At 42.6% G+C, this 72089-nt stretch overlaps 2 protein-coding genes and 1 pseudogene across 3 annotated transcripts in view; 1 reads left to right on the top strand and 2 right to left on the bottom strand.

Moving 5' to 3' along the window:
- The window catches only part of LOC121574316 (39S ribosomal protein L22, mitochondrial), a 7428-nt gene extending 1468 nt beyond the window's left edge, over nt 1-5960 (bottom strand). Inside the window, exons 1-5 of the mRNA XM_041886928.1 lie at nt 5893-5960; nt 5753-5795; nt 5399-5534; nt 5170-5235; nt 203-280 (exon numbers count right to left, since the gene is read on the bottom strand). Coding sequence (XP_041742862.1) covers nt 203-280; nt 5170-5235; nt 5399-5534; nt 5753-5795; nt 5893-5920 — 351 coding nt within the window. The 5' untranslated portion in view covers nt 5921-5960. The remainder of the gene's footprint in view (nt 1-202; nt 281-5169; nt 5236-5398; nt 5535-5752; nt 5796-5892) is intronic.
- Nucleotides 5961-43081: 37121 nt separating this feature from the next.
- LOC121574533 (E3 SUMO-protein ligase ZBED1-like) lies at nt 43082-44899 on the bottom strand. Of its 2 annotated transcripts, XM_041887137.2 has the most exons (4): nt 44281-44899; nt 43855-43958; nt 43622-43700; nt 43082-43529 (listed from the first exon to the last, which is right to left on the bottom strand). In XM_041887137.2, the coding sequence occupies exons 1-4, from the start codon at nt 44870-44872 to the stop codon at nt 43180-43182; spliced, it is 1125 nt and encodes a 374-aa protein (XP_041743071.2). In that variant the 5' UTR covers nt 44873-44899; the 3' UTR covers nt 43082-43179. The 2 variants fall into 2 exon arrangements, with proteins under 2 accessions (XP_041743071.2, XP_045078659.1); XM_045222724.1 differs by lacking the exon at nt 43622-43700.
- A 3222-nt stretch (nt 44900-48121) lies between these two features.
- On the top strand, nt 48122-63299 carry LOC121574534 (annotated as a pseudogene).
- Nucleotides 63300-72089: the final 8790 nt, after the last annotated feature.

Genomic DNA, 72089 nt, shown 5'->3' with positions numbered 1-72089 from the left:
GTTTTTGATATTTTTATTTTAAGCCTATCCCAAACCTTAACCCTTACCATTCGGAGTTAATGCCTAAACTTAAACACTTTGAAATTTGATGTTTGAGAAACATGGATGGACGCCTAAAGCAAATGTTGCATTGTTTTCCAAAACTAGCTAAAGCATGCTGTAGACAGTCACACAAGGATAAAATATAGGAGCTAAAACATACCTCTTTCATGATCTTTGCCCCCTTTTTGTCGTTGAACTCAAGCTGTGCAATGGCCTCGTCAATGGTCATTCCTCTGATCTGTTGGAGGAATACAGAAGAGGAAGTCAACCAATAGCGGAGATGCATAAAAATGACAGCCCCCATGCACTTACCACAAATGCCTTGTTGGCTAAGTTCGCCTTATTGTGCATTGCTCTGTTACTCTTTTGTATTATCATTAGCACAGTATACATGATCCCAATTTTACCTCCAAGATGCTGCCAATTTGAAAAACCTAAAAAAGTAGATGGTGCTGATTTACTGGTGCATTGAACCATGTTGCACGCTGTAGTTTAAAAACTCAGTAGATAGTGCTAAAACAATGACAACTTTATGCACCTTTGCCATTATACTGTATAATTTTAAAAAGGTTCAATGCAGCCGTTTTGATCTCAATTTCAAATAATTTCTGATTAACAATTAAGTACCTTACTGTGATTGTTTTAAATAAAAATTGTAAAAAATAAATTAAAATAGGTTCTTAGTAAAGAGCATTTTCTCAAGCAACAATTTTGGTAGGACTGCCTGGGAGTGTTCTGAGTGGGGAGGGGAAAATGGAAAACTAGCTGTTATTGAGAGGTTTGAAAATCTTTTTGGTCTATTAACTAATTTACCGCCTGGTGATGTCACCAGCCAGGCCAAAACTCCATCCCACCAAAACAGGCTGGAATTTTAGTCTTTTCAAACAGCTCTTACACTAAAAAGGGCTTATCACCACTTTCACAATATTACTCGAACCTCAGATGGAAATATATATATAAAAACACAGGACAATCACGTTTTTGACCACACTCGGCATTTAACAAAACAGCATACTTAAAACGACAACCTACAAGTAAGGCTTTCAGAGAAGGTCAGTTTTTCATTGTTTTATGACAACCAATCTATGGGACAGGCACAAGGAAGGCACTGGACAACAACCCACTAGGAAAAAGTGAACGCAGGGAAGGCCATAGCAGTGTATACGACGATGCTATCCCTCTTGGACAACATCGTCGCTTAAAAACCCATCACTGAAAACGTCCCCATGTGCTTCACGAATCTTGAATAAAATTCAATTTGAAATTACTTTGGACCTTATAGCCTACCATTGGGAATTTGAGCCAAAATATCCACAGGAAAGCATTATTAAAAGGCCTAGTGCAGTCAAAAATATGTTTTTGTGTGTTTTGTATTATATTGTTCCAGGGTTTCCTTTAGCTGGTATTTTGCGGGATTTGACCCCCCCCCCAAAAAAAATGAAAAGCCGAAAAAAATTGTTGCCAGACAAATTGACTGGGAGAAATAAATATCAAATTGCAAAATAATGCTTTATATTCATTGATGGAAATACCAATGACCTTAATGCTTTTCGGTCTATAGCTTAATTAGCATAATTGTGTGGAATTAAATTGCTGCATGTGTATTTACATTAGTCATGTATTTTATTTATCACACGCGCACAACATGCAGTCAGAGCCTATTTTGAGCAGAATATCACCTCAGACTGCGCTAGACCTGTTGCAGCTACTCAGCTCACTGTATGCTGGAGTGAAACGTGCTTTTATAAGACCAGTCATTGCGCAACATTTCTAAATGCAATTGTGTGTTAAAAAAAAACTTGGACACGATTAAAAATAGTTACCATTTCTATTTCTCAACTGTTAATTGAAGTGCCACTCCCATTTAAGTGCATAGGGAACAGTAGGCAGAATATCAGTTCGTCACTCACCACTTTGCAATGTGAGCTTGAGGCAGTAGGCTATGCATTTTGAAAACACATAATTGTTTGAAACCTGACAAAAATACTTCCTCATATGCCATTGAAACCAGCATTTCTCTCCTGTTCTGTTGGTTTTCATAAACTTTACCTAAACCCTTCAATGGATTCTTCCAGGTTAATTCTGAAATCTATTTAACTGCGATAACCTTCACCCTCCCCACTGCCGTACCTCACATAGTCAGAGGTAACAGTCTGGAATTCTTATCTTCACATTGCCAAAACATCATCCCTCAATAACTTCAAGCGAAGACTGGAGGTCAGCCTGATGAACCAAACTACTCAGTAATTTCCTCCATTGTCACGAGAATTATTTACTCTCAATGGTTGAACTCAACTATTTCAGTGTCTCTGTGCATCTCCCAAAGGTTGTAATGCTTTGGATCAAGAAACGGACAGAGCCCCCGTCTGCAATAGTCAGGTTGTCTTTATTCAGAGAATTCTGCCCCTCACAATGAGGACCAACCTTATATATACACACACATTCTTTGTCCCGAGAGACACTCCCTGACTTGGTTTCACAATATTATAACACAACAACAATTATACTCTCCACTCTGGGTGGGGGGGTGGTGTCTCAGTTTCACAACCCCTCTTTTATAAGCTGTTCTGATTTCTCAGACTAGACTTCCTCGTTTCCCACAACAGTTATATTCTTACCCCATGATTAAAAGCTCAACGTTACTCTTTAGCAATGGTACCTAACCTGTTTACCCACTATTTGGAAACAACAGTCTAAGCCTATAGTGAAAATAATTTGCTTCATCACATCATGCAATATTGGTTAACTAGTACATCATACTTAAAACAAGAACATGTCACAATTCTATTTAAGGGTGGAACATTTAGTCATGACTTTTAACCTGTATATATTTAATTTCTATATCATCCATATAGTGCATTCGGAGAGTATTCAGACCCCTTCCCTTTTTCCACATTTTGTTACGTTACAGCCTTATTCTAAAATGTATTAAATACATTTTTTTCATCATCAATCTACACACAATACCTCATGACAAAGCGAAACAGGTTTAGTTTTTTTGCTAAAATAAATAAATACCTTATTTACATAAGTATTCAGACCCTTTGCTATGAGACTCGAAATTGAGCTCAGGTGCATCCTGTTTCCATTAATCATCGTTGAGACGTGGTCCTCTGTAGCTCAGCTGGTAGAGCACGGCGCTTGTAACGCCAAGGTAGTGGGTTCGATCCCCGGGACCACCCATACACAAAAATGTATGCACGCATGACTAAGTCGCTTTGGATAAAAGCGTCTGCTAAATGGCATATTATTTATTATTATTATGTTTCTACAACTTGATTGGAGTCCACCTGTGGTAAATTCTATTGATTGGACATGATTTGGAAAGGCACACACCGGTCTAAATAAAAGGTCCCACAGTTGACAGTGCATGTCAGAGCAAAAACCAAACCATGAGGTCGAAGGAATTGTCCGTAGAGCTCCGAGACCGGATTGTGTCGAGACACAGAAGGTCCAAGAACACAGTGGCCTCCATCATTCTTAAATGGAAGATATTTGGAACCACCAAGACTCTTCCTAGAGCTGGCCGCCGGCCAAACTGAGCAATTGGGGGAGAAGGGCCTTGGTCAGGGAGGTGACCAAGAACCCAATGGTCACTCTGACAGAGCTCCAGAGTTCCTCTGTGGAGATGGGAGAACCTTCCAGAAGGACAACCATCTCTGCAGCACTCCACCAATCAGGCCTTCATGGTAGAGTGGCCAGATGGAAGCCACTCCTCAGTAAAAGACACATGACAGCCCGCTTGGAGTTTGCCAAAAGGCTCCTAAAGGACTCAGACCATGAGAAACAAGATTATCTGGTCTGATGAAACCAAGATTGAACTATTTGGCCTTAATGCCAAGCATCACGTCTGGAGGAAACCTGGCACCATCCCTACGGTGAAGCACGGTGGTGGCAGCATCATGCTGTGGGGATGGTTTTAAGCGGCAGGGACTGGGAGACTAGTCAGAATCGAGGAAAGATGAACGGAGCAAATCTAAATGTGATTTCTGTCATTCTAAGCACTGTGGGTGGACACCCTAATGTGTTACGCACCCAATGCATATGGGTACGATACATTTCTCAAATGGCTGGTAAATTAAAATCTTCCCGGTCACGTTGTCCAGCACCACATTTTCCTAACGGAAACTCTATTGTGCAACAGCCGATGAAACTAACACTGTAAAAGTATGAAGAAATTTGATCAGTGTTATTTCCTGATAGTTGCTGGTTGAAAATACAACCTCAACAGGACCTTCAAATGAGCATGTTTTGCATGGGTGAAGTTTTGGCTTGCCTGGTGACAGACAGTATAAGTTAATATATACCAATAACAAAGAGAGTTCCAAGCCCCTCTGCCAATAACAGCTAGTTTTCAGATTACATATCTCAGTTGGTAGAGCATGGCGTTTGCAACGCCAGGGTTGTGGGTTCGATTCCCACGGGGGGCCAGTATAAAAAAATTATAAAATAAAGATATGTATGCACTCACTAACTGTAAGTCGCTCTGGATAAGAGCGTCTGCTAAATGACTAAAATGTAAATGTAAAATCCCTTCCCCACTCAGACCACTCCCAGACAGTCATAGCAAAATTATTGCTTGAGAAAAATGTTTTTGCACATATAAGCTATTACAGTTAGGTCCTTAACTGAAATGATTACCCAGAAATGATTTGATATTGAGATAAAACGTCTGTATTGGGCCTTTAAACAGACTTTTCAAACGTGGGTCTGTGCCTGAAATCACATCCTCTCCGCTTCACCTCATGTCATAATAAAAGTCCTGCATATGTGCCATATCTGTGCAAGCAAGCACATTGTGTTCAATTGATTGCCGCATGCGTGGGAAAAAAATAACAATAAAATAAAAATACTGGAGATGCTACACTTTACAATAACTTAGTAAAACGGGGATCTCCTTGCAAGAGGAAAAAGCCCTTGCACAGAAAATAGTTAGGAGGAGAGCCATGATGTACTCCCTATGCTCCCAATTGGGGCAAGAAGATTGAGTCAAGAAAGTACATGTCTATGAGCTTTTGAGTGGAGCATCTAAAGACTGAGAATATGCAGTAAAATTCTGTTCTGTTTAGGGCTACTTGGAAGGTGTTCAGCATGTTGCTTTTACATTCAAACCTGCTAGACACTCACCATATTTGCGAGATACCACATCTTGTCCTTGCTGTACTTGATTTGCCTCCTGCAGTGGTGCACCTCCTGTGAAACAAATATATTGGTCTGAATTTGGTATACCACAACAACTGAAAACCACTGTTTAACAATAAATTGCCAGATCTGGAATGATTTCCATGGAAACACATTTTATTTGTATTTATTTAACCATAACTACTGTATGTATCACTTTGTTGTTGGAACTCACTGCAGGTCTTCGTGCTTCATCAGGCTGCTGTGGTGGGAACATTTGCAGGTTCTTCCTGTCCCAGTTCTTGTTGACATCTAATGAGGCGCTGGTGTGGATGCAGGAGAGCCTCTGGGGTTTACCAAAAGCAAATAACCTGCAAGGATAGAGAAGAGAACTTAACTAAGAAGCTAGCTAGCTAGCTAACGTTAGATAAGTTAGACAGTAGAAAGAGGCGCAATAAAATAAAAATTGGGCAAATACTTGTAATAGGCACAATTCTGGAAGTTGTATGCACATGTATAATTTGACTGCTTGATATGTCCTTTACTGAAATGACAGCGCTGTTAGCTAAAGTTAGCTGGTTCTCCTTACCTTGAGTGTATCTGCCCAGCAACACTCCTGAGTAGTGTGAACCCTATGAAAACATGTTAAGTTCATTCTAACCCACACTTTAGAAGAGGTAGAGAATGAAAAAGACATCTGCATTTCAAGTAAAATATTATTTGACTTACCACCGCCTGCCATTACAGAGGTCGCCATGTTGAATGTATTACGTCGTCAACACGTTTTGCTTTACGGCAGGGGCACAGTCTCGTTAAAAGGTACGGTCGTTGCACAGCCATAACGTCATAAACCCCGCCTATTTCTAAAATGTATCTTCTTAAAATATGATTTTAAACCTAACCCTAACCTTAACACACTGCTAACCTTATGCCTTACCCTAACTTTAAAATGAAAACCAAAAAGCAATTTTTTGTTTATATAATTACTTCGATATAGCCAAGTTGGACTTTGTGGCTGTGGTAACTAGTGGATACTGCTGCTCCTTTTCAGGGCTCCATCGTCTATCTTCTTGAAATTTGTATTGGCAGATCGCAACCATCAAAGGTAAATACACCGCCACCTACTGTACTGGAGTGTTAGGCCGGTCACGCCCTCCCTATTAATCTATTTCTCTTATTTAGCCCCATGTTTGTGCCTACTGTTCTGGAGTGTGAATTCATTACACTTTGTGACACACGGGATGGGGAAAAGGGAAGCAAAATTGTCCTACCAACACATTTTACATTTTAGTCATTTAGCAGACGCTCTTTTCCAGAGCGACTTACAGTTAGTGAGTGCATACATTTTTTATACAAATATCATCCTGAATATTACATACACACACACAAACACTTTATTGATAATGTTGATGTGATTTGACATTATGATGTCTTTAGCAGTTCCTCAGTGCCTGTTGGAATAACTATGGCAGTCTATCTAAGCACACTCTCCACACCAGCGCACTCCAACCCTGTTCCTGGAGAGCTACCATCCTGTGGGTTAACTCCAACCCGGTTCCTGGAGAGCTACCGTCCTGTAGGTTAACTCCAACCCTGTTCCTGGAGAGCTACCGTCCTGTAGGTTAACTCCAACCCTGTTCCTGGAGAGCTACCGTCCTGTAGGTTAACTCCAACTCTGTTCCTGGAGAGTTACCGTCCTGTAGGTTAACTCCAACCCTGTTCCTGGAGAGCTACCGTCCTGTAGGTTAACTCCAACCCTGTTCCTGGAGAGCTACCGTGCTGTAGGTTAACTCCAACCCTGTTCCTGGAGAGCTACCGTCCTGTAGGTTAACTCCAACCCTGTTCCTGGAGAGCTACCGTGCTGTGGGTTAACTCCAACCCTGTTCCACCCATTAAAACCCATTAAAACCTTGCCACTAACACACCTTGTAACTCTTCTGCAGTAAATTCTCGTACACCCAAGTACTTCTCTGCAGCTACCACCACAACATCTACTTTCTATTATTTATGTTCCATTTCTGCGGTACAGTTCATAACCTTGGCTATGAATGCTAAGAAACCAAGCTTACTGGCGCACGTTATTTCTATTCACTCTATTGGCCTTGGCTTACTCACAGGGAGCCTCTTAGGATCCCTCGCCCTGGATCCATCTTCCTTTACTCCGCTCTTCACTTCCTCAGCATATGAATTAATTTATATACTAGATCTACACTGTAAAAAGCATCTAGACATTATCTTCCATTTCTTTTATACTAGCATTTGGCTTTCAACAGCGAAGATTTGTAATAACCTTGTCTGTCTCTCCGACATTTACAACATTGTTTCAATAATGAAATTCGAGCTCCTGCTGTCCTATGGTAATGAACGTGTCGGGAGTCCGGACGAGACAGACAGGCTGGCAGCTTTTCTCAGCCAGTTGAAATCATGAATCAGCATCATTTTATGGATATATACAAAGACATTTCAATAGAAAAACACGAAATGCAGCTAGTTTGCTGTCATTCCAGCTTCAGTTTAAAGTGATTGTGTCAGCTGTTTAGTTGGCTCTCTCTTCTGAACAGTGGCCTTGCGAGAGAGCAAATGTTCTATGCCAGGCGAAATCGCACATCATTAGCTCATTGTAATGGATTTATCCCACAAAAATCACTAGAAAACAGCTAAAACAAACACAAATGCAGCTAAATTGCTGTTATTCTGGCTGCACTGTTTGACGTGACTGTGTTAGCCAAAGTTGGCTAACTAGCAAGCAAGGGATAAGAACGTTGCCAGCCATCACGGCAACCAAATGACTGGATCGCGTCCATAGATTTAGAACGAAAAGACTTAGGGCGCGTTCGTAAATTCACTCTGGCTATCTACTCCGATTTCAGAGCACTCTCGTCTGAGTGTGCCAGGGCGCAGAATAACTGATGAATTTACGAACGCTAAACACCCGTTGAATATGGTCGGTGCCAGTAAACGTCGGCAAAAACAGCGTAATGAAATTGTTGCCAGTATCACAGTTACAGTCACCAACACTCTGGATAACATGAAAATGTTATTCCATTCCAGCCATTACAATGAGCCCATCCCACTATAGCTCCTCCCACCAGCCTCCTCTGGTGAGCCCACTAAGTAAGAAGGGGAAACAGTAATTAGACAACAGGAGGTCAAAACCTGAGAATTCTACCTGGTGTTGATAGGGTTAGAGCATATTTTCCATCTTCCATTTAAGAATGATGGTGGCCACTGTGTTCTTGGGGACCTTCAATGCTGCAGCACATTTTTGGTACCCTTCCCCAGATCTGTGCCTCGACACAATCCGGTCTCGGAGCTCTACGGACAATTCCTTCGACCTCATGGCTTGGTTTTTGCTCTGACATGCACTGTCAACTGTGGGACCTTATATAGACAGGTGTGTGCCTTTCCAAATCATGTCCAATCAATTGAATTTACCACAGGTGGACTCCAATCAAGTTGTAGAAACATCTCAAGGATGATCAATGCAAACAGAATGCACCTGAGCTCAATTTCGAGTCTCATAGCAAAGGGTCTGAATACTTTTGTAAATAAGGTATTTCTGTTTTTAGTTTCTAATACAAAGATCTCTAAAAACCAGTGTTCGCTTTTCCATTATGGGGTATTGTGTGTAGATTTATGTGGATTTTTATTTATTTAATCCATTTTAGAATAAGGCTGTAACATAATATGGAAAAAGTCAAGGGGTCAGAATACTTTCCGAATTGCTGCCCCGCAAGAGAAGGGGAGACAGGGAAGATGAGTCTAACCCCGGTGATGGATGGACACATCCTCACCATCTCTCCCTCCATCAGCTAGCACGTACCATCCCTCACTTCATACCATTTTCCACCCTCAAAATACACCCCTCTCCCCATGTCCATCATGGCGCAGGTGCCTCCACATTCCTTCTCAGTCTGCTGCCAGCTGCAACCACCTTTTCATGACCAACTCCACTTCGCTCTCGGATGCTTCAGATGTTATCGAATTCTTCTGGACAGCAGCTAATGAACAAGAGCACAAGTGGTTGCAAATATGTGAAAATGCAGTTGCAACAGGGTGAATAGAATGCTGTAAAATTGAATCTCTCAAAAAGAGCATTAGATACAACGTGGAATGAAACTCAGTTTCAGTTTTGAGTCAGCCCCCTGAAACTTGGGTTCCAGGCTCTGGAGACCTTGTTGATCCTTCGACAGCAGAAGGCCTTCTACGATCACATAATGGCAGCATTCTGCTATTAGGCGTAGGATGAGCATTTGCTGTTCCAGGATTTTTTCTTGCTTGATGAGCATTTCCCAAATTAGCGCTGAAAGACATTTTAAGGGGCATTTCACTATAAGACAATGAGGAGGATTAGCGTGAGGTAAGTGTATATTGCTGCCCACCAGGAGAAGGAGAGACAGGGATGATGTCTTTCCTATGCAACTGATGGACACATCTCTCCCTCCACCAGCTGATACTGAAACATGAGTGAGTGAGGTATTGTTGCCCACCAGGAGAAGAAGAAGGAGAGACAGAGAAGATATGTCTATCCTCGGCGTCGGATCGACACATCCTCCCCATCTCTCCCTTGTGTGTCTGATGAATCCTTGGGTTTTCTTGTGGTAGTGTCTGCTGGAGCAAATGTCTTGCATGATCTTGAGGAATCTGGTGGACTTGAGGTGGACAAGAGCAAAGAGGCTGTTAGATTAAAAAGAGGGTGGACTCTCTAAAAATGTATTGGAGCTAGGAAAGGAAAGAAGGAAAGGAAGCTAGAAAAGGAAGATAGGGAAGGAGGAAAGAGAACTACGAAAGAAAGTAAGTAAGAATATAAAATATTTCTGAACACGTCTGCGTTAATGTGGATGCTATGATTATGGATAATCATAAATCAATTGTGAATTATAAAAAGTGAGAAAGTTACAGAGGAACTAAGATCCTACCCCCTACAAAAATGCTAATCTCCCCTGTTATTATTAATGATGAGAGGTTAGCATGTTTTGTTGTAGCCTCTAACTTTCTTACTCATCATTATTCATGATTTTTCTTAATCATGGCATTATCATGATTAATTTAGAAGTGTTCAGAAACATCTTACTGTATCTACTCACTTAGAAAGAAAATTACTTTCACCATTCAGTTTCTATAGGTCGATATCAATAAAACGTCACAATAAAGTGCAGAGCGTTCGATTTACCTGCTGGGGGGCAAGGAGCCCCCAGCTCTGCTAAAACCATTGACAACTAACTGTGTGCCATTTTCAAGGGATTGTTAAATAAATCTTAACTATTTGGTTGTAATATCATCACCTCTTGAAGAGCATAGTCAAAACTACAAATTTCGGCTTATTCCATGCAAAACAATTGCGCACATTAGGTCTATCATTACATTTTTTGTCATTGTGAACCCACAACCCTGGCGTTGCAAACGCCATGCTCTACCAACTGAGCTACATCCCTGCCGGCCATTCCCTCCCCTACCCTGGACGACGCTGGGCCAATTGTGCACCGCCCCATGGGTCTCCCGGTCGTGGCAGAGCCTGGATTCGAACCAGGATCTCTAGTGGCACAGTGCCTTAAACCACTGTGCCACTCGGGAGACATCATCAGAGTTATACAGCAAGTAACTGCATGCTTTTCATGATAAGTTAACATAAATTGATCATGTAATTTCAGATACGTGAGGGTAGCCTCACGATATCTCTCAATATTGGCCACCATTCATTGGATATTTTAGTGAGATAAAATAAAAGTGAACTATACCTGACAAGTATGACCCAGATAGCGCAGAACGTTCCTGTAACGTGCCCTAAAGGTTCTCCTTTGGTTCTTAGAAAAATTACTTTCACAGAACGTTCTGGGACCATTGTGGGAAAGTTATTTTTCTAAGAACCAAAGGAGAAGCTTTAGGAAATGTTTCTATTTTGGTAAGGTAGAAACACATTGTTCTGAGAACATTCAAATAACCTCATAAAACAATGTAATTTTTTGGTGAATTAGAACTTTTACATAACGTTCCCCTGTCTAAAAAAAGTTCTGGGAACGTTGCATATCTAAGGGCCATATTGGATCATACTGCCGAAAGAGGAGATCAAGTGTGTGTGGAGGTGAGTGCACATTATTTTGTAAATAGATAACTGTTTTTTTATTCTCCCCCCAAAAAACATGTTTTGAAATCTTGTTTACAATCTATTTACAAGATAAACGGTCATGTGACACCTTGGTCACCATAACAACTGTTGACAGTTGGGGAAATGGCTGCCAGGCAGTTTAGCTTGTTTCAAGTACTGCTAATATTACTATTTTTAGAGGTAATGAGTCAGAGAAACATACTAAAACTATAACGTGTTTATATGAACATGTTAGGGGGTAGCATAGTTATTTTTGAGCGTGTTGTGTATGCAGAATAAAACAATTATGCGTACGTTAGCTAGCTTAGCTAGCATGTCCTCCAGCTGCATTGGCTGCTAGCTAGGTCTGACCATAAAAACAATTTTTAAAACTTGTTGTTTCCATGGAGAGTGACAAATAAGGTCTGATAACCCTCTTGCTATGTCATAAGTTGGGTTGTCATTTTTTGGTATTTTGAAATTGATGGTGATAGATTTGATTTGTGGAATGACTAAGCTACTTGGCTAGTACATTTACATCATTACATTTACGTCATTTAGCAGACACTCTTATCCAGAGCGACTTACAAATTGGTGCATTCACCTTATAGCCAGTGGGATAACCACTTTACAATATGTTTTTTATTTTTTTTATTTTTTTTTGGGGGGGGTAGAAGGATTACTTTATCCTATCCCAGGTATTCCTTAAAGAGGTGGGGTTTCAAGTGTCTCCGGAAGGTGGTGAGTGACTCCGCCGTCCTGGCGTCGTGAGGGAGCTTGTTCCACCATTGGGGTGCCAGAGCAGTGAACAGTTTTGACTGGGCTGAGCGGGAACTGTGCTTCCGCAGAGGTAGGGGGGCCAGCAGGCCAGAGGTGGATGAACGCAATGCCCTCGTTTGGGTGTAGGGACTGATCAGAGCCTGAAGGTATGGAGGTGCCGTTCCCCTCACAGCTCCGTAGGCAAGCACCATGGTCTTGTAGCAGATGCGAGCTTCAACTGGAAGCCAGTGGAGTGAGCGGAGGAGCGGGGTGACGTGAGAGAACTTGGGAAGGTTGAACACCAGACGGGCTGTGGCATTCTGGATGAGTTGTAGGGGTTTAATGGCACAGGCAGGGAGCCCAGCCAACAGCGAGTTGCAGTAATCCAGATGGGAGATGACAAGTGCCTGGATTATGACCTGTGCCGCTTCCTGTGTAAGGCAGGGTCGTACTCTCCGAATGTTGTAGAGCATGAACCTACAGGATCGGGTCACCGCCTTGATGTTAGCGGAGAAGGACAGGGTGTTGTCCAGGGTCACGCCAAGGCTTTTTGCACTCTGGGAGGAGGACACAACGGAGTTGTCAACCGTGATGGTGAGATCATGGAACGGGCAGTCCTTCCCCGGGAGGAAGAGCAGCTCCGTCTTGCCGAGGTTCATCTTGAGGTGGTGATCCGTCATCCACACTGATATGTCTGCCAGACATGCAGAGATGCAATTCACCACCTGGTTATCAGAAGGGGGAAAGGACAAGATTAGTTGTGTGTCGTCTGCGTAGCAATGATAGGAGAGGCCATGTGAGGATATGACAGAGCCAAGTGACTTGGTGTATAGCGTGAATAGAAGAGGGCCTAGAACTGAGCCCTGGGGGACACCAGTGGTGAGAGCACGTGGTGCGGAGACAGATTCTCGCCACGCCACTTGGTAGGAGCGACCTGTCAAGTAGGACGCAATCCAAGAGTGAGCCGCGCCGGAGATGCCCAACTCGGAGAGGGTGGAGAGGAGGATCTGATGGTTCACAGTATCAAAGGCAGCAGACAGGTCTAGAAGGACAAGAGCAGAGGAGAGAGAGTTAGCTTTAGCAGTGCGGAGAGCCTCTGTGACACAGAGAAGAGCAGTCTCAGTTGAATGACCAGTCTTGAAACCTGATAGTACCTGAATGACAAGTCATGTAAATAAGGAAGTGATTGCAATGAAATAGTAAAGAGAGGTTTAAAAAAAGAAATCTATGGGATATCACATTATTTCCACTGAAATACATTAATTAAATTGGTCACAATTGAATAAAACAAGTTTAATTTATATAGATTATTTTAACATAACTTTCTGTTTAACTTTTAGCTTGCTTGGACAGTTTCCCCACGTGCACCATGTGATTTATCTTCTAGTCAATGTAATTCTCTACCTTGTATTTGAAGCAGTTTAGCAGTAGGCCACCACAAAGTTGATAAGTGCATGAGAAAACAGTACATTTACTAAGTGATTAATCAGTTTCTGATTCTTTGTCTCATTTGCAGCACCATTTTGTCCAGAAGTCTACTAGTTAAAGGTGAGCAGGTTTACTTTACTACTACAATGTACACTCACCGGACAGTTTTACGTACACCACCCCATTCACAAAAATGGATTGCTCCTACAGCTACTAGTCTGTTTATCTAATCTCTTGGCTACCGTTTTTCCTTTTTTACAGATGGAGCAATTGTGGGACATCACCACTTGTGAACACCTACTCAAACTCTAAGGTAAATGGTGTCGTCTCTCGTGTCCGAAGTGGGATGCTGGTGGTTATTGCTGTCAAACAAAGAGTCTGCTCATACTGAACCTTTGATCATAAGTTTTATTCATATCACAAGCTTTCAGCATGAGTTACAGGAGTCAAGATCCCCAGGAGAGCAGTGTCCTCGAATTGTAATGGCTGCTCTGACTTCTCCTGCCTCCAGCATATACTTATAAACAATGTAAAAATATGGGTTGCTCCCTCTGCTGTCCAATCACCCGTCTCCCCTGGGGCGTCACCCTACAACTGGCTACTTTTGAACTATATTTTCTTTGTTCCTCTAAAATAGTAATAATCGTCATACACGACAATGGCTTACAGTAACTTGATAGCATTGAAGCATTCACATCGAAACTATGGTGTGAACTTTTGTTGTCATAGGCTTATTTGCAAATGGATCCCTATACCCTATGCACTTGTGGAGATGGGAGATGATTTGATGGATCAAAACAATATGGTGAAACTTCCACCTAGCCTATCAGAGTGCTAATTGGAATTATTACCAAATTGGTTACACCTGTCATCCTTTCAGCTCTTCTCAAGTGGATAGGGAGTAGGGTCTCGGGCAGGGGTATTCAACTCTTACCCTACGAGGGTCGGAGCCTGCTGGTTTTCTGCTCTACCTGATAATGAATTGTACTACCTGGTTTCCCAGGTCTAAATCAGTCCCTGATTAGAGGGGAACAATTTAAGAAATGCAATGGAACTGGCTTCGAGGTCCAGAGTTGAGTTTGAGGGGTCTAGGGGTTGATTTGGGATTGGGCCATACTTTTGGAATCAGAACTTTCAAATTAAGTGTGACATACATTAGACGTATGTTATTGTTAACATGTGGGGGTAGCATTCATTTTGTCTCAGAAGTTTCTCCAACAAGCTCACCTGGAAGTGTCACAGAGCAGAGGTAAATTGCCAATTGTAACTTAAAAGTATTTAAAAACATTGAAGCATTCACACTGAAACAGTGGACCTTATTTTGTAGTGTCATACTTTAAAGTCTGAACTTTCAAATGAAGTCTGACATACATTAGACGTCTGTTAATGTTAACACGTGAATCATTTTGTCTCAGACATATCTCCACCCAGCCGTACCACAAGACAGCAGAGGTGAATGGCTTACAGTAACTTCATATATTTAAAAACATGGAAGCATTCACATCAAAACAATACAGTGAGGGAAAAAAGTATTTGATCCCCTGCTGATTTTGTACGTTTGCCCACTGACAAAGAAATGATCCGTCTATAATTTGAATGGTAGGTTTATTTGAACAGTGAGAGACAGAATAACAAAAAAATCCAGAAAAACGCATGTCAAAAATGTTATAAATTGTTTTGCATTTTAATGAGGGAAATAAGTATTTGACCCCCTCTCAATCAGAAAGATTTCTGGCTCCCAGGTGTCTTTTATACAGGTAACGAGCTGAGATTAGGAGCACACTCTTAAAGGGAGTGCTCCTAATCTCAGCTTGTTACCTGTATGAAAGACACCTGTCCACAGAAGCAATCAATCAATCAGATTCCAAACTCTCCACCATGGCCAAGACCAAAGAGCTCTCCAAGGATGTCAAGGACAAGATTGTAGACCTACACAAGGCTGGAATGGGCTACAAGACCATCGCCAAGCAGCTTGGTGAGAAGGTGACAACAGTTGGTGCGATTATTCGCAAATGGAAGAAACACAAAATAACTGTCAATCTCCCTCGGCCTGGGGCTCCATGCAAGATCTCACATCGTGGAGTTGCAATGATCATGAGAACGGTGAGGAATCAGCCCAGAACTACACAGGAGGATCTTGTCAATGATCTCAAGGCAGCTGGGACCATAGTCACCAAGAAAACAATTGGTAACACACTACGCCGTGAAGGACTGAAATCCTGCAGCGCCCGCAAGGTCCCCCTGCTCAAGAAAGCACATATACATGCCTGTCTGAAGTTTGCCAATGAACATCTAAATGATTCAGAGGAGAACTGGGTGAAAGTGTTGTGGTCAGATGAGACCAAAATCGAGCTCTTTGGCATCAACTCAACTCGCCGTGTTTGGAGGAGGAGGAATGCTGCCTATGACCCCAAGAACACCATCCCCACCATCAAACATGGAGGTGGAAACATTATGCTTTGGGGGTGTTTTTCTGCTAAGGGGACAGGACAACTTTACCGCATCAAAGGGACGATGGACGGGGCCATGTACCGTCAAATCTTGGGTGAGAACCTCCTTCCCTCAGCCAGGGCATTGAAAATGGGTCGTGGATGGATATTCCAGCATGACAATGACCCAAAGCACACGGCCAAGGCAACAAAGGAGTGGCTCAAGAAGAAGCACATTAAGGTCCTGGAGTGGCCTAGACAGTCTCCAGACCTTAATCCCATAGAAAATCTGTGGAGGGAGCTGAAGGTTCGAGTTGCCAAACGTCAGCCTTGAAACCTTAATGACTTGGAGAAGATCTGCAAAGAGGAGTGGGACAAAATCCCTCCTGAGATGTGTGCAAACCTGGTGGCCAACTACAATAAATGTTTGACCTCTGTGATTGCCAACAAGGGCTTTGCCACCAAGTACTAAGTCATGCTTTGCAGAGGGGTCAAATACATATTTCCCTCATTAAAATGCAAAACAATTTATAACATTTCTGACATGCGTTTTTCTGGATTTTTTTGTTGTTATTCTGTCTCTCACTGTTCAAATAAACCTACCATTAAAATTATAGACTGATCATTTCTTTGTCAGTGGGCAAACGTACAAAATCAGCAGGGGATCAAATACTTTTTTCCCTCACTGTACATGTAAGTTTGGTTAGGTGATTGAAGTACTATGCATATGTAGGTAGGGGTGAAAAGCAGAAAGTCCGGGTAGCCGTTTGATTAACGGTTCAGCTATCTTATGGCTTTGGGATAGAAGCTGTTCAGGAGGCTTTTGGTCCCAGACTTGGCGCTCCGGTACCACTTGCCGTGCGGTATCAAAGAGAGCAGACTGTGACTTGGGTGGCTGGAGTCTTTAACCATTTTTAGGGCCTTCCTCTGACACCGCCTGGTATAGAGGTCCTTGATGACAGGGAGCTCGGCCCCAATGATGTACTGGGACGTACGCACTACCCTCTGTAGCGCCTTGCGGTCGGATGTGAGCAGTTGCCATACCAAGCGGTGATGCAGCCAGTCAAGATGCTCTCAATGGTGCCGACAGGGCAGGAGATGCTGTGCGGTGACAGTTGAAGTCAGGTCACAGGAACGGAGGGCATTGGTGAATCAGACACAACCGGGTGGGCTTGTGCACATCTCTGTCCCTTAGGTAATAGTTACGAGAGAGATAAATAATTAGTGGCAGCATATCCAAGATCACAAAGTACACCAGCTACAGTATTCTAACCCTGGCACTTAAAAAAAATATATCATGAAATGTGATAGTCATGAGTCCGGGTCGACTCCAAAATGCCTCTGCCTTTGTTCCATTCATCTGTCCTTTCTCCTGAAGTGTGCATTTGTTCACTTCCCTTCGTGGATTTGTAACGAAGTTATTGAATGTGGTGGAAAACACCCTCAAGCTTATGCCTATAATTGTACAATGATTTGGATCATCCATCCACATGGCTTCTTATAAAAATGCAATTCCACATCCAATCTTTGGATAAGTGGGAGACCACAGTTCACATCCCACCAGTTGCACATTTCACTCCCTCATCTACACTTTTTTCATTAACATGCAAATCTCAATCACATAATGCTGAGACATATGCCAATTACTTAAAATAAATCAAACGTATCAATAAAACAGTACATTAAGACAATATGCTGGGAATTGTTTTATCAGAGATGGTTGGGTTCCCTTTCCCTATGCGTGATAGAGGGAGAAATGTCTATCAGAAAATGGGGACACTGGATTAGGATCAAGCGTGCAAAACTACCAGGATCAAAGCGAGCACTGACAAGGCCCAGAACTATTCAACTGTTGGTTTACTAGCTCGTTTAAAGTTTCCTTGAACGTTTCCACAAATTTGCCAAAATAATCTCTCAAAAACCTATTATAATGGTAACATCGTACAATCTTGTATATATTTGATCGTTTGTTGCATTGTGTATTTGTAAAAAATAAAATACAAAATGAGTTTTGTTTTAGCTAGCTAGCTAGCTAGGTTAGCCTGGCTATTTAACAGCAAGCGTTAGCTGGCACTAAAGTTAGCTAACCAACGCAAGAAGGACGAAGGTAATTCATTATCTTACTACTATTGACTATTGTCACTGAATGTAGCTAACTAACTACTATACTAATGTTAGAAAGCACACGTGAGGTTAGCTACAAAATGCTAGCTACATAAATAACGTCAGTCATCTAGTTAATATTAGTTTGGATAGTCCTAGCTAGCTAATGTTCTTGGTTATGGTAGCTAACTAGTTAACATTAGCTAGCTAGCCATTTGGCTACAAATTAAGCAAGCGTTAACGTTAGCTACCAAATTAGTATCGGCATAGACAAAAGTTATCATAATTGTTGCTATTGGGTTGCTTTAATGTTAACGTTAATGGCCTTTCATTGGCGGAGTTGTAGCTAATGATAGCTAACATTATTTGCATTTTATAGGTCGTTCACTCACTGCTGTACAACAATGTAGAGAAAAATGGGGCAATTCAAGAGGGTGCTACGAAATTAATGTCAAAACGTAGTTTTCTTTGCCCTATGTCATTATAAATTACATAGAATTAATCATAAGCTAGATTGTTCTCTACAATAGTATAACCTTAATATACTTGCCTAACACTTGAAGGTCATATTTTATAACTTAGCTAACTTAGTCATGTTGCAAATTAAATGAACACCTGCCAAATGCGGGTAGATTTAGGTATTGGCGGGTAAGAATGTCTATTTCACCAGCCATGTAGGCGGGTGGTGGATTTGCAGGTCTCTACAGTGCGAGCATTACATTCACATTTGCAAATAAAAATAGAGTAAAAAGTCAAGTATGAGAACATCCGCGAGTTGTGATTTATGGCAGAAAAATGCTGCAGTAGCTGTTTTCAAAGTATTTCAGCCATTTTGTTTCATAGCTGCTAATCGCACAAATAAATACTCATATATTTTTCCCTTTTCTTTTACCTCTAGAATGGAAATAGAATTTGAAAGAGTGAAACGTGGCGGTTGTTCCAACCACCTGGATTGTCAAAAAAGTAAGTTTCTACTCTGACAACCAAAGATTGTGTTCTTTCTGACCTATAACAGCCTCCACTCTTCTGGGAAGGCTTCCCACTAGGCGTTGAAACATTGCTGCGGGGTCTTGCCTCCATTCAGCCACAAGAGCATTAGTGAGGTCGGGCACTGATGTTGGGCAATTATGCCTCGCTCGCAGTCGGCTTTCCAATTCATCCCAAAGGTGTTCGATGGGGTTGAGGTCAGGGCTCTGTGATCTCGACAAACCATTTCTGTATGGACCTCGCTTTGTGCATGGGGGCATTGTCATGCTGAAACAGGAAAGGACCTTCCCCAAACTGTTGCCACAAAGTTGGAAGCACAGAATTTTCTAGAATGTAATTTGTATGCTGTACCATTAACATTTCCCTTCACTGGAACTAAAGGGCCTAGCCCAAACCATGAAAAACCGCCCCAGACCATTATTCCTCCACCAAACTTTACAGTTGGCACTGTGCATTGGGGCAGGTAGCGTTCTCCTGGCATCCGCCAAACCCAGATTTGTCTGTCGTACTGCCAGATGATGAAGCGTGATTCATCACTCCAGAGAACGCGTTTCCACTGCTCCAGAGTCCAATGGCAGCGAGCTTTAAACCACTCCAGCCGACGCTTCGCTTTGCGCATGGAAACCCATTTCATGAAGCTCCAGATGAACAGTTCTTGTGCTGACGTTGCTTCCAGAGGCAGTTTGGAACTCGTAGTGAGTGTTTTAATTTTTACGAGCTACGCGCTTCAGCACTCGGTGGTCCCATTCTGTGAGCTTGTGTGGCCTACCACATTGACAATAACAGCACTTACAGTTTACCGGGGCAGCTCTAGCAAGGCAGAAATTTGACGAACTGACTTGTTGGAAAGGTGGCATCCTATGACGATGCCACGTTGAAAGTCACTGAGCTCTTCAGTAAGGCCATTCTACTGCCAATGTTTGTCTATGGAGATTGCATGGATGTGTGCTCAATGTTATACACCTGTCAGCAACGGGTGTGGCTGAAATAGCCGAATCCACTCATTTGAAGGGGTGTCCTCATACTTTTGTATATATAGTGTATATTGTTTATTGGGTTATAATTTAAATACACTGTAACCTCTTAATTAGGATGTGTATTGCTTCTGGACCAAAAAAGTGAACCCCCCAAAAAAACTGAACGACCCAACAATGGAAAATGCAATGGGCCAGAATTCTGGAGACCACAGGTACAGTGAATATGTTTTGATAGTGATAGTATATATGAAATCTGGATTCAGTATGACAATCTAATTGGGCATGTCCAGTATGGGACTTTACATTGGGGTTTGGCCTGTCATCTAAAAAAAATAACCATTCTATAATTATTTGTAACCAGATAATTATTTTTTGACTCATGTGACAGAGCAAAGAATAAAGCTTACTGGGCAGAGGAGACATCTAATTTGGCGATGGATCATCATGAGAAAAAATATATATATGAAACATTTATTACACTTTTTTTTTACAGTCAGATCAGAAAACGTAGATGTTTGCAAAAAACAGTTCAATTACATTCATATACATTCCATTACCTCTAACTAACATGTTTTATTTTGTTTTACAGTGGTCACTCCACTGTCCAATGATGCTAAATAGCTCAATTTACAACTATTTCAAAACATTGAAACATCCTTGTATGTTGTACCCAGGGCCGAAAATTAACACACCACAAATGCGGGTAGATTTTGGCATTGGCGGGTAAGATGTCTATTTCATCAGTCAAGTTGGCGGGTGGTCAGGGCTCCACAGTGCGAGCATTTCACACGCATTTGTGAATACAAAGTCAAGTATGATCACATTTATAGCAAAATAAATACTGCAGTAGCTGTTTTCAAAGTATTTCTGCCTTGCGCTGCAACACTGCATGGCTGCGGGCTGCGTGCATGTGAAAAGCTGAGTGACAGATTCATTTTTAGAAGCGCAGCCCACAGGCATATACGTTGGTCTAATTTACTTTAAATGAAATTCTACTGAAGTGAGAATTTGTCGTTGTTTCTCTTGGCTATTTACATTGTTGTGTTTACAAGCTAGGTTGTTTTCAATGCAACAGGGGTACTACTCAATCTCAATCTCACACGCACAAACATAACTCGAGTCGCGTTACCATGGTAAAGGTACAGGTGAACATTTTTGTCTCATCTGTGATATTTTGGTTAAAAGACTCAGGTCACATAAAATTAAATGAAATTAAACAATATACCACATTAATTATTACTAGTAATACATTTGTTTTAGAAACATTACAAAGCATACTTCTCCGTTTTGTGTTTTATTGGTGTAATTTTAGCACCACAAAAATATTTTGGCTAATAAAAATTCTGAGTGGCTGGTAGATTTTTAAATATACCTGCCACAGTGGCTGGTGGACCAAAAATAAAATTTTAGGTCCTGGTTGTACCCATCTTAGTGGTGATAAATTAGGAACTTTCAAATGAAGTGTGACATACATTAGACATCTGTTATTGTTAACATGTGATTCGTTTTGTCTCAAAGACATCTCTCCACCCAACCGTACTGCAACACAGTCCCAAAGTCTCTCCACTCATCCCGCAGTCTCTCCACCCGGACGATGAGGACATGTCCTCTGTGACAGTAAATAAACACTGAAACATACATATTGAGTAACATTATGTTTCTTGTTAGATTAAAGCTAGAATTCTTAACAGAAACAATAACACAGCGGACACCCCGCCTCCGTTTTGGTAAAACCTGAGGGATGGGCCTGGAAACATTTTACCACTCTCATATTCATAGACAGAGCTATGGATGCAAGTACTGACCATCCATTACATTTACATTTTACATTTTAGTCATTTAGCAGACGCTCTTATCCAGAGCGACTTACAGTTAGTGAGTGCATACATTATTTATTTTTTCATACTGGCCCCCCGTGGGAACATCCATGACATTAACATTGTTTAATCATGCTTTGAGGCTATACAGTGTTTCTTTAGATTTACATTGTTTATAAACAATGTAAATGCCATGTGTTTTTAGGTTAAGACCTACAGCATAAAAGTATCATGGACACTATTTAACTTGGATAATCACAGATCACAGCCAACTTTCTTAGTGTATTTTGACAAGGGTGTGAGGATGTTATAGTAAGATTATTATTCACTAAGCATAGAAAAACATTAACTATACCCTTTGTACTCGACTTAAAACTATTGCTGGATTCCAAACAACTGTGCTGATGAAGCTGGAAACAATTATCGAAAACCAGGTGGAACTCCTGGCAATTCAGCGACAGCTGCTAGCCGCTGGAGCGTAAGACCTGCCAGACGAAGTCCTGCATATGACCAAGGAGGAGTTGGAGGACCTCTGCAAGAGTCTGGAGGAGGCCACCACAAGACGGAAAGAGATGGTATGTACCTTAATCTTTAAAAATGTTCCTAGAATGTCCCACAACAATCTGTTGTAAATCACAGTATTCAGGATGATTGGATAACTGCCACTTAATTTTGTCTGTCATTTTAGATCCATTACTTCCGTTCCCTGAGGGGAAGGGACCTCAACACCATAGTGTGCAAGGTCCTTTGCAAAATTGCTACCAAGGATGTCCTCAAACACTACAGCTTGAGAGGGAGGAGGGAGAAGCGGTCCTTCCAGGACCTGGTGATTTGCAGGTTAATAACCAGTAAGTTAAATACTTACCTATACTGAGTTTACAAAACATTAAGAACACCTTCCTAATATTGAGTTGCACCCCCCTTGTTGCCCTCAGAACAGCCTAAATTAATCAGGGCATGGACTCTTCAAGGTGTCAAGCTTTCCACAGGGATGCTGGCCCATGTTGACTCCAATGCTTCCTTCCCACAGTTGTGTCAAATTGGCTGGATGTCCTTTGGGTGGTGGACTATTCTTGATATACACGTGAAAACCCCAGCAGCGTTGCAGTTCTTGACACAAACCGGTGCGCCTGTCACCTACTACCATACCCTGTTCAAAGGCACTTAAATCCTTTGTCTTGCCCGTTCACCCTCTGAATGGCACACATACACAATCCATGTCTCAAAGCTTAAAAATCCTTCTTTAACCCGTCTCCTCCCCTTCATCTGCACTGATTGAAGTGGATTTAACAAGTGACATCAATAAGGGATCATAGCTTTCACCTTGATTTACCTGGTCAGTCTGTCATGGAAAGAGTGTTCATAATGTTTTGTACACTCAGTGTATAAATTTGTCTAGGGTTGCTAAGCTGACATATGGAATTGTTTTAAGATGGTCATACTAGATGGTCATCTCTAGCAACTTAGTAAGAATGTCTCAACCCATGTTCAAGAATGGCCTTTTCCCATTTATTCAGATTACAACCTCTCACTTTTTTTATTTTATTTTTTATTTTTTTAACAAGCCATAGAAAGTTGGTTGCAAATTCAGTTTAATCCACCAGAAAAGACAGAACAAATAATACAACAAATATTGTGGTTAAACTCAAATATACAAATTGATAAAAAAAACGTTATTTTTCTATATTCTTTTTTTTTAAAGGTATGATCTTGGTAAATTATATCATAAATAGGACTGGTGGAGTTATGTCACACATGCAGCTAAATATATATATATATATATATATATATATATATATATATATATATATATATATATACAGTGGGGGAAAAAATGTGTGTATGTGTGTATTTGTATGGACAGTGGAAGTCGGAAGTTTACATACACCTTAGCTTAGCTCAGTTTTTCACAATTCCTGACATTTAATCCTAGTAAAAATTCCTTGTTTTAGGTCAGTTAGGATCACCACTTTATTTTAAGAATGTGAAATGTCAGAATAATAGTAGAGAGAATGATTTATTTCAGCTTTTATTTATTTCATCAAATTCCCAGTGGGTCAGAAGTTTACATACATTCTGCTAAAATATAAAAAAAAAAAAAAAAAAAAAAAATTAGTATTTGGTAGCATTGCCTTTAAATTGTTTAACTTGGGTCAAACGTTTTGGGTAGCCTTCCACAAGCTTCCCACAATAAGTTGGGTGAATTTTGGCCCATTCCTCCTGACAGAGCTGGTGTAACTGAATCAGGTTTGTAGGCCTCCTTGCTCGCACACGCTTTTTCAGTTCTGCCTACAAATTTTCTAGAGGATTGAAGTCAGGGCTTTGTGATGGCCACTCCAATACCTTGACTTTGTTGTCCTTAAGCCATTTTGCCACAACTTTGGAAGTATGCTTGAGGTCATTGTCCATTTGGAAGACCCATTTGCGACCAAGCTTTAACTTCCTGACTGATATCTTGAGATAATAATAAAATAATATGCCATATAGCAGATGCTTTTATCCAAAGCGACTTACAGTCATGTGTGCATACATTTTTATGTATGGGTGGTCCCGGGGAACCCACTACCCTGGCGTTACAAGCGCCATGCTCTACCAATTGAGCTACAGAGGACCACATCATTTTCCTTCCTCATGATGCCATCTATTTTGTGAAGCGCACCAGTCCCTCCTGCAGCAAAGCACCCCCACAGCATGATGCTGCCACCCCCATGCTTCACAGTTGGGATTGTGTTCTTCGGCTTGCAAGTACCCCTTTTTTCCTCCAAACATAACGATGGTCATTATGGCCAAACAGTTCTATTTTTGTTTCATCAGACCAGAGGACATTTCTCCAAGAAGTACGATCTTTGTCCCCATGTGCAGTTGCAAACCGTAGTCTGGCTTTTTTATGGCGGTTTTGGAGCAGTGGCTTCTTCCTTGCTGAGTGGCCTTTCAGGTTATGTTGATATAGGACTCGTTTTACTGTGGATATAGATACCTTTGTACCTGTTTCCTCCAGGTCCTTTGCTGTTGTTCTGGGATTGATTTGCACTTTTCGCACCAAAGTACATTCATCTCTAGGAGACAGAACGCGTCTCCTTCCTTAGCGGTATGACGGCTGCGTGGTCCCATGGTGTTTATACTTGGGTACTATTGTTTGTACAGATGAACGTGGTACCTTCAGGTGTTTGGAAATTGCTCCCAAGGATGAACCAGACTTGTGGAGGTCTACAATTATTTTTCTGAGGTCTTGGCTGATTTATTTAGATTTTCCCATGATGTCAAGCAAAGAGGCACTGAGTTTGAAGGTAGGCCTTGAAATACATCCACAGGTACACCTCCAATTGAATCAAATGATGTCAATTAGCCTATCAGAAGCTTCTAAAGCCATGCCATCATTTTCTGGAATTTTCCAAGCTGTTTAAAGGCACAGTCAACTTATTGTATGTAAACTTCTGACCCACTGGAATTGTGATACAATTAATTATAAGTGAAATAATCTGTCTGTAAACAATTGTTGGAAAAATTACTTGTGTCATGCACAAAGTAGATATCCTAACTGACTTGCCAAAACTATAGTTTGTTAAAAAGAAATTTGTGGAGTGGTTGAAAAACAAGTTTTAATGACTCCAACCTAAGTGTATGTAAACCTTCGACTTCAACTGTATGTATGTACAGTACCAGTCAAACGTTTGGACACACCTACTCATTCCAGGGTTTTTCTTTATTTTTACTACTTTCTACATTGTAGAATAATTGTGAAGATATCGAAACTATGAAATAACATGTATAGAATCATGTAGTAACCAAAAAAGTGTTCAACAAAATTTTATATTTTATATTCTTCAAAGTAGCCACCCTTTGCCTTGATGATAGCTTTGCACACGCTTGGCATTCTCTCAACCAGCTTCATGAGGTAGTCACCTGGAATACATTTCAATTACCAGGTGTGCCTTGTTAAAAGTTAATTTGTGGAATTTCCTTCCTTAATGCGTTTGAGCCAATCAGTTGTGTTGTGACAAGGTCGGGGTGGTATAGAGAAGATAGCCCTATTTGGTAAAAAACCAAGTCCATATTATGGCAATAACAGCTCAAGTAAGCAAAGAGAAACGACAGTCCATCATTACTTTAAGACATGAAGGTCAGTCAATCCGGAAAATATCAAGAACTTTGAATGTTTCTTCAAGTGCAGTCGCAAAAACCTTCAAGCGCTATGATGAAACTGGCTCTCATGAGGACCACCACAGGAATGGAAGACCCAGAGTTACCTCTGCTGCAGGGGATAAGTTCATTAGAGTTACCAGCCTCAGAAATTGCAGCACAAATAAATGCTTCACAGAGTTCAAGTAACAGACACATCTCAACATCAACTGTTCAGAGGAGACTGCGTGAATCAGGTCTTCATGGTCGATTTGCTGCAAAGAAACCACTACTAAAGGACAACAATAATAAGAAGAGACTTGCTTGGGGCAAGAAACACGAGCAATGGACATTAGACCGGTGGAAATCTGTCCTTTGGTCTGATGAGTCAAAATGTGAGATTTTTGGTTCCAACCGCCGTGTCTTTGTGAGACGCAGAGTAGGTGAACGGATGATCTCCGCATGTGTTGTTCCCACCTTGAAGCATGGAGGAAGAGGTGTGATGGTGTGGGGGTGCTTTGCTGGTGACACTGTCTATGATTGATTTAGAATTCAAGGCACACTTAACCAGCATGGCTACCACAGCATTCTACAGCTTTCTATAACTGGCATATGACCTTGTCGGGTAAAGACTCTGACTCAAAACCTAAAAGGACTGACAGTGACTCCTCTGTTTCATCACTTCACCACCAGATCTGTGTCTCACCAAACGGCGGGCGTCACAAACACCAGTAATCTTCAACTTCAATTGCTCAACCTCCACACTAAACATTACCCCAGAAATTGTGTGTCAGATCTGAAGGGTTAGTTGGAAGGGTGTTTTTTTGTATGTTTCTCTACAAGTAGGGTGAGTAAACATGTTGTTTCTACTTGCACGCACGCATGCACACACACACTCCACATCATATTTAGCTTACATTGATTGGACTAAATTGTTTTTGGTATCTTTTAGTTGTCACTGTATTAGACTAAGCATAGGATTAGATGATGTTGAAGTTGAAATGGTGCTGGAATAGTGGAGGCAGCTCCTGTTTTCTTTGCGACTTGCAGTAACTCTCCAAGGTTCTAAATAAATAGTTGTTCAGTAGTCTGAAAATGTCGGAAACATTACCTTCCTTGACCATACTGTAGTTCATGTGACTGTTTGTTACATGCAATATGTTTTGTGCAAAGGTGTAAAGTACTTAAGTAAAAATACTTTAAAATACTACTTAAGTAATTTTTTAGAGTATGTGTACTTTACTTTACTATTTATATTTTGGACTACTTTTACTTCACTACATTCCTAAAGAAAATAATGCACTTTTTACTCCATACATTTTCCCTGACACCCAAAAGTACTGATTACATTTTGAATGCTTAGAAGCACAGGAAAATGGTCCAATTCACACACTTATCAAGAGAACATCCCTGGTCATCCCAACTGCCTCTGATCTGGCAGACTCACCAAACACAAATTATTTATTTTTAAATGATGTCTGAGTGTTGGAGTGTGACCCTGGCTATCCATAAACATGCCTCCATCTTGGCACTCCCCCACATTGTAAAAAAAATATTTTAGAATATTTTGCTACATTTATTATATTACTTAATGCATACTTTACAATTATATTATGTGAGCTAAACATAAATAATAAAATATTTACAAATATACAAACATTTTCCTTAAAGTATAATTTTTTGAGATTAGTAATGTTACTGTCCGCACTACAACAACAAAATACTTAAACACATATAATTTTGTCCTTGAATCGTTTAATTGAAATACTGTACAATTCAATTAATTCCTATGGAGGACTGTTTTTACTGGGGAGTGCCAATATGGCCGACCTGTGGCTTCAAAGCTTCTCAATGGCCAATACATAGCATCAGCAATCCAGGGTTTATATCAGTTGTGTAGTGCAATTGTGTGCGGTAGTGCAAAAAAAAAGTACATTACGTCATCATTTCTCAATCAAAGTTTGTACCGACAGATGTAGCCTATTGAATATTATTATAGAACTGTCCAAACTGCATCTGCATCAGTGCTGGACTTGGGCAGGAGCTCACTCTCTTTGAGTAGTAAACAGTGAAACAACAACGAGTCCCAGACAGTTCGCAATAGTGCAAGTCCACACTTTGGAAGAAGGACAATGGCTATGCAGCAAAGGTTAATGGCCACTCACCTTTGAGTCATTAGTAAAAAAAAAAGGGTATTCTATAAAAGGGCAAATAGTTGACACAAGTTGTTGCAGTAGTAGGTAAGACAATGGATCCAGAGCTGTATAGGTTAATTATGGACTTTAAAGTAACAGGCAGGTAGAGGGGGGCCAGGTGGGATTGGGCCAGGCACGTCCAGGTGTCAGGCCAGGGTGTCCTCAGTCATGGTCCAAGAGCCTCAGGCCCTCCGGAAGGGGAGACGGTAATCAATACACGGGCGCAACCCTCCATCCTTTTTCTTCACAAAAAAGAAACTCGAGGACACAGGGGAAGTGGAGGGCCGTATGTATCCCTGTCTCAGAGACTCGGCTATGTATGTCTCCATAGCCGCCGTCTCCTCTTGAGACAAGGGATACACATGGCTCCGCCAAGAGATCTATCGCACAATCTCCCCGTCTATGAGGTGGCAATCGCGTCGCCCTAGTCTTGCTGAACACGAGTGCCAAATCCTTATACTCGGGGGGAATGTGCATTGCGGGCACCTGGTTCGGACTCTCCACCGTGGTCGCCCCTACGGAAACACCTAAACATCGCCCGACACACTGGTCAGACCACTCCTTGAGAGCCCTCTGTTGCCACGAAATGGTGGGGTCATGGGTGATTAACCAAGGAAGCCCCAGTACCACGGGATACGCAGGAGAGTCGATCAGATACAACTGAATAATCTCTTCATGACCCCCCTGCGTCCTCATCTTAAGTGGCGCTGTGACCTCCCTAATCAACCCAGATCCCAACGGACGGCTATCTAGGGCATGGATAGGGAAGGGTGCATCAACGGGCAGGAGGGGAATCCCTCACACAAAAATTATGATCAATGAAATTCCCAGCTGCGCCTGAATCGACTAGCGCCTTATGCTGGGACTGAGATGCAACCTGAGGAAATACTACAGGTATACAAAAGTGAACAACAGAGAGCTCTGGGTGAGTTGGGCGCCTACTCACCTGGAATGACTCCCCAGTGCGCGACCTGTTGCCTCGAACCCCTGGAGACCCTCCCCAGCACCTAGCCGCAGTGTGTCCTCTACGACCACAGTTGGTGCAGGGGACGGCCTCCCTCGGAATCTCTCTCCTCCTCTCTCTAGCGCCAGCACCCCCGAGCTCCATAGGGCTCGCCTCGGAGGTGCTGGGGGATGGAATGGACGGCCCCAACTCTGGACGTCCGCGGGTGGCCAGCAGGGTATCCAGACAGATTGACATGTCCACCAACTGGTCGAAGGTTAGATTGGTGTCCCTGCAGGCCAACTCTCGTCGAACGTCCTCACGCAGGCTACACCGATAGTGGTCGATGAGGGCCCTCTCATTCCACCCCGCATCCGCCGCTAGAGTCCAGAAGTCCAGGGCGAACTCCTGTGCGCTCCTCTTCCCCTGTCGAAGGTGGAACAGACACTCCCCCGCCGCTTTACCCTCAGGGGGATGATCGAAAACAGCCCTGAAGCGGCGGGAGAACTCCGCGTAGCTGATGGTGGTGGCGTCTATTCCCCTCCATTCGGCATTGGCCCACTCCAACTCCTTGCCGGAGAGACAGGAGATGAGGGCGGAAACGCTCTCGTATCCCGAGGGCGCCGGGTGTATGGTTGCCAGGTAGAGTTCCACTTGAAGGAGGAACCCCTGACACCCGGCTGCGGTGCCATCATATGCCCTCGGGAGCGAGAGCCGAATCCCACTGGACTCCGGAGCTGGTATGGTGGGGCTGACCGATGGTGGTGGTAAGGAAGGAGGAGGTGTGGGCAAGCCTCCTCTCTCCCATCGGCGCAGGGTGTTCATTACTGAAGTAATTGAACAACATACAAAATAAATGGCCTCGAAACACCGAAGGCGAACTAATACGCGAATTGTGTAAAAACACTCACAAACAAAAGTACCGAACCTCGAAACAAACGACAGGCGGACAATAACACACAACTACAAAACATAACACAGGGAAACTTATAGGTGACATAATCATGACAGAATACGAAACAGGTGCACTAAACTAGACATGACAAAACAAACATCGAAAACATAAAACGGTGGCAGCTAGTACTCCGGGGACGACGAACGCCGAAGCCTGCCCGAACAAGGAGGAGGAGCAGCCTCGGCGGTATTCGTGACAGCGCCACAGTCAGGCAGAAACATCTCAATGTTCTATCATAAAGTGAGAACAATTAGTTTCCCTGGCTGATATGGCTGCAATTTAGAAATACTATAACAGTAAATTAATAGATGACATTCACTGCTATAAACCTGTCTCCAATATAATCGCATAGTTTACACAGAACAACCGCGGACCTTTGACAAATACATCTCTGTGTGAAAAGGCGTCCCATGGTCTTTTTGTCAACAAACTCTGTCCACTGGGGCATGGCTTACAGAGCGCTCTTTGAAATAAGCACTCGTATCGCCTTATTCCAACCGATCAAGTTATCTCACCACACAGGAACCTATTTCAGTCCAAGTCAAGCACTGGTCTGCATGCCAATCATTTTTACATTTACATTTACGTCATTTAGCTGACGCTCTTATCCAGAGCGACTTACAGTTAGTGCATACATTATTATTTTCATACTGGCCCCCCGTGGGAAACGAACCCACAACCCTGGCGTTGCAAACACCATGCTCTATCAACTGAGCTACCTCCCTGCCTGCCATTCCCTCCCCTACCCTGGACGACGCTGGGCCAATTGTGCGCCGCCCCATTGGTCTCCCGGTTGCGGCCGGCTACAGCAGAGCCTGGATTCGAACCAGGATCTCTAGTGGCACAGCTAGCACTGCGATGCAGTGCCTTAGACCACTGCGCCACTGATCTCAATCAGTTTCATAGGAATATGCATTTAGATATTCTTCGATTACTGTTTCGTGAGCGAATTAGAGCAGATGGTGTTAAACTATAAGCCATCAGTTCAGCTAAACCTAGGGTATGGCAAAGTGGGGTGTGTAGAAATACACCCACCAGTTGAAGCTCATTTACTGTACTTCTACATAATGTTTTTACTCTAAAATGCTATTTGGAGAACAGCAAAAACAAACAAAAATGTCCACCAGACATTTATCACCACAATATTAGGTTTATATTAGATTTAAAGGTCTTTGGAATGGCGTGTACAATATACTACTCAACAAACTCGACCAAGGAGAATCTTAACCCTCCCGTTGTCCTAGGGTCAAAATGACACGCCACTGTGTTGAACCAACTTTATTTAATTTTTATATTTTTTGGATCATTTGTGAGAAGGAGGCAGTGATACTTTCTTTAAAGTCTCACTACCTCCTTCTCACAAATGATCCCAAAAATATAAAAATTTTATAAAGTTGGTTCAACACAGTGGCAGGTCATTTTGACCCTAGGACAACGGGAGGGTTAAATCTACACATTAAGGGCGCGCCTGTAATTCTCCACAACTGAATGGGCAGTGCCTCCGTACAGGTAGGCATAGTGGAGCTCCGTGGGGTGTGGCTGAATGGACAGCGTCTCTGTCTAGTAGCCAACTTTTAGAATTAGGCTATTCAGTTTGTGGGTAGTTAGACATTTTCTGTGCACAGTTGAGTTGCCTACAATGCTTATATGAAAATCATAACTGGCACGCAGATCTTTAGAAATTGTAGGATAAATTGTCACTCATATGAAAAAGTTTGCAGACCCCCTGCTATAGGCTATAGGAAGTCATCCTTGTGTAATGGTGCGTACATTGTACTATGACAGTGTAATTGTCTCTTGCGCTTCCCACCAAAATTGTTGCTCTGCATTCAGAGATGTTCCTTATGTGTGCGCCCAGCTCATTGTTGTATTAGCCTGTCTACATTATTCGCCAGGGAAGGGAAACATTCTGCGAATATTGAAGCATTGCATCAACCAGGTGTTTCTGAGAATATTGAAACATTGTATCAACGAACGAGGTGGCTCTGAGAATATTAAAACATTTTGTATCAACAAGATTACTCCGAGAATATGAATATTGCAACATAGTAGTCAATGCGGAGGCAGCCCGCGAAATTTTTTCACCAAGCCAGCTTGTCTCTGTCTGATATTATTGGGTGCTCATTATATACAAAAGATAAACAGCAAGATTGATCTGTTAGAGTATCTACATTTAATTCAGGAAGATGGACAAGCAAGCCTGATAGAGTGAGAGGTGGAAATGCATTATACCAGAGGCAGGTAAGGTACAGGTAGGGATGCAGGCAGATGATGATGATGATGTAGGCCTACAGCAAGAAGTTAAAAAAGTTAGCCCAACTAGGTAATCATTAATTATTTGCATTATCTCAATTATCATTCTGTCACTGTATGACAATGCACATTTGTTATAGTCTACAATGGTTATTGTCTTTGAAGCCAAAAACAAGACATGTATTTTGGGGAAATGCTCTACATTTTGATGTTCAGTTCTTTATCGTCATACCAATAGGCCTACATGTAACCAAAATTCCACTAGCCTACTGGACAAATACATTAAAATAACAATTAGGCTTACAGCTATCACAACCTATATTTTAATAGCAATAAAACAGCCTTCTTGAGGCTGATTTAGAGCCTATGCCCACAGCAGACAGGCGACATACAGTGAGGAAAGAAAGTATTTGATTTTGTACGTTTTCCCACTGACAAAGACATGATCAGTCTATAATTTTAATGGTAGGTTTATTTGAACAGTGAGAGACAGAATAACAACAAAAAAATCCAGAAAAACGCATCTTATAAATTGATTTGCATTTTAATGAGGGAAATAAGTATTTGATCCCTCTGCAAAACATGACTTAGTACTTGGTGGCAAAACCCTTGTTGGCAATCACAGAGGTCAGAAGTTTCTTGTAGTTGGCCACCAGGTTTGCACACATCTCAGGAGAGATTTTGTTCCACTCCTCATTGCAGATCTTCTCCAAGTCATTAAGGTTTCAAGCCTGACATTTGGCAACTCGAACCTTCAGCTCCCTCCACAGATTTTCTATGGGATTAAGGTCTGGAGACTGGCTAGGCCACTCCAGGACCTTAATGTGCTTCTTCTTGAGCCACTCCTTTGTTGCCTTGGCCGTGTGTTTTGGCTCATTGTCATGCTGGAATACCCATCCATCACCCCTTTTCAATGCCCTGGCTGAGGGAAGGAGGTTCTCACCCAAGATTTGACGGTACATGGCCCCGTCCATCGTCCCTTTGATGCGGTGAAGTTGTCCTGTCCTCTTAGCAGAAAAACACCCCCAAAGCATAATGTTTCCACCTCCATGTTTGACGGTGGGGATGGTGTTCTTGGGGTCATAGGCAGCATTCCTCCTCCTCCAAACACGGCGAGTTGAGTTGATGCCAAAGAGCTCCATTTTGGTCTCATCTGACCACAACACTTTCACCCAGTTCTCCTCTGAATCATTCAGATGTTCATTTGCAAACTTCAGACGGGCCTGTATATGTGCTTTCTTGAGCAGGGGGACCTTGCGGGCGGTGCAGGATTTCATTCCTTCACGGCGTAGTGTGTTACCAATTGTTTTCTTGGTGACTATGGTCCCAGCTGCCTTGAGATCATTGACAAGATCCTCCCGTGTAGTTCTGGGCTGATTCCTCACCGTTCTCATGATCATTGCAACTCCATGAGGTGAGATCTTGCATGGAGCCCCAGGCCGAGGGAGATTGACAGTTATTTTGTGTTTCTTCCATTTGCGAATAGTCGCACCAACTGTTGTCACCTTCTCACCAAGCTGCTTGGTGATGGTCTTGTAGCCCATTCCAGCCTTGTGTAGGTCTACAATCTTGTCCCCGACATCCTTGGAGAGCTCTTTGGTCTTGGCCATGGTGGAGAGTTTGGAATCTGATTGATTGATTGCTTCTGTGGACAGGTGTCTTTTATACAGGTAACAAACTGAGATTAGGAGCACTCCCTTTAAGAGTGTGCTCCTAATCGCAGCTCGTTACCTGTATAAAAGACACCTGGGAGCCAGAAATCTTTCTGATTGAGAGGGGGTCAAATACTTATTTCCCTCATTAAAATGCAAATCAATTTATAACATTTTTGACATGCGTTTTTCTGGATTTTTTCGTTGTTATTCTGTCTCTCACTGATCAAAGAAACCTACCATTACAATTAAAGACTGATAATTTCTTTGTCAGTGGGCAAACGTACAAAATCAGCAGGGGATCAAATACTTTTTTCCCTCACTGTAGGCCTATAGGCTATTTCATCGTTGGATGGGCTAAATAATGTTAAGCTATTTTGTGACAATGTAATTTTGTTACAAATTTCTATAGGCCTATATTTAAACAAAATTGCATTGAAACAAATTCATAGATCATATGATTTACCGTCCGTAAGCTAGGACGTTTTGTACTGATTCCTATGTTGTTGATGTAAAGAATATATGTTGGTCTGTGGTGTGTAATGAGGAGCAAACAGACACTGCACTTGACACATTTATGAAATAGCTTATTTCAGTTACTAATAAGCATGCACCCATTAAGAAAATGACTGTAAAAAGTGTTAGATCCCCGTGGATTGATGAGGAATTGAAAAATTGTATGGTTGAGAGGGATGAGAGGGATGAGGTAAAAGGAATGGCAAATAAGTCTGGCTGCACAACCGATTGGCAAACGTATTGCAAATTGAGAAATCATGTGACAAAACTGAATAAAAAGAAGAAGAAACAACACTATGAAACAAGGATAAATGACATAAAGAATGATAGTAAAAAGCTTTGGAGCACCTTAAATGAAATTATGGGAAAAAAGGCAAACTCAGCTCCATCATTCATTGAATCAGATGGCTCATTCATCACAAAACCAATTTATATTGCTAACTACTTTAATACTTTTTTCATTGGTAAGATTAGCAAACTTAGGCATGACATGCCAGCAACAATTGCTGACACTACACATCCAAGTATATCTGACCAAATTATGAAAGACAAGCATTGTAATTTTGAATTCCGTAAAGTGAGTGTGGAAGAGGTGAAACAATTATTGTTGTCTATTAACAATGACAAGCCACATGGGTCTTACAACTTGGATGGAAAATTACTGAGGATAATAGTGGACGATATTGCCACTCCCATTTGCCATATTTTCAATTTAAGCCCACTAATTTAAGCCCACCAAGGCTTGGAGGGAAGCAAAAGTCATTCCGCTACCTAAGTATAGTAAAGCCCCCTTTACTGGCTCAAATATCCGACCAATTAGCCTGTTACCAACCCTTATTAAACTATTGGAAAAAATTGTGTTTGACCAGATACAATGCTATTTTACAGTAAACAAATTGACAACAAACTTTCAGCATGCTTATAGAGAAGGACATTCAACAAGCACAGCACTTACACAAATGACTGATGATTGGCTGAGAGAAATTGATGATAAAAAGATTGTGGGGGCTGTTTTGTTAGACTTCAGTGCGGCTTTTGACATTATCGATCATAGTCTGCTGCTGGAAAAACGTATGTGTTATCGCTTTACACCCCCTGCTATAATGTGGATAAAGAGTTACTTGTCTAACAGAACACAGAGGGTGTTCTTTAATGGAAGCCTCTCAAACTTAATTTGGGTTGAATCAGGAATTCCCCAGGGCAGCTGTTTGGGCACCTTACTTTTTTCCATCTTTACTAACAACATGCCATTGGCTTTGAGTAAAGCCAGTAATGTATATGTATGCGGATGACTCAACACTATACACGTCAGCTGCTACAGCAACTGAAATAACTGCAACACTTAACAAAGAGCTGCAGTTAGTTTCGGAATGGGTGGCAAGGAATAAGTTAGTCCTAAATATTTCCAAAACTAAAAGCACTGTATTTGGGTCAAATCATTCACTAAACCCTAAACCTCAACTACATCTCGTAATGAATAATGTGGAAATTGAGCAAGTTGAGGTGACTAAACTGCTTGGAGTAACCCTGGATTGTAAACTGTCATGGTCAAAGCATATTGATACAACAGTAGTTAAGATGGGGAGAAGTATGTCCATAATTAAGTGCTGCTCTGCCTTCTTAACAACACTATCACCAGGGCAGGTCATACAGGCCCTAGTGTGGTCAGGTGACACAAAGAGGGACTTGGGAAAATTGCAGTTGGCTCAGAACAGGGAAGCACGGCTGGATGTTAAAAGTACATGGAGAGCTAACATTATCCCATTATCCCAGAAACCCTAGACCCTACTCCAATTTGCATACCGCCCCAACAGATCCACAGATGATGCAATCTCTATTGCACTCCACACTGCCCTTTCCCACCTGGACAAGAGGAACACCTACGTGAGAATGCTATTCATTGACTACAGCTCAGCGTTCAACACCATAGTGCCCTCAAAGCTCATCACTAAGCTAAGGATCCTGGGACTAAACACCTCCCTCTGCAACTGGATCCTGGACTTCCTGATGGGCCGCCCCCAGGTGGTAAGGGTAGGTAACAACACATCTGCCACGCTGATCCTCAACACGGGGGCCCTTCAGGGGTGCATGCTCAGTCCCCTCCTGTACTCCCTGTTCACCCATGACTGCATGGCCAGGCACGACTCCAACACCATCATTAAGTTTGCCAACAACACAACAGTGGTAGGCCTGATCACCGACAACGATGAGACAGCCTATAGGGAGGAGGTCAGAGACCTGGCCGTGTGGTGCCAGGATAACAACCTCTCCCTCAACGTGACCAAGACAAAGGAGATGATTGTGGACTGCAGGGAAAAAAAGAGGACTGAGCACGCCCCCATTCTCATCAACAGGGCTGTAGTGGAACAGGTTGAGAGCTTCAAGTTCCTTGGTGTCCACATCACCAACGAACTATCATGGTCCAAATACACCAAGACAGTTGTGAAGAGGGCACGACAAAGCCTATTCCCCCTCAGGAGACTGAAAAGATTTGGCATGGGTCCTCAGATCCTCAAAAAGTTGCACCATCGAGAGCATCCTGACTGGTTGCATCACCGCCTGGTATGGCAACTGCTCAGCCTCCGACCGCAAGGCACTACAGAGGGAAGTGCGTACGGCCCAGTACATCACTGGGGCCAAGCTTCCTGCCATCCAGGACCTCTATACCAGGCGGTGTCAGAGGAAGGTCCTCAAAATTGTCAAAGACTCCAGCCACTCTAGTCATAGACTGTTCTCTCTGCTACCGCACGGCAAGCGGTATCGGAGCGCCAAGTCTAGGTCCAAAAGGCTTCTCAACAGCTTCTACCCCCAAGCCATAAGACTCCTGAACAGCTAATCATGGCTACCCGGACTATTTGCACCCCCACCCCATCTTTTTACGCTGCTGCTACTCTGTTAATTATTTATGCATAGTCACTTTAACTCTACCCACATGTACATATTACCTCAACTACCTCAACTAGCCGGTTCCCCCACACATTGACTCTGCACTTGTACCCTGTATATAGCCTTTCTACTGTTATTTTATTTTACTTCTGCTCTTTTTTTCTCAACACTTTTTTGTTGTTGTTGTTGTTTTATTTTACTTTTTTATTAAGAAATAAATGCATTGTTGGTTAAGGGCTGCAAGTAAGCATTTCACGGTAATATCTACACCTGTTGTATTTGGCGCATGTGGCAAATAACATTTGATTTGATTTGATTTGAACATTAATGACATGCATGTTAGTCTCTCCTGGCTTAGAGTGGAAGAGAGATTGACTTCATCACTGCTTGTTTTTTAAGAGGTGTTGACAAGCTGAATGTACCGAGCTGTCTGTTTGAAATGCTGGCACACAGCTCGGACACCCATGCATACCCCATGAGACATGCCACCAGAGGTCTCTTCACTGTCCCCAAGTCCAGAACAGACTACGGGAAACGTGCAGTACTATATAGAGCCATGACTACATGGAACTCTATTCCACATCATGTAACTCAGTCAAGCAGTAAAATCAGATTTAAAAACAGATAAAATTGCACTTTATGGAACAGCGCGGACTATGAAGAGACACACACACATACACACAGGCACACACACAGCATTTGCAAACACATGCTAACACACACACTATACACACACACATTTTAATATTGTTATTTTGCTGTATTATTGATTATGTATTGTAAATATGTTATGGTAGAGTAGTGTGTAATAATGTGTTGTGTTATGTATTGTTTTATTGTATGTCAATTGTGATTGGACCCCAGGAAGAGTAGCTGCTGCCTTGGCAGCTGCTAATGGGGATCCGTAATAAATAAAAATACAAAAGGGTGCCACTATATGGTTTGATGCGTCTTTGCGGTATTCTTGGGCTTCTCCATGGTAATCCCTTATTAAGTCCGAACAGCCTCAGATCATATATTTAGGCCTGTAATAAGCTCCTATATGTCCGCTCATTATGACATTTATAATGCAAATATGTGGAGGCGTTACATGAACAAAACGTGTGCGCTATAGGCTTGCTTATAACCAATTTGTTTATCATCTCAGGCACTGGCCTCTAATTGGCACTGACCTGTTTTACCTGTATTCTGACCGGTTCAGGGTCCTGGACAGCGTTGATAAAAAGACGCAGGTGTAGAGTGTTCTGGATGAGAGGCAACGGGCGAGACAATTATAGCCACTATTATAGAGACTTAGCCTAAGTAATTGAGATAGGCAGTGCTATTGTTTTGGAGAGCTTGTTCACTCTGTAGGTCTCGACAGGGAAGTTTTGTCAGCAGACCTCCATCTGACATTTCTACATTGGCTGGTTACCTGTATTAAAAGGCGGTGTTTCGAAACAGAGGCGCGTAACTCCGGGGAGGAGAAACATGACCTCTGCTCGGAGCCCAGGACGAGAGACGGAAGAGGGAGGCTACAGGATACAAAGCTATCCAGCTCTGCTGTTGAGACATGGTCATTTCCGAACCTACCTACTAATACAGCGTGAGTTATTTAGGCTATATGTCATCCTGTTGACTTGTATACCTAACTGTTCGTTGTCCCTCCAGTCTCCGCATTGCCTGCTAGCCTAATATGGAGGATGTCGACCAACGAATGAGCGAACAGGCTGCCTCTCCAACACCCAGACACGGATCTTCACCTTGAATCTCAGAATGCCACTACTACGCGTGACAGCAGCCTTCCAGACAACGCTCTCTAGCCCTGCTAACTTAGGCCTACCTCAAACTTTGGGGTAAGTGAGCTCAAGTAGCCTTTGAGTCCAGCGGGACAGATCCACAGTCAATAGGCCTATGGACGCAATTAGGCCTAAAGCTTGACCGAAACTACTGGTAGGCTATTTAGACGGACACCATGCAATACTGCATAAACCCTGTCCTCTATTATAAACTATAGGCTACCGTAGGCCTATTAATATGTAGCTTAATCGAATCGTACGCTATTGTCCAGTCAAAGTAACGTGTATTTCCATGAAACATTTGCCCCACAATATTGCAAAAATACCATAACTTGTGAAATCGTTGGGAAGTAATTTATCTGACACCTCTGATCACATAGGCCTAGGCCTAATATCTTGCTCCATCTGTGTCACAGATGCGGGGCAATAGCAAAATAGCTGGAAATTCGGGAAGCGTGGAATTCTACAAAACAGCTGCTGGTTGTCAAAGAAAGAGCAGCGCAGAGAGATGCAGAGGAAAGGCCGTTTTACGTTGTTCGATATCCACTTGTAGGCGTAGGATACTTTTTCTCCATCATATGGCGAGCCACTATGTGCCCCTGCAACGGCATAGTAGCCTACATAATTGGAAAAATAAGCATTGTAAACCATAGCCTAGCCTACCTCATTGCCAATTTGGTTTTCGAAGTGTGAGGCACTTTCCCCGGGACTGTCTGGAGAACACTGGAGGTGACAGTCCATGAGAGACGACTGATCAGGGCCTAGTTTCCCAGTTGTGATGTAACTTACAGGGGCAATCAGCAGTTACCACATCAATTTTGGGATTTATACATTAATTATATGTACCCATTGATTCTTAAAGAATATAACTTGTAAATGCATCATGAGTACCCCATCGGAACCCAAAATATACGCTTGCTTTATTCGGTTTGTGAACAAAACATCTAAACAAACATGTAGTGTCGAGAAAACGATGCTAATTATGCTGTGAGAACAAGGAAATCCGCTGACACTGTACTTTGATTATAAAGGTTTATTATATCAAAGGATTCCAGCGTCAATTTACAGATATCTGCCGATATCTGGAGAATAACCGGCTCCAATCTCTAATATGTTATTCTCCCCGTCCTTTGTCCCAAACCATAGTATATATCCTATGTAACCTGATATGGGTGTTTTCCCCTACAGACCAATCCCAGGACTCCACCTAACAGACTTCCTCTGCTTTAGGGTGCCCCTATAGAACTACTCTCCAGATGCTCCCTTAAGCTAAGTCAACATCCTCTAAGACCATTTGCAACCATTAGCAAAGTCATAATTTGTTCAGATACCACAAACACTAGCTTTAAAACATGGCTAAAAACAGAATTTTGACAACATGGATGGTCAGTCCTTGCATCCAAAGCCCTGTCTATTAATTTGAGACTGGTATAATTTCTCCAGCTCCATCCTTTAGCTTTTTACCGAACCAGGGGTGGGAGTTCCGCTTTGTTATTGTTTCTACTGCTGATTGCCCCTTTAAGCATTACGACGGTTGTACCAAATACATCGTTATTTACTATCCAACTTTTTAAGTGTTTCGCAAACAAGCACATAGAGTGAAACTGTAAGAGCGACAGCTAAGAGTGTCGTTGGGGGCACATTAGGTTTTTCACGATTCTGTTGGGGGAGCTGTCCAGTTCCCTGGTGCTGAAATCGATGCCGCTTGCGTCATAAGCAAACACGACTAATAGCCCACATTTCATGTGAAACGGAGACCTATACATTTTTCAGATTAGTTATTATGAATGAAAATAAATAACACCATAATCTATTTTCGTCATGTAATGTTGATTAATTTTAAGATTTGAACCCCGGTTGTCTTCTTTCCTCCACAGTACTTTAGCACACTGCACCACAATGTTTTGACTTCTGTGTTATGTCCTGATCTCTGTTTTTTTTTAACTCTATGATGTATTTATGTTTTTCTGTTTTGTATATAATGTTTCCATGTCTAGATGTTCACCTATGTCTGGCCCACGGGGGGCCAGTATGAAAATGTATGCACTCACTAACTGTAAGTCGCTCTGGATAAGAGCGTCTGCTAAATGACTAAAATGTAAAATGTAGATGTTTTAGGGACTACAGTTGGAAATGAGCTTATTTGTACCTGCCAAATAAACTTATCAATAAAATGAATATCTGTCGGTTTCCTTTTAGCCCGCAAATATATACAATAACTAACCCTCTACTGCACACATTTTGTTTTTTCATTTAAAAAATAATAATAATCTGAGGACGTGTCCATCCCCAAGGACCTGGAGAAAACTCCCCACTGCGTAAAAGTATAAGGCTGTTAGAAGCTGCACCTCAGCACTCAGCGCAAAGTTGCAGCGGGTTGGTTGGCTGATTGAGGGGGACACGAGGTCGAGCAGTCTGACTATCATTTATTCTATATTTTTGCCCATCATTGTGAGTGCAACGGGCTCAGGTTGTTGAGAATATGCGCATTTATATACACCAACGGACTGCGCGGCGGGTTATCTTGGAGAGTAACAATCTGCTGAATAGCAGCCATACAGTATACTGTATTATTGTTGTTCTGCTGATGTCTTACAATGGCTTGGCGCTTATAGTGTTCCAGGTTTTTCCAATTTGTACTGGATAAGATTTAGCTTGGGTTAAAACTAATCTTGACAAAATGTTACAAATACCCATTTCAAATATGACACTGAACAAAAATATAAATGCAACATGTAAAGTGTTGGTCCCATGTTTCATGAGCTGAAATAAAAGATCCCAGAAATGTTCCATACATACAAAAAGCTTATTTCTCTCAGATGTTGTGCTCAAATGTGTTTACATCCCTGTTTGTGAGCATTTCTCCTTTGCCAAGATAATCCATCCACCTGACAGGTGTGGCATATCAAGAAGCTGATTAAACAGCATGATCATTACACAAGTGCACCTTGTGCTGGGGACAATAAAAGGCCACTCTAAAATTTGCAGTTTTGTCACACAACACAATGCCACAGATGTCTCAAGTTTTGAGGGAGCGTGCAATTGGCATGCTGACTGCAGGAATGTCCACCGGAGCTGTTGCCAGATAATTTAATGTTAATTTCTCTATCGTAAGCCACCTTGTCATGTCATTTTAGAGAATGTGTACGTCCAACCGGCCTCACAACCGCAGACCACATGTAACCACGGCAGCCTAGGACCTCCACATCCGGCTTCTTCACCTGCGGGATCGTATGAGACCAGCCACCCGGACAGCTGATGAAACTGTGGTTTGCACAACCGAAAGATGTCTGCACAATAGGGGTGTAACGATTCGTTTTAACAACGATTCGATTTGTATCACGATTCGTGGTTGTCGATACGATTCAAGGACGATATTGGTTCATTTAGAACGATACGATCCGAAACGATTCAGTGACTTGAAATCGATTCAGTAACCTTTTAGCCAAAAAATTCAACCAGTGTGACTGAAATAAATACCTGGATACTGGACAGTGCAGGTGAAGTTTCCTAGATTCCTGTTTCTTGTAATGGAATCAGGTATCAATTAATTATGAATATAAATAAACAAGTAAACAACAATGAATGGCAAATGCATTCACATTTTATTTGAATAAAGTGCAAACAACACTTTAGGTTGAATTAACAGGAAGTTAAAATTGTCTGATCTCATTTTCAATATTCAATACATTTTCAATAAAAGTACAGTAAGTGCAACCAACATTTCAACAGTAGGTTTACCTGCTACTTCTGCTTTTGTTTTTCAACATAAAAATATTACAATATTAATATCAAAAATAAAGTGCAACCAACATCTCTTCAGGTTGAATAAAGAGTAGGTTTACCTGCTACTTCTGCTTTTGTTTTTCAACATGAAAATATTCAATATTAATATCAAAAATAAAGTGCAACCAACATCTCTTCAGGTTGAATTAACAGTAGGTTTACCTGCTACTTCTGCTTTTGTTTTTCAACATTACAATACAAATACAGTATTAATATCAAAAATAAAGTGCAACCAACATTTCTTCAGGTTGAATGAGCAGTGGATGAACCTGCTACTACTCTCATTTTAATAAACAAACAATATTCAACAAAAGATCAAGTGTAACCTACTAGGCTACTCTTCAATGACTACAGATTTTTTTTCAAAAATATCAACTGATCAACATGATCTGGCCGCAGAACACTTCTCTGTGCGTTCACTATGTCGCCAGCAGTACTAAAAACTTGTTCTGCTGGCACACTGGTGCCTGGAATGCACAGGTACCGTTTAGCAAGGGTGGAAAGTACAGGTAGCTCTTTCTCCTGAGATCTCCACCACTTCATGGCATTTTCAGTCAAAGGCAACGCATCTTTTGCTCGGTACCTTAACACCTCTGCTCTGGCTGTCTCGCTTGTGGATTTTCTTTCTCTTTGGGTGAAGGAATCGCCAAACAGCGCATCTAAGGCTTTCTTCTTACAAGGAGGTGACTCATTTGGAGCTACAATATAAGAAATATATTTCAAAATATAGTCATGTTTCTCATTAATACAAAACAACAACAATCTTTTATTGGTATCACATGAAACACACCTGTGGTCTCTTCATTGAATCCTGACAGCTTTGTGCTTGAGCTTCCCTCGTCTTCCTCCTGATTTCCCATTGCTTGCATCTATTGATGTAAGAATGTGTGAACTGTTCAAATTTCTGCTCTGTAATACTGCACACATAAATTTAGAGGAAGATAAAGAACAGATGAGATTTGAGAGAGGACAAATGAAAGGGGAGAAGAGAAAAGAGCAGAGGAAAGAGGAGAGAAGAGTTACCTGGTGGGACACTTCTGCCTCAAAAACCAGTTTTGTGTAGACCTGTTCTCTGTCCTCTTTTTCCAGGTAGGGCAGTTCTTTAAATCGCGGGTCCAACGCTGATGCTGTTTAAAGAACAAGAATATTGCATTCATTGCATTATTAAATTAAGTTGACCTGAAATTGCAAGTGATGACCACCTCCTCATACACAAAATAATCAGAAGATTAAACTTTAGTATGTTTAAAAGAAATGTGGCACAGTGATGATGTAAAGCCACCATGAACTAAGAATTGTATTGCAGATATCTTGTTTACTTTTCCATATGAAAAAACAACTCAAATTCAAACTTGAAAACGCAAAGGTGTGGCATTTTACAAATTAATACAGTCTAATAACCTAAAATATTAACCAAGTTGATTTTAATTAAGACTCCAAATTAATTACCTATGTTGAGAGCATCTTGGGTGCCTCTGTAGCGTGTGGAGAGGTCACTGGCCATCACCCTCTTAATCTCTGCAACCAGGGTTGAGTCGTCTTCGCATGGCTGTAGGTGTTTCAGCAGTTTTGCTTGAAGAGGAGCAATTACAGAGAGAGTTGGCTGGTCTTCTTCACACATCACAGTGGTTGCCATTTTGACAGGACCCATCAACTGAACAATGTCATCCATGTTGGCAATATCACTCTCACTCAGCGTGCCTACATCTGTGACCCCCTTTCGTAGATCCTTGGACATCAGAGTTGCCATTATAGCTGGCTGTTGTTCCAAAAAACGTTCAAGCATTTCGAATGAACTGTTCCATCTGGTGATTATGTCTTGGATCAGTTTATGTTTTGGTAAATCCATCAGAGTTTGTTTTTCCTGTAGGGCGTGACATGCAATCGGGCTGCGGTGAAAATATCCAACAATTTTTCGCACTTTCCCCAACAACCTGGAAGCACGGTCCACCCCCAAACCCTTCTGCGAGGCAAGGTTGAGTGTATGTGCGAAGCAGGTAATGTGTGGACTGAACTGGGCTTCTGCACCGGCCACAATCATATTCCTGGCGTTATCTGTGACAATGGCAGGATTCTTGTCGTAGATTTTCCACTCCATGCAGGCTTCACGCAGTAACGCGCCAATATTTTTACCAGTATGGGCTTCATTTAAAACTCTGGTTAGCAGAACAAAGGTCTTCATTTTCCACTCCGGATCAATGTGATGAGAGGTAATTGTCACATACCCTTGATTTGAGCATGACGTCCAGCCATCTGTCGTTATCGCTACTCGTTCAGCTTGAGAAAGCGACAGCTTCACATCATTCTTAGTACTTTCGTACAATGCAGGAATAACCTTTTCTGAGAAGTGTGGTCGGCTTGGTATTGTGTACCTTGGCTCCAATGTTTGAATCATTTCACGGAATCCCGGATTTTCAACCACACTGTAGGGTCGCATGTCTTTGCAGATAAACTTGGCAATTGTTGCCGTGATGTTTTTCGCCCGAGCTGAGTTTTGGCCTAGTCTCTGACTAAACATGCAGGCGAGACCTGAGGCTTCTGCAGAGTTGACTTTACCTTTCGCTGCTGTAGCAGCGGGAACGCTGCAAGAGGTGCCTGGACGGTCGGTGTTGTGTGAAATCCCATGGCGCCTTAGTAGGTGGTTGGAGAGATTTGTCATGTTGCCATTGTACTTTACTTGACCTTTACATATCCTACAAACAGCGAGCGACTTATTTAGAACATCTCCGTCTTTGCAAAAGCCAAAGTGTTTCCACACACTGGACCGCAATGGTGGCTTGATAATTTCTCGCTCGTCGGCTTCTCCTCTGTCGTCCGCCATGCTATGTTTTGTTGTCTTTGCGCCTTTGCGCTGCTGCTGGCGCGGGGCGATGATGTCACGGATAGGCAGACTGAATCGAGTAATGTTTAAAGCCTTTATCATTAAAAGTGCTAAGAAAAAACATCCATATAAAGTCTGACGTGCTTAAATCCAATGGGTTATTTCCTAGTATCAATACAATCGATTTATTACATTTTAAAACGATGTTAGATTGATATATGTTGTCCAAAAGGCCAACTCGCCGAGCACAGATCGATGTAGTTGGATCATAGGAATATAAATCGATACATCGATGTAGTAGATGGATCGTTACACCCCTACTGCACAAACTGTCAGATACCGTCTCAGGGAAGCTCATCTGCATGCTCGTCGTCCTCACCAGGGTCTTGACCTGAATGCAGTTCGGGGTCTAACCGACTTCAGTGGGCAAATGCTGACCTTCAATGGCCACTGGCATGCTGGAGAAGTGTGCTCTTCATGGATGAATCCCGGTTTCAACTGTACCAGGCAGATGGCAGACAGCGTGTTTGGCATCGTGTGGGCGAGTGGTTTGCTGATGTCAACATTGTGAACAGAATGCCCCATGGTGGCGGTGGGGTTATGGTATGGGCAGGCATACGCTACAGACAACGAACATAATTGCATTTTATCGATGGCAATTTAAATGCACAGAGATACCGTGACGGGATCCTAAGGCACATTGTCGTGCCATATATCCGCCGCCATCACCTCATGTTTCAGCATGATAATGTGCGGCCCCATGTCGCAAGGATCTGTACACAATTCCTGAAAGCTGAAAATGTCCCAGTTCTACCATGGCCTGCATACTCACCAGACATGTCACCCATTGAGCACGTTTGGGATGCTCTTGATCGACGTGTATGACAGCATGTTCCAGTTCCCGCCAATATCCAGCAACTTTGCACAGCCATTGAAGAAGAGTGGGACAACATTCCACAGGCCACAATCAACAGCAAAGGAGATGTGTTGCACTGCATGAGGCAAATGGTGGTCACACCAGATACTGACTGGTTTTCTGATCCACACCCCTACCTTTTTTTTAAGGCATCTGTGACCAACAGACGCATATCTGTATTCCAGTCATGTGAAATCCATAGATTAGGGCCTAATGAATTTATTTCAATTGACTGATTTCCTTTTACGAACTGTAACTCAGTAAAATCTTTGAAATTGTTGCATGTTGCGTTTATATTTTTGTTCAGAGCCTATACATTACCCAAATGAAACATTTATTATTGTATGATCATTTCTATTTACACAAAACTCTTATAAATTGTTTTAGAATTATATCTTGTGAGGGAAGGCAGAAAATAAGCCTAACGGTGCACTTCAGCTGCTCTATGAGTGGTCTGGATCACTCATAGATGTGCAAGGGTTTCAAGAGCCACGTTACTAACGGAGGCTATGGGAAACACATCTGCTACTAAAGATGCATCGTAAGATGGTTTTAATGATGATTTTAACACTATACGAAGGCTCTGGGAAACGATGCCCAAAGCCCGGTTTGCCAAAAGCATCTTAAGGCCAAGTTCATTGTTAGAAACATAGTTTCTAAAGATACCAAGATGATTTTGGGAAACCGGGCCCTGGTCTTTACGCACCTTGCGCATCGGTGACCTATCCGTGAGCTATAGCGTATGACACGTTCTTTGAAACTCTCCGATGCGCAACGTGCGCATTGTTTTTCATCAGAGCTCTTTATTTTATTTATTTTTTTACATCATACCCTATTATTGATGTAGCATATAGGCTCATCACAAATGGCCAGATCCTGACATAGGCTAAACTAAAAACTGTTTTACATGGGTCATGACATGACCACTGTATAGATCATTGGTCATGACGCGCGAATTTCACCAGAATTTCACCCATGTGGCCATGTTGTCAAAGCTTGTAGGCGCTGAAGCTTGTGGTGATCGGTGGCATGTTATAGAACCTATCCACAATTATGTAGGCTACTGGTTAGTCGGTAAGGTTGTAAAAGTTGTGGGATTGACTGTCTCACTGATCTAGGCCAATTTGGACTCAGGACTGGTCACATGACCCACTACAGTGACTGTCAATCATCAAATCATTGGAATGAGAAACATAAAATAAAATATAATAAAATAACGCTTATCTGTTTATTCGATTACATATGCAGATCTAAAACATAAAGAAAGACCCATTTATCATTTTCTGTGTTGTCAGGAAGCCATGACTATTAATTGGCCAAAACGTACGATGCACGGGTTGAACAGAACCGAAAATTAAAAACACAACGTTTCAATAATCAAATCATTATTCCGTTTCTCTTTATTTAATATTTCCTTTAGACAATTAAACAAAATACAAAAAACGTTTATGTGTTGTTTGATTTCAGATTCAAATCAAATAAACGAGGAATGACCCTTTACTCTTTTTTTTATCTTGTCATGTAATAGGTCATATTAATTGACCAAAAAGCACATGGACCCTAGCGGTGAGAGCTATTGAGTTTTGGCTGTATGAGAAAACAAATGCAACTATTCGGCTTCATCTAACCATCCTAAAATCCCACTAGAAATGTGGTGTTTTTAGTGTAACAGTAGGCTAACTTTATCAGGACATTGATTCAGCTTCAGTAATAATTTTCCAGAAATATTTTTACCAGCTGAATGTATTCTCAAATTGAAAAATGCGACACATCCCTGATTTATATACTGTACATCATCCTCAACCTCAGGTCTTCCTCCTCCATGATCCTCTATTTAGTAATGTTTTCCTTCTTCTATCTGTGGTCTGGTCTCGGGGGGGGGGGATACATTATTATTATAGTATTTTTTTAATCCAGTCTTATAAACACTCCAAACAAGCTACCCGACCACTCGGATGCGTCTGCATTGTCCTAAAGCACACCGTTGCCTCGTTTTGTATCACATTCCAATAATAAAACTGGGGGGGGACAAAAATGCAATTTCAGAATGTGGGAGAGAGCATGCCAGCCAAAGCCATATTTGTGCCAGTACCTCTGATGATGGGACTGTTAAATTCTGGGACACAGATGAGAAGCTCATAGTAAAGGAGCATAAATCTCACCAGCTTAGTTCCACTCTGAAACCTTCAGGATAGTGCTGATTCCATCTTGTCTGTCTCTACCAGGTATGATGAATTTGCTTATGGAAAAATACAGTTCTTCTAAGTGTAAATATTGTATCTAAGTACTGTCTCAACATTGGCCCACAGAACACCATCACAGCCCTCCACTGCTCCCCCGGGGAGAAGAACCCTGTGGTGTCAGGGGATGAGAAAGGCATTGTGGTCTGCTACTGGTACAACACTGGTGAAACTCAAAGCTTCTTCCTTAAACCAAGGAATATCTTCTGCCTGTCCTGCTCTGCTCACAACTGACACTATATTGCTGTGGGGTAAGATATACAACCTCTAGTGGTGCATGCGTGCACAATAATATATGCCTTTTAGCAGATGCTTTTATCTAAAGAGACTTAGTCATGCGTGCATACATTTTACATGTGGGTGGTCTCGGCAATCAAACCCACTACCTTGGCGTTACAAGCGCCATGCTCTACCAACTGAGCTGTAGTAATTGCTCATGCTGAGAAGTGTACTTCACTGCATCCATTAAAATGCATCCATCACACACTGCAAATACCAGGGACAAATGACTTCCCAGGAAAGCATTCCAAATGGCTATGTATCTCAATCTCTCATGTACAAAGATGGCATGATTGTGCTGATTGACATCAGTAAGAAGGGTGAGGTGGTGCATCGTCTCCGTGGCCATGACGACAAGATCCACGCCCTGGCCTGGGCCCCACTGCCCAATGAAGAGGTGCTTTACAGCACGCCCAACAACAACACCGTGGGTTAGAAGATGCTGTACCGAATGCATTCAGTCAGTGACAAATGGCATGCTGAGAAGACTATCTACAGTATTTGTAGTCATCAGATCTGGTTAACAGAAGACATTTTACCCCTTTTTTTGCAAAAATTATATTTTCAAAAACAACCAGAGGGCACAGAGAAGGGGTGTTATCTTGCATCTGGGAGCAAGGACCAGACCATAAGAATCTGGAGCACGCTGAAGGGCAAAGGTGAGACGACAACCTAACTGAGTTATCGACCTGCATCCTCCATAGCTTTTAATGGTTATCATACAACTATTGAGAGTTGGTGCAGTATGCTCTTTAAGAGGGTCCCATCTCTTGGAGTTAAAGATGATTATGTCCCCCTCCTCTGTCAGGTGTGATGAACATGAAGCTGCCGTTCCTGAAGAGAAGAGGGACAGGGGTGGATCTGGCGGTCAAGGAGAGAATCTGGCTCACTGTGTACTGGCCCAAGGGCAAGCCATCACAAGTCGTGTCAAGCTGCTTTGGGTATGATCTATGAAAACATAATTGAGGATAGTACCATTAATCATTATAAATATGATTTGTCGGCAACATGCTAATACTTAGTATTTTGAGAAGTCATTTTGCCAACACTGTACTAACTTCCCTCTGCGTGTGTGTAGGGGTGAGCTGATCATGTGGGACCTCACCAAGGAAGGCAAGCAGAAGTGAAGCCTGTTGGGAGCGTCCTCAGAGGGCCAGAACCACATTAGGATCGTGTTCAACATAAGCTCAGTGTGTGTTCAGGACAACAGAGAGCTCCTTCTCAGTACCTCCATGGACAGAGAGGTGAGATGGGTTTAAACCCACTCGAGGCAGCTTTAAAGCAATTTACTGAATGACTCTTTTGACAACAGTGACACTTTGAGTATTGTGTGAGTTTTTGAGAAGTCAAAATGTAGCCCTATAAATGGTCAATCAAACATGCAGTCTATAAGAAGTGCTTAGTGTCCCTATATGCAGAGAGTGACTCCAGAATCCATGTTGGCAAGATTTTCTCACTCAATTTGCTTCTCTTATTATTCCAGATAAAATGCTGGGACCTGTCGTCATTGGACTACTGCTGGACCCTGCCCACCCTGGGGGTTTGTGAACACCCTGATCTTCTCTCCTGTGGGGCTGCCTGGCCCTGGGGGTGGGAGAATGCGTGATCCGTGTGTGGAGCAGCCTCTCCATCCAGAACAAGTACGACACCAATACCTTCTGGCAGGGCATCAAGTCCAAAGTTACAGCGGTAAGAGACTCTTAGGGCATATTGATATCAGTTATTGTCTACTGGTTTATGGTAAAAGTGAAGATGGCTAGCGCATGTATGTGACAATTTCCAAATCTTTGTTCATTGCAGTTGTCCTGGCATCCAACCAAAGAAGGATCCTTAGCTTTTGGAACCTATGACGGCAAAGTTGGCATCTACAATGCTTTCTCTAACAAGTAAGAGAAACTCTTCATCTAACTCCTTATTTTAGTCATTTAGCAGACACTCTTATCCAGAGCGACTTACAGTAGTGAGTGCATACATTTTCATACTTTTTTTTGTACTGGTCCCCGTGAGAATTCAACCCACAACCCTGGCGTTACAAGTGCCATGCTCTACCAACTGAGCCACACAGGACCTATATCTATATTCAACCTGGATTCAGAGAGAGACGTAACATAGTAGATGTAAATCCGGGACACTCCAATTAGTATATGTTACGTTTCGTATGGTATGTATTACTTTGTGGATGTCCAACATCCATTTCGTATGATGAGTTACGAATTGCAATTCGTACAATATGTTATGAATTTTCTAAACGTATGATATGTTATGAATTCCAATTTGTTGTGACTAACGTTAGCGAGGTGGCTAACGCTAACGTTAGCTAGGGGGCTAACATTAGCTAGGCTAAGGGTTAGGCTTGGGGGGTATACCGTATATACCTTATATACCGTATACCGGGGTATTTGGAAATGGCCACAAGGATGGTTCTTCAATACCGTTGAAACTATTTATTTGAATTTGTTTTCTACATTTGAATATTTGTAGCTACTTTTTAAGTAAAATACCTGCAATCAACTTGTGCAATATGTTAGGAGATAAAGAAGATTGCGTTCTTCATTTCACGTGTCACATTTTATTATGATGCTTACCGGTAGTCCCGAGTCACGTGGTGTTTGTTTACAAGCACACAACGATGACAGACCAGAGCCTTGTGTGTCACTCACTGTTGTGCAACACGCGCCAGGTGATCTAGTTACAGTATGGAATTCACAACAAAATGTTTGCCAGCTAGATATTTTATAAATATTAAGTTAACTGTCAAAAATGTGCTAAATGCTCTGCAGTTGTGCATTTGGTTTGCTAATTTAGTAGCTAGTTAGCTATCTAGCTAAGTGCTAAGCTTCTTGCAAAATCAAGCTTTGCTTGGTAACAGCAGCGAATCCCCTCCTGGATCAAGAGCTTTGCTGTCTAATATTTGTTTTGTGCGTGCAGCAAACTGTGAGTAGCATTTTTTTGTAAATGTTTGCAACGCTCGTTAGCATTTAGTTAGCATTCGCTATGGGGCTTTACATGTACTTGTTAACATTGCTAACCTTTGGATCTCAGAGGCTCAGGGGGGTTTGAAAATAGCGCCCCTTGTGTTCAGTGCCGGTATTAACTAATATCCCAGGATGTTACAAGGTTGGTATGAAAGTATGACAATCTGGATACTGCCCAAGCCTACTAGGGGTTAGGGGTTAAGTTTAGGGTTAGGAGTTAGGTTAAAGGGGAAGGGTTAGCGAAGTAGCTAAAAAGTAGTAAGTAGTTGCAAAATTTGCAAAAATGCTTAAGTTGTCCGTGATGAGATTTGAACACGCAACCTTTGGGTTGCTAGACATTCGCGTTATGCGTTATATGCCCACCCATCCATCCATCCTCCCCGACCAACCACCCTACTTTAGTTTTTGCCTTTTTAGCCTTAAGTAACCATCTGTCTTATGTAACCATACCAAACGTAACATGTCATACTAATTTGAGCTCCCTGGATTTACATTTACTTTACGTTTACTATGTTACGTCTAGTCTATGAGACCAGGCTGCTATATTTATATATCTATTTATATCTGAGATACTGTATGTCGGAGGTTTAATCAAATCCAAACTGTTAGTGATTATCATAATTTCTCACCAAGATAATTACATTTCATATCTGTTATGACATTAATGAATGGTCATCATGCCCAGGCCGCCTCAGGTATCCAGCACTTATCACAAAAAGACTGTGTACACATTAGCCTGGGGACCCCCTGTCCCCCCTCTGTCATTTGGTAAGCTCTTAAGTATATCTAAGTGTGTGTACTGTATGCTGAGCACTCTCTGACCTAGCAACTTATGCGGGTGGGCGTTGTGCCAAAGCCATGAGTCAGCAGAAAGCATCTCTTGACGCTTTGGTAATATACTCCATAATTGAGTTGAGAAAACGCTTACCTCTCTCCCTGAGCCATTCATTGGGAAATCAAGATGGTGGAATGTTAATTTTACCAGCTTCCGGCAGATGACATTTTGATTACCGTATCCATCATTCAGCCTTTTGAAACAGTAAACATAATTGCTGCTGTGTGAACGATCTGCTGATGGTTTCTAAACCAACAAAGACCATGTTAATTTGTTTTGACACTTTTTGCTGGCATGGCTCCTCCTCCTGCTGGTGTCCCAGAGTGGCATGTGGACATTGAGATTGAGATGTGACCTCTTCAGGGTTATCGTTGACTGATTAGTGTTGTGAATAAGAGAGACAACAGCAGGGTGCTAAAACAGTGTGCAACAGTCAGTGTGTCATCTCCAGGCGGAGCAGGAGACCGGCTGTCCTACAGCCTGTATAGCTGTGCTGGAGAGGGCCTCATCCTACAGCATGACCCCTGGAAACTGGCAGGAGAGGCCACATACATTGACAGGCTCATCAAGTACACCAACAGCATCATGGTGAGATGGAGAGGCTCTCTACATTTATGTATTTATCTATTCCTTTTCAGCAGGACCCTCTACATAAGTATTTTACCCAGTCACTGCATGTGGCGATGTGCAATTGAATATAATGTTGGTAATTTGAATACATTTTGAAGGTCATGTTCTATTTTCTGCAGCACAAGCTGTCATCCCACACAGATCTCAGCTGGAAACCAGATGGTAAAGTTGTGGCCATTGGCAATGAGGACTGGTGAGTCCTCATTCCCTTAAACTGTGTATAGGCCTGGAGAATTAACCGGAGGCAACTGTCATCTAAAATGATTGATGAGTGCCTGTCTAAAATGAGACTGTAGCTGTACTGACGGTTTTACTGTAAAGTGTATTAAGAAGTTTAAATGCACTTTGGGAAAAAGTGATTTGAATGTGGTCATTTTATTTATGTATCCATTTTCACTAGGTCTCAAAGTGATTGAAATTATATTGGGGCAACTATAATTCCTGGCTTTGTCTCTCTCAGGTCCATAGAGGTGTACCAGGCCCAGACTCTCAAGCTGCTGTGTACCATCCAGCAGCACCATAAGATAATCAACGTGCTGCGCTGGCACCATGACCACAACTCCCTGCCCGAGCTGCAGTACCTCCTGGCCTCTGGATCCAGCAACGCCATGGTCTACATCCACGACCTCCGCACTGTCATAGGTGAGGGGAGTTCCCCAGGTGTGTATGCTGGTGCCGAATCATATTTTCAGATCTGAGTGTTTAAATCTCCTGTTGATATGTTGTATGATCTGTGTTAAAGACAAGTGTGCATATCTCAAGGAATGGTACTGACGGTAATATGGGGTGCAGAGGCAGCAGTGAGCCAGCAGAGGGCTCCATTGGGAATGGTAGCTATGTAAAACTAATGGTCTTGGAAGATATACACTGTGTTTGAAACATTAAGAACACCTACTCTTTCCATGACATAGACTGATCAGGTGAATTCAGGTGAAAGCTATGATCCCTTATTGTTGTCACTTGTTAAATACACTTCAATCAGTGTAGATGAAGGGGAAGATGAAAATGTATGGACTCACTAACTAAGTCGCTCTGGATAAGAGCGTCTGCTAAATTACGTAAAAATTAAAAATTAATAAAATAAGATATTTTTAAGAAGGATTTTTAAGCCTTGAGATGAGTGAGACATTGATTGTGTATGTGTGCCATTCAGAGGGTGACTAGACAAAATATTTAAGTGCCTTTGAAAGGGGTATGGTAGTTGGTGCCAGGGACACAGGTTTATGTCAAGAACTACAACGCTGCTGGGTTTTTCACGCTCAACAGTTTCCTGTGTGTATCAAGAATGGTCCACAACCCAAAGGACATCCAGCCAACTTGACACAACTGTGGGAAGCATTGTAGTCAGCATGGGCCTGCATCCCTGTGGAATGTTTTCGACACCTTGTAGAGTCCATGCCCTGATGGATTGAGGCTGTTCCTAGGGCGCAACTCAATATTAGGAAGGTGTTCTTAATGTTTTGTGCACTCAGTGTAAATATGGTAGCTATGTAAAACTAATGGTCTTGAAAGATATATACACTGCTCAAAAAAATTAAGGGAACACTTAAACAACACAATGTAACTCCAAGTCAATCACACTTCTGTGAAATCAAACTGTCCACTTAGGAAGCAACACTGATTGACAATAAATTTCACATGCTGTTGTGCAAATGGAATAGACAACAGGTGGAAATTATAGGGAATTAGCAAGACACCCCCAATAAAGGACTGGTTTTGCAGGTGGTGACCACAGACCACTTCTCAGTTCCTATGCTTCCTGGCTGATGTTTTGGTCACTTTTGAATGCTGGCAGTGCTTTCACTCTAGTGGTAGCATGAGACGGAGTCTACAACCCACACAAGTGGCTCAGGTAGTGCAGCTCATCCAGGATGGCACATCAATGCGAGCTGTGGCAAGAAGGTTTGCTGTGTCTGTCAGTGCAGTGTCCAGAGCATGGAGGCGCTACCAGGAGACAGGCCAGTACATCAGGAGACGTGGAGGAGGCCGTAGGAGGGCAACAACCCAGCAGCAGGACTGCTACCTCCGCCTTTGTGCAAGGAGGAGCAGGAGGAGCACTGCCAAAATGACCTCCAGCAGGCCACAAATGTGCATGTGTCTGCTCAAACGGTCAGAAACAGACTCCATGAGGGTGGTATGAGTGCCCGACGTCCACAGGTGGGGGTTGTGCTTACAGCCCAACACCGTGCAGGACATTTGGCATTTGCCAGAGAACACCAAGATTGGCAAATTCGCCAATGGCGCCCTGTGCTCTTCACAGATGAAAGCAGGTTCACAATGAGCACGTGACAGACGTGACAGAGTCTGGAGACGCCGTGGAGAACGTTCTGCTGCCTGCAACATCCTCCAGCATGACCGGTTTGGCAGTGGGTCAGTCATGGTGTGGGGTTGCATTTCTTTGGGGGGCCGCACAGCCATCCATGTGCTCGCCAGAGGTAGCCTGACTGCCATTAGGTATCAAGATGAGATCCTCAGACCCCTTGTGAGACCATATGCTGGTGCGGTTGGCCCTGGGTTCCTCCTAATGCAAGACAATGCTAGACCTCATGTGGCTGGAGTGTGTCAGCAGTTCCTGCAAGAGGAAGGCATTGATGCTATGGACTGGCCCGCCCGTTCCCCAGACCTGAATCCAATTGAGCACATCTGGGACATCATGTCTCGCTCCATCCACCAACGCCACGTTGCACCACAGACTGTCCAGGAGTTGGCGGATGCTTTAGTCCAGGTCTGGGAGGAGATCCCTCAGGAGACCATCCGCCACCTCATCAGGAGCATGCCCAGGCGTTGTAGGGAGGTCATACAGGCACGTGGAGGCCACACACACTACTGAGCCTCATTTTGACTTGTTTTAAGGACATTACATCAAAGTTGGATCAGCCTGTAGTGTGGTTTTCCACTTTAATTTTGAGGGTGACTCCAAATCCAGACCTCCATGGGTTGATAAATTTGATTTCCATTGATAATTTTTGTGTGATTTTGTTGTCAGCACATACAACTACGTAAAGAAAAAAGTATTTAATACGATTATTTCATTCATTCAGATCTAGGATGTGTTATTTTAGTGTTCCCTTTATTTTTTTGAGCAGTGTATATATCTTCCTAGACCTTTAGTTTTACAGTGAGGGAAAAAAGTATGTAATCCCCTGCTGATTTTGTACGTTTGCCCACTGACAAAGAAATGATCAGTCTATAATTTTAATGGTAGGTTTATTTGGTAGGTTTATCATTAAAATGCAAATCAATGTATAAAATTTTTGACATGCGTTTTTCTGGATTTTTTTGTTGTTATTCTGTCTCTCACTGTTCAAATCAACCTACCATTAAAATTATAGACTGATCATTTCTTTGTCAGTGGGCAAATGTGCAAAATCAGCAGGGGATCAAATACTTTTTAGCTACCATATACAGTGCCTTTGGAAAATATTCAGACCCCTTGATATTTTCCACATTTTCTTACATTAAGCCTTATTCTGAAATTGATTAAATAAAACAATTTCCTCAGCAATCTACACATAATACCCCATAATGACAAAACGAAAACAGGGTTTTGGTAATTTTAGGAAATTTATAAAAATACAAAAACAGAAACACTTATTTACATAAGTATTCAGACCCTTTGCTATGAGACTCGAAATTGAGCTCAGGTTCTTCCTGTTTGCATTGATCATCCTTGAGGTTGTTTCTACAACTTGATTGGAGTCCACCTGTGGTAAATTCAATTGATTGGACATGATTTGGAAAGGCACACACCTGTTGACAATGCATGTCAGAGCAAAAACCAAGCCATGAGGTCGAAGGAATTGTCCGTAGAGCTCCGAGACCGGATTGCTTAGAGGCAAAAAAGTTCTGCAGCATTGAAGGTCCCCAAGAACACAGTGGCCTCCATCATTCTTAAATGGAAGAAGTTTGGAACCACCAAGACTCTTCCTAGAGCTGGCCGCCCGGCCAAATTGAGCAATCAAGGGAGAAGGGCCTTGGTCAGGGAGGTCACCAAGAACCCGATGGTCACTCTGACAGAGCTCCAGAGTTCCTCTGTGGAGATGGGAGAACCTTCCAGATGGACAACCATCTCTGCAGCACTCCACCAATCAGGCCTTTATGGTAGAGTGGCCAGACAGAAGCCACTCCTCAGTAAAAGGCACATGACAGCCCGCTTGAAGTTTGCCAAAAGGCACCTAAAGGACACTCAGACCATGAGAAACAAGATTCTCTGGTCTGATAAAACCAAGATTGAACTCTTTGGCCTGAATGCCAAGTGTCACGTCTGAAGGAAACCTGGCACCATCCCTACAGTGAAGCATGGTGGTGGCAGCATCATGATGTGGGGATGTTTTGCAGGGACTGGGAGACTAGTCAGGATCGAGGGAAAGATGAATGGAGCAAAGTACAGAGAGATCCTTGATGAAAACCTGCTCCAGAGCTCTCAGGACCTCAGGTTTACCTTCCAACAGGACAACGACCCTAAGCACACAGCCAAGACAATGCAGGAATGGCTTCGGGACAAGTCTCTGAATGTCCTTGAGTGGCCAATCCAGAGCCCGGACTTGAACCTGATCGAACATCTCTGGAGAGACCTGAAAATAGCTGCAAACGACGCTCCCCATCCAACCTGATAGAGCTTGAGAGGATCTGCAGAGAAGAATGGGAGAAACTCCCCAAATACAGGTGTGCCAAGCTTGTAGCATCATACCCAAGAAGACGCAAGGCTGTAATTGCTGCCAAAGGTGCTTCAACAAAGTACTGAGTAAAGTTTCTGAATACTTATGTAAATGTGATATTTCCGTTTTTTATTATTTTCATAAATGTGCAAACATTTCTAAAAACCTGTTTTTGGTTTGTCATTATGGGGTATTGTGTGTAGATTGATGAGGGAAAAAACTATTTTATCAATTTTAGAATAAGGCTGTAACGTAACAAAATGTGGAAAAAGTCAAGGGGTCTGAATACTTTCCGAATGCACTATATACACTGTGTATCCCATTTGTATCCCGTGTGTATAAAATATATATACAGTGAAGGAAAAAAGTATTTGATCCCCTGCTGATTTTGTACGTTTGCCCACTGACAAAGAAATTATCAGTCTATAATTTTAATGGTAGGTTGATTTGAACAGTGAGAGACAGAATAACAACAAAAAAATCCAGAAAAACGCATGTCAAAAATGTTATAAATTGATTTGCATTTTAATGAGGGAAATAAGTATTTGACCCCCTCTCAATCAGAAAGATTTCTGGCTCCCAGGTGTCTTTTATATAAGTAACGAGCTGAGATTAGGAGCACACTCTTAAAGGGAGTGCTTCTAATCTTAGCTTGTTACCTGTATAAAAGACACCTGTCCACAGAAGCAATCAATCAATCAGATTCCAAACTCTCTACCATGGCTAGATCAAATAGCTCTCCAAGGATGTCAGGGACAAGATTGTAGACCTACACAAGGCTGGAATGGGCTACAAGACCATCGACAAGCAGCTTGGTGAGAAGGTGACAACAGTTGATGTGATTATTCGCAAATGGAAGAAACACAAAATAACTGTCAATCTCTTCAATCTCTTGTCTGTGTTCAGAGACTCCCCTAGAGAATTCCGTTTTGGTGACCGAGGCGTATTGGAGCCTGGCGGTTCACACAGCCAAGATCACCGGCCTGGCCTGGAGCCCCCACCACGACGGGCGACTGGTCACGTCTCTTATGACGGTACAGCACAGGTCAGTCCCAATGCATAAACATTACTGTATATACTGTAGATACTGTAGATGGGAATAGGGTTTTGCTGCTACAAATTCCAATCAGCCGCTATTGAATGGCAATGTATTATTTTATTTATGCAAGACCACTAGTATCTCCTCAGTGACAGGTAGCACTGTAGCCATGGTCCATCTACCATTACATTCAGGCTGTCTCAATCCAGTCATCTTCTTCAATTGCATCTTTAATTGCTGCCGTACAAGTTAAGAATTATCATGTCATACAGCTTACATACTACTAATTTCCTTTCAATTTCTTCATCCAGTAATCAAATGGACAGATCAGTGGTGGAGAAAGTGCAAAATGGAGGGAAATCCTTACTGACTGTAAAGAAAGAAATGAAAAAAGTGGAGAAACCAACAAGAACATTATTGTTCATAGAGCCCTGAGTTTTTCCTGACCACGTGACCTGACCAGGAAAACCTCAGCCCCCTTTGTCAACTAACACACAGTTACAAGTCCTATTCATCAACTTATCATGAGTATAAGTCTGCATGATCAGTCTCCATCCACTGCAACCCCCTCTGGTGTTTGTTGTCTTTTCTTCCAGAGGTGTCTCTAAAGAAGAGGAAGCCTTGCTCCATGCTGCCCCTCAGTATGTCCATGGACCACCGGCCCAGGGAAGACCTCCAGCAGGACTGTCTCAACCTGGCCACAGTCAGGAACTCTGAGGGTGAGACTTTCAGTCCATCCTTATCTGGATTATACCACAAGATTAGACATGTAGCCCAGTAGCTACACCTTTGAGGACCTACAGTACCTTGCGAAAGTATTCACCCCCCCTTGGCATTTTTCCTATTTTGTTGCCTTACAACCTGGAATTAAAATTGATTTTTGGGGGGTTTGTATCATTTGATTTACACAGCATGCCTACCACTTTGAAGATGCAAAATAATTTTTATTTAGAAACAAACAAGAAATAAGACAAAAAAAACAGAAAACTTGAGCGTGCATAACTATTCACCCCCCCAAAGTCAATACTTTGTAGAGCCACCTTTTGCAGCAATTACAGCTGCAAGTCTCTTGGGGTATGTCTCTATAAGCTCGGAACATCCAGCCACTGGGATTTTTGCCCATTCTTCAAGGCAAAACTGCTCCAGCTCCTTCAAGTTGGATGGGTTCCGCTGGTGTACAGCAATCTTTGTCATACCACAGATTCTCAATTGGATTGAGGTCTGGGCTTTGACTAGGCCATTCCAAGACATGTAAATGTTTCCCCTTAAACCACTCAAGTGTTGCTTTAGCAGTATGCTTAGGGTCATTGTCCTGCTGGAAGGTGAACCTCCGTCCAAGTCTCAAATCTCTGGAAGACTGAAACAGGTTTCCCTCAAGAATTTCCCTGTATTTAGCGCCATCCATCATTCCTTCAATTCTGACCAGTTTCCCAGTCCCTGCCAATGAAAAACATCCCCACAGCATGATGCTGCCACCCCCATGCTTCACTGTGGGGATGGTGTTCTCGGGTGATGAGAGGTGTTGGGTTTGCACCAGACATTGCGTTTTCTTTGATGGCCAAAAAGCTCAATTTTAGTCTCATCTGACCAGAGTACCTTCTTCCATATGATTGGGGAGTCTCCCACATGCCTTTTGGCGAACACCAAACGTGTTTGCTTATTTTTTTCTTTAGGCAATGGCTTTTTTCTGGCCACTCTTCCATAAAGCCCAGCTCTGTGGAGTGTGCAGCTTAAAGTTGTCCTATGGACAGATACTCCACTCTCCGCTGCTGAAGGAGCTTTGCAGCTCCTTCAGGGTTATCTTTGGTCTCTTTGTTGCCTCTCTGATTAATACCCTCCTTACCTGGTCCGTGAGTTTTGGTGGGCGGCCCTCTCTTGGCAGGTTTGTTGTGGTGCCATATTCTTTCCATTTTTTTATAATGGATTTAATGGTGGTCCGTGGGATGTTCAAAGTTTCAGATATTTTTTTATAACCCAACCCTGATCTGTACTTCTCCACAACTTTGTCCCTGACCTGTTTGGAGAGCTCCTTGGTCTTCATGTGCCGCTTGCTTGGTGGTGCCCCTTGCTTAGTGGTGTTGCAGAATCTGGGGCCTTTCAGAACAGGTGTATATGTACTGAGATCATGTTACAGATCATGTGACACTTAGATTGCACACAGGTGGAGTTTATTTAACTAATTATGTGACTTTTGAAGGTAATTGGTTGCACCAGATCTTATTTAGGGGCTTCATAGGAAAGGGGGTGAATACATATGCACGCACCACTTTTCCGTTATTTATTTATTCGAATTTTTTGAAACAAGTTATTTTTTTCATTTCACTTCACCAATTTGGACTATTTTGTGTATGTCCATTACATGAAATCCAAATAAAAATCCATTTAAATTACAGGTTGTAATGCGACAAAATAGGAAAAACGCCAAGGGGGATGAATACTTTTTTAAGGCACTGTATACAATCAACTAAGTACTCAACTATTGTTTACTGGCAAAATGTTCAAGTGTAGGCGGCAGCATAAAATAAAAGCACAAGGAGTTGTCTTTAGTTAAGATTAATGATACAGATAAATAAGGTCCAAACAGATAAGGCAGGTCATAATTGTATGTCCTCATAGAGCAGTGTTTGACCTCTGACCCTGTCTTTGTCCCCTCTGTCTGTCCTCAGCCCCTCCAGCCCACTGTGTCCCAGGCCTGGGAGATCACATCCAACTGGGGCTGTTCGCAGATAGAGTTGCCCTCTAAAGGGTGTTCCAGGAGGAGGGTGAGGACGCTATGTTATGTTGTATTATGTAATTGTTATCAGACATTCATAATGATTATACACTTGTTAAAACACTTTCATAATACTTACACTTATAACGCTTTCTCTGATTATATATGAGTCTGTGGTGTATCTGAGACTGTGGAAAGGTGACATCGCTGGAGCTCTGCAGGTGGCCACTGAGAAAGGAGAGCCGAGTGATCACCTGCTCTCTGTTGCACCTATGGGTAAAGAGCACTAATTTAAAGTCTAAATGTTTTTCTATTTATTCCAGTTTAGAATGCATATTTACAATATTAAGCTGTTCCGATTCAGCAACCAACTAGGCAATTAGTATAATTCGTTGTTCTCTTGCTCCTTGCAAAGTTATGTGTTTCTCTGTGGTACAGTGCTGTTTGTATGCATACAGGTGTGTAATTGTATTTGTGAAACCCTCAGCTTGTTACCAGGTGTGGCTGAGTACAGTGGAGGCCTATGTGAAGCAGCTGTGTCTTCAGAAGCAGTTCCTCAAGGCTGCCTCGCATCTCCTGTCCATCAACAAGGTCTACGAGGCCATAGACCTCCTCAAGTCCCACCAGCTCTACAGGTCATTTAGCTCTACAGGTTATTTTACACATAAATTATTCTATAAAGAATATTAAAGTTAGTGTTGTAAGAAGATCCAATAGAGTAATTCCCTTCTACTTAGTGGTAGGATTTTAGATTGTTATCTGTGACTGGCCTATCAATGGGAGTGATCATTGTAATCTCTGAGCTGTGAGTCACATGTTTGTGTGCTGTCTCAGGGAGGCCATAGCCCTGGCCATGGCTAGGCTGCAGCCAGATGACCCTGTGCTCAAGGGGCTCTACACCACCTGGGCAGCCGTGCAAATAACAGATTAGCATTTACCCATCTTCATTAATAAAACTGCATCTCGGTGTAAAAGTGCACTGTGTAACGTATGGTAGATTAAAAGATGGTTCCTCTGAATAGCTGACTTGATGCTAATGGAACGTGTTGTGTATTTATCAAATCAAATGTTTCACCCAGTTATCTCGCCGTGGACTCCAGCTTCGACACTGCCAAAGTCATCGCCATGAAAAACGACCCAGTATCGCTGAAGACGGCCGCCAGTCTGGCGAGGATCTCTGGTGAAAGTGACCTGTCCCATTCACTCTACCTAAGATGTGCCAAAGACCTCTACCTTAGATGTGGCATCCTCTCAGGATTGGCTGGGAGCAACTCCTCATCGCACAGGAGAGCCTATTGGTTAGTTGCCCTGAACTGGCCAATGCTCATAAATATAGATACTAGATATAGTCCCATTGATTAGCTGTAGATTATAGTCAGATGAGATATGTGGGTTGATTTTCATGCTTGATCTCTACTGTCCCCCTCTGATATAGGCCCACCGGTTACACTTCTGCACTATCAAGCTGCTCACTGTGAGTCTAACAGGGACAGACGTAGTGACTTGGACCTGTTCCTCCAGCCATCCCTGGTCTGCCTCCTGTAAGAGCCAAAATGGCTTCCTAGCTACCCTGAGGGCTGTGTGGGAGAGGGAGTTTGGTGTCTCTCTCAGCAACCCAGAGTAACTGAAAGCTTTTCACCAACAACTGAAAACCATAGAGAATCCACAGACGTTCCTATGAACGTGCCTCATCTGATTCGAATCAAATATTATTTGCCACATGCACCGAATACAACAGGTGTAGACCTTACAGTGAAATGCTTACTTACAAGCCCTTAACCAACAATGCAGTTTTAAGAAAAAATAAGTGTTAAGTAAAAAATAGATGAGTAAAAACAAAAAATAACAAATAATTAAAGAGCAGCAGTAATATAAAATAACAGTAGGGAGGCTATATACAGGGGGTACCGGTACAGAGTCAATGTGCGGGGGCACAGGTTAGTCGAGGTAATTTAGGTAATACAGTGGGTTAAAAAGGTGTTTAGTCAGCCACCAATTGTGCAAGTTCTCCCACTTAAAAAGATGAGAGGCCTGTAATTTTCATCATAGGTACACGTCAACTATGACAGACAAAATGAGGGGGAAAAAATCCAGAAAATCACATTGTAGGATTTTTTATGAATTTATTTGCAAATTATGGTGGAAAATAAGTATTTGGTCAATAACAAAAGTTTCTCAATACTTTGTTATATACCCTTTGTTGGCAATGACACAGGTCAAACGTTTTCTGTAAGTCTTCACAAGGTTTTCACACACTGTTGCTGGTATTTTGGCCCATTCCTCCATGCGGATCTCCTCTAGAGCAGTGACGTTTTGGGGCTGTCGCTGGGCAACACGGACTTTCAACTCCCTCCAAAGATTTTCTATAGGGTTGAGATCTGGAGACTGGCTAGGCCACTCCAGGACCTTGAAATGCTTCTTACGAAGCCACTCCTTGATTGCCCGGGCGGTGTGTTTGGGATCATTGTCATGCTGAAAGACCCAGCCACGTTTCATCTTCAATGCCCTTGCTGATGGAAAGAGGTTTTCACTCAAAATCTCACGATACATGGCCCCATTCATTCTTTCCTTTACACGGATCAGTCGTCCTGGTCCCTTTGCAGAAAAACAGCCCCAAAGCATGATGTTTCCACCCCCATGCTTCACAGTAGGTATGGTGTTCTTTGGATGCAACTCAGCATTCTTTGTCCTCCAAACACGACGAGTTGAGTTTTTACTAAAAAGTTATATTTTGGTTTCATCTGACCATATGACATTCTCCCAATCCTCTTCTGGATCATCCAAATGCACTCTAGCAAACTTCAGACGGGCCTGGATATGTACTGGCTTAAGCAGGGGGACATGTCTGGCACTGCAGGATTTGAGTCCCTGGCGGCATACTGTGTTACTGATTGTAGGCTTTGTTACTTTGGTCCCAACTCTCTGCCAGGGGCGGTGTGTTCAATAGGGCGATATGGGCGACGCACTGCCAAACGGGAAAAGGAAGGGATTTTTTTTCTAATCAATTATATCACGGCAACAGTAGTTATCAGTGTTCTAATCTGATCTGACTGCCACTAAATGTCAAATCAGGCTAAAGTCGTGCTTCAAATGGCCCCGCCCGTTTTTGGGGCGATTTCAGTCATGTTGAAAATCGCCCAGAAGTCTGTCATAGACTCCCATGTAAAATCTATTTTTTTCAAATTTCAAAGCTTTCAATACAATCTCTATGGGTGTCTGTGGGCTTGCACTTACGCTGTCGTCATACGTGACGTAACCATGAACGTAACTAAGAAAATAGCGGCTAGCAGCGTCTCTGTTGCGACCTGCAGTGTGGCGTTATCTTATGTTTTTAATTTGTACACTTAGTGGCGTTATTTTATGTTTTTAATTTGTACACTTAGTTTACAAACATTCTGCCAACCATGGATTTCCAGTGGTGGGTTTTGGACTGATCTTGTTGATCGTGTACATACCCGCTACGAACGGACTAAATAATGAAAACACTGCTGGCAGCGGAATCCAATACAGCTGGGAGACTTGGCTGGATGACAGAGTCCCGGACAGAGAAGTGGAGCCGGCCGGCTTCACCCTGGTCAGAGCGGACCGCGATCTGACAGTCACAGGGAAAATCGATCCTGGTAAGAGAGCGACTCTGTACCCCCGACATTGAACTGCTTTCTGTGTCACTGCGACCTTACTATCTGCCCCGTGAGTTCCCCCAATTGTTTGTTACCGTTGTGTACTGTTGATAATCACAAGTTTACTGGAGAACTGAGACCAAGTAGAGACTTTGGACAGGGTGGATATGGTATAATAAAGGCAGTTTATTCAGAGGTAAAGATATCTGGAATCGCGTGCACGGACTCGTTCGTCAAACTCTTAGGGAGCTATCTGAAGAGAGCCCCGAAAACATTGTGTGCAGACATTTTATACAATAAATGATGTAGGTTGAATCTAGTAGTTCTGATCTTCTGATTGGTCCTGATGAGTTGGGCGAGGTCCCCTCCACTGTTGCATTGGCTCTGAGTCGGGTTCTCTGTCTTCAAATGTTCAGCCTAAAGAGAGGGGATTTTTGTGTGTGTGTGTGTGTGTGTTTAACAGTGATGATGTGTGTGTGTGTGTGTGTTATCAGTGATGATGTGTGTGTGTGTGTGTGTGTGTGTGTGTCCTCAGAGCAAGAACTCGTGAGTTGGAAGAACTGAGAGACCTATGGCGTGGGTGTTGTCCTTGGCCACCTGCTGACAAGGCTGACAAGATAGGACTCTTTTGTCCATTGTTATAGGATAGGAACAGCATTGATTGAAAACAAACGCCCAACACAAAATGGGTCATGCACAAGATTTTAGTCAGACCAAGCTATAACATTATATATTTACTACGACAGTACATTCAACCAAAAGCTAATATAACAAAGGCATCAGAGATTATTTATAATCTGTCACAGAAACTGGAATCCATCTCCCCAGATCAGTCAATAAATGCTTCTGGTATTGACTTATATGCTGCCCCTGTCTTCATGTTGTTGCTGGACATATCTTTTTTTAAATGTGTGTAGGTCACCTAAATCATCAGAAAAATTGCCCCTCCTGAGAATTTCTTCAGGAGCCGCCACTGCTCTCTGCAGGTCATTAACTAGGTCCCCCCGTGTGGTTCTGGGATTTTTGCTCACCGTTCTTGTGATCATTTTGACCCCACGAGGTGAGATCTTGCTTGGAGCCCCAGATCGAGGGAGATTATCAGTGGTCTTGAATGTCTTCCATTTCATAATAATTGCTCCCACAGTTGATTTCTTCAAACCAAGCTGCTTACCTATTGCAGATTCAGTCTTCCCAGCCTGGTGCAGGTCTACAATTTTGTTTCTTGTGTCCTTTGACAGCTCTTTGGTCTTGGCCATAGTAGAGTTTGGAGTGTGACTGTTTGAGGTTGTGGACAGGTGTCTTTTATACTGATAACAAGTTCAAACAGGTGCCATTAATACAGGTAACGAGTGGAGGACAGAGGAGCCTCTTAAAAAAGAAGTTACAGGTCTGTGAGAGCCAGAAATCTTGCTTGTTTGTAGGTGACCAAATACTTATTTTCCACCATAATTTGCAAATTAATTAATAAAAAATCCTACAATGTGATTTTCTGGATTTTTTTCCTCAATTTGTCTGTCATAGTTGACGTGTACCTATGATGAAAATTACAGGCTTCTCTCATCTTTTTAAGTAGGAGAACTTGCACAATTGGTGGCTGACTAAATACTTTTTTCCCCCACTGTATGTACATGTGGGTAGAGTTAAAGTGACTATGCATAGAAAATAAACAGAGAGTAGCAGCAGCGTAAAAGAGCGGGTGGGGTGGGGAGGGGTGGGGGGGACAATGCAAATAGTCCGGGTAGCCATGTTTAGCTGTTCAGGAGTCTTATGGCTTGGGGGTAAAAGCTGTTGAGAAGCCTTTTGGACCTAGACTTGGTGCTCCGGTACCGCTTGCCATGTGGTAGCAGAGAGAACAGTCTATGACTAGGGTGGCCGGAGTCTTTGACTATTTCTACGGCCTTCCTCTGACACGGCCTGGTATAGAGGTCCTGGATGGCTGGAAGCTTGGCCCCAGTGATGTACTTGGCCGTACACACTGCCATCTGTAGTGCCTTGCGGTCGGAGGCCAAGCAGTTGCCATACCAGGCAGTGATGCAACCAGTCAGGATGCTCTCGATGGTGCAGCTGTTTAACTTTTTGAGGATCTGAGGACCCATGCCAAATCTTTTCAGTCTCCTGAGGGGGAATAGGCTTTGTCGTGCCCTCTTCACGACTGTCTTGGTGTGTTTGGACCATGATAGTTTGTTGGTGATGTGGACACCAAGGAAGCTCTCAACCTGCTCCACTACACTCGATGAGAATGGGGGCGTGCTCGGTCCTCCTTTTCCTGTAGTCCACAATCATCTCCTTTGTCTTGATCACGTTGAGGGAGAGCTTATTATCCTGGCACCACATGGCCAGGTCTCTGACCTCCTCCCTATAGGCTGTCTCATCGTTGTCGGTGATCAGGCCTACCACTGTTGTGTCGTCGGCAAACTTAATGATGGTGTTGGAGTCGTGCCTGGCCATGCAGTCATGGGTGAACAGGGAGTACAGGACGGGACTGAGCACGCACCCCTGAGGGGTCCCCGTGTTGAGGATCAGTGTGGCAGATGTGGTGTTACCTACCCTTACCACCTGGGGGCGGCCTGTCAGGAAGTCCAGGATCCAGTTGCAGAGGGAGGTGTTTAGTCCCAGGATCCTTAGCTTAGTGATGAGCTTTGAGGGCACTATGGTGTTGAATGCTGAGCTGTAGTCAATGAATAGCATTCTCACGTAGGTGTTCCTCTTGTCCAGGTGGGAAAGGGCAGTGTGGAGTGCAATAGAGATTGCATCATCTGTTGGGCGGTATGCAAATTGGAGTGGGTCTAGGGTTTCTGGGATAATGGTGTTGATGTGAGCCATGACCAGCCTTTCAAAGCACTTCATGGCTACAGACGTCAGTGCTACGGGTCAGTAGTCATTTAGGCAGGTTATCTTAGAGTCCTTGGGCACGGGACTATGGTGCTCTGTTTGAAACATGTTGGTATTACAGACTCAGTCAGGGACATGTTGAAAATGTCAGTGAAGACACTTGCCAGTTGGTCAGCACATGCTCGGAGTACACGTCCTGGTAATTTGTCTGGCCCTGTGGCCTTGTGAATGTTGACCTGCTTAAAAGTCTAACTCACATCGGCTACGGAGAGCGTGATCACATAGTCATCCGGAACAGCTAGTGCTCTCATGCATGCTTCAGTGTTGCTTGCCTCGAAGCGAGCATAGAAGTGGTTTAGCTCGTCTGGAAGTCTTGTGTCACTGGGCAGCTCGCGGCTGTGCTTCCCTTTGTAGTCTGTGTGGTCCTCTGTAGCTCAGCTGGTAGAGCACGGCGCTTGTAACGCCAAGGTAGTGGGTTCGATCCCCGGGACCACCCATACACAAAAAAAATGTATGCACGCATGACTGTAAGTCGCTTTGGATAAAAGCGTCTGCTAAATGGCATATTATTATTATTATTATTATTATTATTATTATTAATAGTTTTCAAGCCCTGCCACATCCGACGAGCGTCAGAGCCGGTGTAGTACGATTCAATCTTAGTCCTGTATTGACTCTTTGCCTGTTTGATGGCTCGTCGGAGGGGCGTAGCGGGATTTCTTATAAGCGTCCGGGTTAGAGTCCCACTCCTTGAAAGCGGCAGCTCTACCCTTTTAGCTCAGTGCGGATGTTGCCTGTAATCCATGGCTTCTGGTTGGGGTATGTACGTACGGTCACTGTGGGGACGACATCATCGATGCACTTATTGATGAAGCCAGTGACTGATGTGGTGTACTCCTCAATGCTATCTGAAGAATCCCGGAACATGTTCCAGTCTGTGCTAGCAAAACAGTCCTGTAGCTTAGCATCTGCGTCATCTGACCACTTTTTTATTAACCGAGTCACTGGTGCTTCCTGCTTTAGTTTTTGCTTATAAGCAGGAATCAGGAGGATAGAGTTATGGTCAGATTTGCCAAATGGAGGGCGAGGGAGAGCTTTGTATGCATCTCTGTGTGTGGAGTAAAGGTGGTCTAGAGTTTGTTTTCCTCTGGTTGCACATTTCACATGCTGGTAGAAATGAGGTAGAACTGATTTAAGTTTCCCTGCATTAAAGTCCCCGGCCACTAGGAGCGCTGCCTCTGGATGAGCGTTTTCCTGTTGACTTATGGCCTTATACAGCTCATTCAGTGCAATCTTAATGCCAGAATTGGTTTGTGGTGGTAAATAGACAGCTATGAAAAATATAGATGAAAACTCTCTTGGTAAATAGTGTGGTCTACAGCTTATCATAAGATACTCTACCTCAGGCGAGCAAAACCTAGAGACTTCCTTATTATTTGATTATTTGCACCAGCTGTTGTTTACAAATATACACAGACCGCCACCCCTTGTCTTACCGGAGTCAGCCGTTCTATCCTGCCGATGTAGTGTATAGCCCGCTAGTTGTATGTTGTACATGTCGTCGTTCAGCCACGACTCGGTGAAACATAAGATATTACCGTTTTTAATGTCCCGTTGGTAGGATAACCGTAATCTTAAGTCATCCAATTTATTCTCAAATGATTGAAGATTGGCTAATAGGATTGATGGGAGCGGCAGTTTACTCGCTCGCCGTCAGATCCTTACAAGGCACCCCGACCTACGTCCACGATATCTCCGTCTCTTCCTCATGCGAATGACGGGGATTTGGGCCTTGTCGGGTGTCTGTAGGATATCCTTCGCGGCCGCCCCGTTGAAGAAAAAATCTTCGTCCAATACAAGGTGAGTAATCGCTGTCCTGATATCCAGAAGCTATTTTTGTTGATAAGAGACGATGGCAGAAACATTATGTACAAAATAAATTACAAATAACGCGGAAAAACACACATAATAGTACAATTGGTTAGAGGGCTGTAAAACGGCAGCCTTCTTCTCCGGCGCCATTATTATATAATTATTATTAGGTAATCTATTATTAGGTCATCTATAAATCACTGCTAGGCAAATCCCTGTCTTATCTTTGCTCACTGGTCACCATAGCAACACCCACCCGTAGTCTGCGCTCCAGCAGGTATATCTCATTGGTCATCCCCAAAGCCAATGTAGTATCTGAGGAATTATGACTTTGCTAACGTTTTCAAATGGAACCTGAGAGGAGGTTTATTCAGCTTAGAGGGAGCATCTGGGGAGTAGTTTTAGGGGGACACCCCATAGAACAGAGGAAGTCTGTTGTGTGGAGACAGGTGATTGGTCTGTAGGGGAACACCCATATCAGATTACATAGGATATATACCACAGTTAAGACAAAGGAAGACAGAATAATCATATTTGAGATGGGGCGATTATTCTCCAGATATCTGCAGGTATCTGTAAATCGACGCTGTAACCCTTTGTTATGAATAAACCTTTATGATGAAAATACAGCATCAGCGGTTCTCCTTGGTCTCACAGCATAATTAGCAACGTTTTCTCGACACAACACCAACACCTCCTTTGGCCGCCATTCCTTCCAGTTCTCTGCTGTCAATGACTGGAACGAACTGCAAAAATCTCTGAAGCTGGACCTTATCTCCCTCAATAACTTTAAGAGTCAGTTGTCAGAGCAGCTTACCGATCACTGCACCTGTACACAGCCATTCTGAAATTAGCCCACCCAACTACCTCATCCCCATATTGTTATTTATTTTGCTAATTTGCACCCCAGTATCTCTATTTGCACATCATCTTTTGAACATCTATCATTCCAGTATTAATTACGAAATTGTAACTATTTTTGCACTATGGCCTATTTATTTATTGCCTTACCTCCATAACTTACTACATTCGCACACACTGTATATATTTTTTCTTTTGTATTTTTGACTTTGTTTTGTTTACCCCATATGTAACTCTGTGTTGTTTTTATCGCACTGCTTTGCTTTATCTTGGCCAGGTCGCAGTTGTAAATGAGAACTTGTTCTCAACTGGCTTACCTGGTTAAATAAAGGTGAAATAAAAAATTAAATAATTTGAGGGTATTTTCATCCATATCGGGTGAACTGTTTAGAAATTACAGCACTTTTTGTACATAGTCCCCCTATTTTAGGGGACTAAAAGTATTGGGACAAATTCACTTATGTGTATTAAAGTAGTAAAAAGTGTAGTATTTGGTCCCATATTCCTAGCACGCAATGATTATTACATCATACCCCCAAGACATGCTAACCTCTCACTAATAACAATAACAGGGGAGGTTAGCATTTTTGGGGGGGATATGATATTTGTGCATCTTTAACTTTCTCACTCATCATTATTGAAGTATAATTTCAAATCCAGAGTACAGAGCCAAAACAACAACAAAAATGTGCCACTGTCCCAATACTTTTGTAGCTCACTGTAGTTGGTGAAAGTGAAAGCTATCGATGTCTTGAGTTCATGTGCGATCTTGTTTTTCAGAGCTGACACTGAATCCCTACCCTCCTTGATCGCCATCGTTTCTGAGCAACACAAAGAGCTGGCTGAAATTCCAGACTGTCAAAGTAAGAGTCTCTTACTTAAAACTAAGGTTGCAAAATTCCGGGAACTTTCAATAAATTCCCTGGTTTTCCCGAAATCCCAGTTGGAGGATTATCGGCATTAAGAG

The sequence above is a fragment of the Coregonus clupeaformis genome, chromosome 9 (assembly GCF_020615455.1).
Source record: "Coregonus clupeaformis isolate EN_2021a chromosome 9, ASM2061545v1, whole genome shotgun sequence".
NCBI classification, from domain to species: domain Eukaryota; kingdom Metazoa; phylum Chordata; class Actinopteri; order Salmoniformes; family Salmonidae; genus Coregonus; species Coregonus clupeaformis.
Note: the sequence above shows the minus strand (reverse complement) of the source record. Positions and strands in the feature narration are given on the sequence as shown.

Coding starts and splice junctions, on each gene's coding strand:
- LOC121574533 (XM_041887137.2), bottom strand. CDS start 44,872: ATGATTGTGGCCGGTGCAGAAGCCCAGTTCAGTCCACACATTACCTGC. Junction 43,959..44,280: donor CCAAGATGCTCTCAACATAG/GTAATTAATTTG, acceptor TTCTTTAAACAG/CATCAGCGTTGGACCCGCGA. Junction 43,701..43,854: donor AGGCAGAAGTGTCCCACCAG/GTAACTCTTCTC, acceptor TTACATCAATAG/ATGCAAGCAATGGGAAATCA.